Source organism: Chelonoidis abingdonii, chromosome 13 (genome assembly GCF_003597395.2).
Source record: "Chelonoidis abingdonii isolate Lonesome George chromosome 13, CheloAbing_2.0, whole genome shotgun sequence".
Classification (NCBI taxonomy): domain Eukaryota; kingdom Metazoa; phylum Chordata; order Testudines; family Testudinidae; genus Chelonoidis; species Chelonoidis abingdonii.
Window position 1 is genome coordinate 5832663 of NC_133781.1, and position 71154 is coordinate 5903816.

The 71154-nt window shown below is 45.1% G+C and overlaps 1 protein-coding gene across 1 annotated transcript; it reads left to right on the forward strand.

The window, feature by feature from the left end:
- Nucleotides 1–24027: 24027 nt before the first annotated feature.
- On the forward strand, nucleotides 24028–58480 carry DHRS7C (dehydrogenase/reductase 7C). Its single transcript, XM_032776797.2, has 4 exons — nucleotides 24028–24205; nucleotides 38231–38323; nucleotides 45430–45585; nucleotides 58217–58480. The coding sequence occupies exons 1-4, from the start codon at nucleotides 24112–24114 to the stop codon at nucleotides 58420–58422; spliced, it is 549 nt and encodes a 182-aa protein (XP_032632688.2). The 5' UTR covers nucleotides 24028–24111; the 3' UTR covers nucleotides 58423–58480.
- The last annotated feature ends 12674 nt before the right edge of the window (nucleotides 58481–71154 follow it).

Here is a 71154-nt window from a genome sequence, read left to right on the forward strand (position 1 = left end):
TGTGCTCTTACCATGGCCAGGCTGCATTCCCAGGGTCCCCTCCACCACCCCCTGGGCTGGAGCTGGATCAGGGATAGCCATGTGAGCAGGCTGTGGGGAGCCGGTGTGGAGTCACAGACCCTCCACCTCCACCTGCTCTCGTCTGGGAGCCCAGGGGATGGGGGCACGGGTCAGGGGCTGCTCTCAGCCCCAGCACAACGCAGGCAGGTGGAGGGTCCAGGTGGCTCCCACAACTGCCCGGGCTCCCCGACTGAGCTCCACGCTGGCCTGGCCAGGAGGCAGGGCCTCGAGGGGAAAAAGAGGAGAAAGGGGTGGGGCCCACTGTGGCAAAAAGTGGAAGGGATATGGCCCCTCCCAACCCCTCAGTTCCAGCACCTCTGACTAGTACCAGGGGGATCCTTTGTCTTGTGCTCAGCTTGATCTGGTGCTATTCCTCCTGAACAGAACACAGACTCAGCTTACAAGTCTCAGGGAGGAGGAAGATGGGAGAACTCTTTAGGGACATTGTGAATGCATTAGAAACTCCTCAGTAGTTTCAGGCTCCTGGAATTTAAAGTCAATCCAGAAGTTAACTTGTTAGTGAAGTCTTTCAACTTTTATTCTATGCTATAGATTGTCTCATCTGAGTGTACAGTGTTCATCTGTCCTCGAGATTTTAACTCTAATGACTTTATTCAGCAGGCGAATGTCCCCTTTGTACTGTAGCTGGTGAGGTGAGTGTGAAAGTGAAAGAATAAAGAATGTATTCAGTGTTATCATATGATGGTGCTGGTATGAGGGGGAAATATCAGCCTTTATCATAGAAATAGAATGATATTCTATCTGGGGTCTCATTGCCAGGAGGATCAGCCTCACCCCCAGCCTAAGGGGAGCGGACCCAAGAGTTATTTTATTTTGCTATCCCTATCAGAGATAGGGTGACCAAATGTCCTGATTTTTTCGGGACAGTCTCAATTATTGGGTCTTTTTCTTATATAGGCTCCTATTACCCCCCACCCCCCATCCCGATTTTTCACACTTGCTGTCTAGTTACCCTAATCAAAGAAGTTCTGCCTGCTTTTGTGTGGCATCTAGGAGCAGTGAGGAGGAGACTAGAGAGATGAATTCCTCAGTTGGGCCATTTGCAGCTATTGGTGCAAACAAAGTGATTCCCAGAATGCTTTGAACAGCAGCAGCATGGGAGGGGAGAGGGCTCTGAACCCCATGCACAGAAGAAAGGAAAAACAAATTTGGGGCAGTTACTGAGCTGGAAGCTCCACCAAAGAAAATGAAAAGGGGAAAAAAGGAGGAGGAGTGTAGGGAAGAGGGTGAGAATTACCTCTGCTGACTGCAATTGTCCCCTCCGCACCTGGCCTTAGGTTCCCTCTGGTGCTTGTTCTTGGCCTGGTTACTACTTCTGCTGCCCTGCCAGGGTCCCCACTTCTAGAAAAGTCCTGGCATTCTGCAGGGGGCAGCCAGCACTGGGGCTCCTGCACCTATACAAGGGCCTGGATAAACAGAGACCTCCAGTCTTCATGGCTCTCTGGCCATTTGTCTATTCAGTTGCAGGAAGGGAATCTGGGGACTGACTGAGGGAGCCTGGGGAGCAGCCTCCTGGGACCAGGAAAAGGAAGTTAATCCCATGGGAAGGAAGCACTGATTAGAGATGCTCCTGGGGATGCAGGTAGTTACACAGGCTGCTTTGTAACTGGCCACATCTTCAGGAGTTAGCAGTTGGCTAAGATCTATTGAAGTCAATGTATCATCTTTGTATCGTGCGTTATAAATATGTGTGATATAGCTGTATCTCAAACCTGTGCTGTGTTTCTGCTGACAACCCCAAATAGATTGACATCAGCACTATCTTGCCTGCTTGATGGCATTTCAAAGGCAATCAGCTATACAATGATCCCATTGAGAGAAAATGGGGTTACAACTATGAGTCAGCAGAACATATAGGGACATGCCTGTGGACAGCAGACTGCAAGTGCTTTTCCATGTCCATCTGCTGTGAATTTGTGTTTGGGACAAAGGAAGTACAAGGCACATGGCAAAGAATACAAAAAGGCAGCTGCATCTTCTCCATTTTGTCTTCAATCCCACTTCTTATCTCTGGAACAACTACTCTACAAACTGAAGCATTAAAGAAAGGACTGAATGTCCCATCCAAGCTTTGGATGTGTTCCAGAGGGACTTTAAAGCCAGCCAACTCGCCAATGCTGCTAAGAATCTGATATATGGAATCTTAAGACTTACATATGGGGCTCAGTGTCTGTCATGGAGGTCGTGGAAATCACAGATTCCATGACTTTCTTTGACCCCTGTGATTTCTGCAGGGGCCAATGTGGCCGACCCCAGAGCTGCCCAAGCTGTTGGCTTTGGGGCCAGCTGCTCAGGTGGTCCCTGGGACAGCCATACAAGCCACTGCTGGAATGGCCCTGGGTACAGCCACACCACCTACTGCTCTGGCGGCACCCAGCAGCGGTGCTTGGTCGGCCAGCCAGAGCAACTGCAATGCATGGCCCTTGGCCGCGATTCCAGTCAGCCAGCCATAGCAGCCATGATCTGTGACCCCGGGAAGTGGTCCCTGGCCATCTGGAGCAGCCATGGTCTGAGGCCCTGGGCAGCAGTCCCCGGCTGGCCTCCCAGAGCAGCCATGATCCATGGCCCCTGGCAGCTGGTGCCGCTGACCCCAGGTGCCCCCCCATACACAGTGGTCCCCCCACACACCTCCAGCAACACCCTCCTTCCCCCCAAGATTTTTCTCACAGATATTTTTGTTATAAGCCAACCGTTCTCAAATTTTAGCAATCTGAGGACTTCCATTTTGATTTAAAAATTTTTGGGGATCCCCCTGCCCTACCCCTTCACCGAGGTCTCACCTTTGCTCCACCCCACTCACCCAGCCTCCACTCGCTCCATCCCTCCTCCCTCTGTCACTTGCTTTCCCCAACCCTCACTCATTTTCACCATGCTGGGGCTAGAGGCTGTAATATGGGAGGAGGGTGAAGGCTCTGGCTAGGGATATGGGCTCTGGGGGCCGGTCATGGATGAGCGGTTTGGGGTGCAGGAGAGGGGTTTGGGCTGGGGCAGGGTGTTGGGAGGTGGGCTCAAGGAGGGAATTTGGGTGTGGGAGTGGATTCTGGGCTGGGGCAGGGAGTTGGGGTGCTGGAGGGGGTTCGGAGTGTGGGGTCCTGGTGGCTTCCCATGGCTCCCATCACTTGTTTTCCATTGGTTTAGTTCTCTGAGTTTCTCTAACTCTTCTCTAATCCATGTCACAGCTCATTCCAACTTAGGTTCTCAGTTCTCTCTGCTGAATTTATCCCCTCTCCTATCAGTGCCCCCTGAGCTTTTCCCTTCTCAGGATTGTTTTGTGACATCTATAAAAAGTCCACATCTCAGATCCATACAGGAGAGATGTTAGAACCACTGCACTGTAGACAGGGCTAGTGCAAGGATATTTTGTACCCTAGGAGAAACTTACACCTTGCACCCCCCCACCCCCACTTTATAAACTTTCAAAAATGAATACTGCATAATGTGGAATTGTTCATTAGAATTAATATACATTTGGCTTGAAATTTTATTAATTTCATTATTTAGTCTACATATAAAATGAAAATAAATGAATAACCTGGCAGGGTGTGTGGCTGGCTGGCTTTGGGCAAGCGGGTGCGGCAGGAGTTGGCTGGAGACAGGAGGGTGGGGCTAGCTGGCTTCAGGCAGGGAGATGTGGCAGGGGCTTGACTGGAGAATGGGAGTGCACGGCTAGCTGGCTGAGAAAGGGAGTGTGGGACTAGCTGACTCAGGTCAGGGGGTGCGGCAGGGATTGCTGGAGACAAGGGGGATTGGGGGCTGGCTGCAGCAGGAGGAAGGGTGTAGGGGCTGGCTGCCAGGCGGGGGTGTGAGTGGGCTGCTGGCTTCGAGCAGGGGGGTGCAGCAGGGGTTTGGCTTGAGACAAGGGGTGTGGGGCTGTGGCTGGGGCAGGGCAGGAGGTGTGGGGAATCTGTGGGCAGCGTGGGGGCTGTGGGGGCAGATGGTGGCTTCAAGGAGGGGGGTGGGCAGCAGGGGTTGGCTGGAGACAGGGTGTGGGGCTACTTTGGGCAGGGGGGTGTGGAGGCTGGCTGGGGCAGGGCAGGGGGTGCAGCAGGACTGATTTGCGGGAGGGTGGGTGGGTCAGGGCCAGTTCCCTAGAATATTCTGGGGCCTACACAGCCCCATGGGGGGATTTCCCAGGCCTCCTCGGGGGGGGGAGTAGGGGACCCCAGGACTACGTCAGGAGCACCAGGCTTGTGGGTGGGGGGGCTGGCTTGTGGGTCAGGGGAGAACAACCCCCCAGCACTCTCCAGTGGCGCAGCTGGGGCCGGGTCTCTGCACTTCCTCCCGCTGGTGAGTGCAGGCCCGGCCCTGCTGCAGAGCTCAGGGGGGTAGGGGCAGGGCGGGGCTGAGCAGAGGGGGGGCCCTGAGGCACAGCCAGAGCAGGGGCTCTGGGGGCAGGTCATGGATGGGTGGTTTGGGGTGCAGCAGGGAGCAGCACAGCACCCCCGGCAGCTGGAGGAGGAATGACATCACTTCCCGGCCAACTGGAGCTGATCAAAGTCACAGTGCCCCCTCACACAGCGGCGGGAAGAGGGTTACAGGTTTAGCCGGCACTGGGTGAGCATCCAGGACATTTTGGGCACTGCTTTTTGGTGCCTTCCAATCTTGGCGCCTTAGGTGGCCGCCTAGTTTGCCTAGTGTTGCACCGGCCCTGACTGTACATCTTCAGTTGGTGGTGAGACGGATGTTGCGTTGAGAACTTTTGTTTGAAGCCAAGGGCCTGGTTCCGAACAAACTCTCTCCTAACAGCTAGCTGGGTGATTAGATCGTAGATGGAGAAGTGAATATTCAGACTGAAGAAACACAAACTATTTCCACTGCAACTTTTGAAAAAGAAAAAGACACCAGAACCTTTCTAGTGTTATTGGGCTTGTACAAATTGTTTTCATGCATAATATCAGTTGAAGGCCTAAACCAAACAACAAGGTGATCCAAGGAACATATTCTCACTTTATCATAAAGGCAAGTCACAAAAACATTGAAGCTTTTTTGTGCAGTTGGATTAGGACAGTGCAAAGAGCTCTAAAAAGACTTTCGAGCCCTGTGAAACTAAATAGGTCAGGCATGTGGATCGTGCTGTAGATACTATATTTACTTTTTAAAAAATCTCTTATGCAGCTGAGAACTATACATAGCTGTTCTCTTTCAAGACAAGTGGCCTCAGTACATTGCCTGCTTTCCAGAAATGCTGAACAAATTTGATTAAAATCTTAGAATAAATTAGTTACTTATCTGCTCCTTGACTGCTTCATATTCATAGTAAGTTATTCTCTTCTCAGTACTTGTGTAATGTGTGAAATGTGTATGTTCTCTTATTCTTTATCTGGTGATAACAATGATAATCTTTTATCTATGTAGTTCCAATACGAATAAGAAAGTGTATCAGAGATTAATGTAACATAGTTTTGCATCCCTTTGGTTAAACTGAATTCACTCTTGCAACTGTGCAATTCTGTTTCTAGAAGAGAACTGTCATGAATAAAATGACAAAATGCTGTGACTATAATGTGTAATAGTGAGAAGGAAAATGAAGCCTATCTGATAAAAATAGGGCCAATTTATACCATTGATTTTCAAGCTAAGTTTTCTCTTGAAACTGTGAAGAACTGGTGACATGCTGTGGCTGCTGCTGTCTAATATAATCCATGCATTCTGCTTATCTTTTCCATGAATGGAGACAAAGATTCATTTGAAAAGATATCTTGAAAAATATGAAGAATGGCTCATTTCTATTGTGACTCTAACCTGGTCTATTTTCTTTCAGGTAAAAATGGGTGTCCTTGCTGTGCTTATTTTTCCTTTGCTCCTTTTTGGAATCAGTGGAATTATATATATTTACCGAGCAGTTGGTCGGCTAATGTCAAAGTCAGCTGTGCAAAACAAAGTGGTAGTGATTACTGATGCCATCTCTGGACTGGGCAAGGGTAAGCTGTCAGGTTTGGGGTTTTTTTACTGTTTCATAAAGTGAAAGAATCATTGTATCTAGCATGGGCATTGTCAGATAACCTTATATGCCTGTTACCTTATATAGGATATGTTCACCTGCAAAATGGAGAGAAAGCAAATATAAATAGAAACACATACTACAATTTTGGAATGTGCACTCTTTGTTCCCCTTTAGAGGAACTGCTGCCGATTTAAACGGACTACATTTTTAATGTATATATCTATCTCAGTTGAATAAGAAGTTTGAGAGTAAAATTAAGATTGAGTTATTTTTAGCATTCTGTCACTGTCAGATCTAATTACACGTACAGTCACTATCAGGTGGCAGCATATCATTATAAATAGATGATTCATATAACCAATATAACCCATAAGGTCTGTACCAATCCAACTCCATTAGGCCTTGATCATGCAAATATTTATATGCATGCTTAACTTTAAGCATGAGAAGTCCCATGGGCTTCAATACAATAGTAAGATTTGCAGGATCTGGGCCTGAATGGCTTTGCAATGGCACAGGCACACAGGGCCAGCGCTTCCATTTAGGTGACTTAGACAGTTGCCTAGGGCACCAGGATTTGGGAGGGCGCCAGACTGCTCCGGTGGACCTCCCACAGGCGTGCCTGCGGACGGGCCGCTGGTCCCGGGGCTCCGGTGAAGCATCCGCAGGCACGCCTGCAGCAGGTCCACCGGAGCCGCGGGACCAGTGGACCGTCTTCAGGGACGCCTGCGGCAGGTCCACTGGAACCATGGGACCAGCAGACCGTCCGCAGGAACACCTGCGGGAGATCCACCGGAGCCGTGGGACCGGCGAGCCGGCCCTGCACCTAGGGCGCCAAAAACCCTGGCGCCGCTCCTGCAGGCACATGTGTGTGTGCTGCAGCAGACAGTAAGCATCACAGTGACCAAGTGGCACGGCTATCTCAGTTCATGCTATATAGTCACATAAAGCTAGCATAGCGGTTCATTGAGATGCATATCTGTCTTGATTACTTGCTCTAGAAGTATCGTATTCCCTTCCACATTATTTTATTTATATTTTAATCTCTATTAATTGAAAAATCTATAAATATTCATTTATATTCCTTTTTAATGGTTTGTTGGTTATTAGTACTATATTAGATCTGTATTTCATTTCATTTTTAAAAAACAACTTCACCGGTTTGTGTTTTCTGGGGCCTCACCACTCCCTCCAGCGTAGAAGGGCTGAGCCATTTCCATCCTCTCTGGGGACAGGACAGCTGCTGCTCTTTGCACAGACATTCTCATATTACATATAGAACATGCATTCTAAAGGAATGTTTTCATATTTAAAATTCTGCCTTTGTGATTTGGTTTGGTTTGGTTTAAAAGAACCACAGCCTTTACACTTTGTTTTTTCTTTCCAGTTTTTTCCTACACTAAATGAGAGATGTTTGGAATGGATTTTTGTTTTCAGAGAAGTTTTCTTCAGGGAACTATCTGTGTGGTAGAAAAGGAAACCAGGCTATTTTATGTGTAAATAAATGGGGAATACAGTTACCATGAGAAGGGGAATGGAGTTGGGAGCAACATTACCTCCTTCCTGAACTCTCTGATATCTAGCATCTTAGCCAGGTGTCTGCACTACCCTACAGTCCTGCCACACAAACATAAGAACGTGCACTGAAAAGCATTCAGAGAACCCCTTTCAGAGACTTAGGCCACGTCTACACTACGGGATAATATCGAATTTGCTAAAATCGGTTTTATAAAACTGATATTATAATTTCGATTTCATGCGGCCACACTAGGCACAGTAATTCAGCGTTGTGCGTCCATGCTCCGAAGCTAACGTCGATTTCTGAAGTGTTGCATTGTGGGTAGCACTTCTGTAGCTATCCCATAGTTCCCGCAGTCTCCCCTGCCCCTTGGAATTCAGGGTTGAATCTAAATTGTCGCGGGGGGTTCTGGGTAAATGTCGTCAGTCATTCCTTCCTCCGGGAAAACATCAGCTGACAATCCTTGTCGCGTGATTGATCGTTTTCACCCTGGATGCCCGGCAGTACGCATAGACGGCAGACCATGGGAGCCCGTTCAGCTTTTTTTTTTTCTGGCACCGTAAATGTGTACTGGATGCGTCGGAGAGAGAGGCGATACTGCTCCAGCGCTACACAGAGCATTCACTTGCCTTTGCAGTGATAGCAGAGATGGTTACTGGTTGTTCTGTACTGTCTACTTCCAGTAGAAAACTGGCAATGAGATGACGGTTAATCTCTCCCTCTGTACTGTCCCACTGCTATCATGAGTGCCCTGGCGAAAATTTTTTGAGAGATGAATACGCAAAAATTGGATTGATCACTTGGGACTGAGTCAATCCCTCTTTATGGTTTCTAAAAATAGAGTCAGAGTCCTTGCCTAGAATAAGGGGCACGTGTATTACAGACAGTGTATTCAGAGCATGACAGCTGCTCTGTGTCAGTATTGTCACGGGGGTGCCGCCTGCAAACAACCGCACCGTTGCTTCCTACCCCCCAACCTTACCGGGCTACCGGTGGCAGTGTCCCCCCTCCCCTCAATTTGTGTCCTGAAGTTATAGGAATGCAGGAATAAGAAACAGAGACTTGTTAGTGAGATAAAAGTGAGGTGGGGGGGAGGCACTTGGAGGCAGCTCCCGGGGCTATGACAGTCCAGCGGAACGGAATCTTTTCCTTTACAGCAGCAAAGGGGAGGGGGCTGAAGCCCCTAGTTGCGATGATGAGGCTGGTTTATTAGCCCGTTCTGTCCTATCTACTGGGAGTTACCAGGCAATGTTGGTGTCAATGTCACCATGTTAGTATTTGATGAGGACGGTTACTGTGTCCTACTGCAACCAATCTTCCACCAGGGAGAGGGAGAGTGGAGAGGAGCGGATACTGCTCTTCACTGCTGCAGCATCGCGTCTACCAGCAGATCCAGTACATTCAAGGGTGAAATGAAAGTATTCAGGATGATTTCTTTCCCTTTTCTTTCATGTGGTGGGGGGGGGGGGGGGAAGAAACTGAGGAAGGTTTGTTTCCTGAACAACAGACACTGTGTTTGAACCTACAGACATTGGGCGCTAGCAAGAAGCAATACTTTTTCAGAGACTGCTGTGGACTGTGGGATAGTTGAGTCCTCATACTCCAATCCATGAGTGGTCCATTTGAGTCTCTGGCTTCGCCCGTTACGCTTGTCACGCAGCGCTGTGTTATCCTGGAGATTTTTTTCAATACGCTTTGGCATTTCGTGTCTGTACACGAGAGCTCTGATAAACAGATTGTCTCCCCATACAGCGATCAGATCTAGTATCTCCCGTACGGTCCATGCAGCTGGGAGCTTCTTTTGATGGATTGAGAGCAACTGCATCGCCACCATCGTGCTGATCCAGAAGCTCCAGACTGGAAGCAAGAAATTGTAATTCCAATAAGTTCGCAGCGGCTTTTCCTGTTTACCCCCTGCCCCCTGCATCTGAGTTCAGATTGCTGACCAGAGCGGTCAGTGGTGCACTGTGGGATACCGCCCGGAGGCCAATAACGTCGATTTCCGTCCACACTAACCGTACTCCGAGTTGTTAATATCGAATTTAGCGCTACTCCTCTCGTCAGGGTGGAGTACAGAAATCGATATAAAGAGCCCTTTATATCAATATAAAGGGCGTTGTAGTGTGGACGGGTACAGCGTTAAATTGATTTAACGCTCTTTAAATCGATTTAAACGCGTAGTGTAGACTACGCCTTAGGCTAGCATCCCATGCAAAACCAGCCAAGCAAGCACATACTCAGAACAACTGACTCCTTCAGACAAATAGCTGCAAACATCCTTCTTCTGTGTGCCCAGTCTGCTGGAAGATCAACATCTCCACTGTTACCCCTGCTTCCTCAGCAGTTTCCATATCCCAAAGCCACTACTCACACTGCATGGTACATAAACTGGAAGACCCAACATTAATGCTATTTCTACAGTTGGTTTCTTAACACAAGGCAGTAATACAGAGAGCAGGTCTGCATCCTCTGCAAATACACAGCTCTATGAAACAGAATCTAGTAGGCACAACTGTAATTCAATATGGCTTTCCTGCAAAGCCAGAGAGAAAGAATATAATTCTTTATGACTAGATGTGGTGAGCTCTTGCTTAGAGAATCCTGTTTCAAATATTAAATCTGTCTTTCTGCATTACTGATGTGGCTTGCATCTTTACATGGCCAATGACACCAGGTCATTCCAGCAGTGCGCTATCCTATACAGTATTTGAAATTGTCACTGTGCATGAGGTGAGGAACAAGTCCATTTTACAGAGCCAAGTCTGAGGCAGAAAGCTGAATGAGACACTATGCTGAGCTTGCAGTACAGTACACTGGTTCTAACCCTTCACTTGGCATGGGACTACCTTGCAGCACCATCTGCCCTGAAAAACAAAATAGTTTATTAACAGCTGTTCCATGGAATCTCAGTTGAAAAGGAACATGGGACAACCTATGCCATATTTACTGCTATTGCAAGAATCCAGCACCAGGGATGCAGCTCATCATGAATGGATATTGTCCCCAGCCATCATGCTGCCACATGTGTGTAAGTGTACAGGAAGATAGGGCCAGCTCTATAAGGGATTTAGGTGTTCCAGTGCTCAGCATTGCTGCACCTAACTTTCAGCTACTCTGTCATCCAGTTGCAAGAAAAATAGGGCATAAAACAAACTCTAGTTAAGCAACTGCTTAGCTGATTACCCATACTACTTTTCCTGAGGTTCTTTTAATTTTAATACCTAAGGACATGAGAATTTAATTTAGCTTTGTCATAGCTTCCTACTCAGATTTGAACCTTAGCGTTCATAAACTGAGAAGCTAGCATGAACCCTCTAAGCTTAATTACCAGCTTAGATCTGATATCGCTGCCACCAGCCAAGTGATTTCCAGGGCTTGGCTCCCTCTCTTGTCTCCCAAAACCTTCTCTGGGGGACCCCAAGATTCAGAAGCCCTGAGTCTTACCACAAAGGGAAATAAACCATTCCCCCCACCTCTCTCCCACCCAGAATTTCCTCTCTGGGCTAACCTGAGAGTTACTGATGCAACCTCTTTACATCACAATACCAAGAAGCATGTCTCCTCTCTTCCACAAAGAGACAAACCCAAAGACAAGGAAACAGAAAAGATTCTATCTCTCTTCCCCCTTAGCTTCTTCCCGCCCTGGGACACTAGGAGAGTTAAACACAGAGAGCAGTTTTTCCCCTCCCCCCTGTCTTTCCTTTCTCCCACCAATTTCCTGGTGGGTCAACTAGAAAAAAAAAATCAACAGGTCTTAAAAAGCAAAACTTTTAATAAAAAAAGAAAGAAAGAATAGAATAACAGTTCTCTGTAATCTAGATGGTAAGATACAGGGTTTTCAACTTATAGAAAATGAATAAACAATAGAAAAGGGATAAACAGCCTTATCCAAAAACAATACAATTTAAAGTACTTATAGCCAAATACACATAAAGACTCCACCAGCCAGATACACAGATGCAAATACAGCAAAACAATTTAAAAGACTATACTTTTGCTTACTTTGTACTTACAACTGGGAAACAGAAGATTAGAAGGACTGGAAATAGATCCTCTCATAGCTGAGAGAGCACAGAACAGATAAAGACCCAAGACCAAGAAACACCCACAAATTCCCTCCCTTAAGCTTTGAAAAATCCGGTTTCCTGATTGGTCCTCTTGTCAGGTGTTTGGTTCCCTTTGTTAACCCTTTACAGGTAAAAGAAACATTAAACCTTAGCTATCTGTTTATGACAAGCTTTATAGAGTTATATTAAATATCCTTAACAGCAGCTTATAAAGGATGTAAGAAGACAAAAATAGTATTGGACTATGATTTTTCTAACATAAAGTAGAAAATTGGTCACTATATCCATTTAGGTTTTTCAGACTCAAATCACACTAGACAATAACAGGTATGTTCAGTTACTGTGTTGGGAAGGTGACTTTGTTTAGATTCTTGACTAAGAGTCAAACAGGGATTTAGTTGTGTCAGTCGCTTATCAACTCTGGTGTTGCTAACACAACAGAGGCAAAACAATCCAAAGCTGGACCACAAGACAATTTGGCCAATTACTTACTTGTTAATTCACCACCATCTCCTTCCCATAGATTTATAGCAGTGAAACCTTTTAATCTATTTCCCAGTGAACTGGATTAGCCCCAGCATCTGACTCCTAGCTACCTAAAATGAATTCCTGCATTTATGACAGCCTATATAGAGTGAGTGCTGAGACACTTGGTCTCATTTTATATCTGTATACTAGAACTTGGAAGGCAATATGAAACCAGTGACTATGGTAGCCAAGTGTACAATGTTTCACAGTTTTAGTTAACATTAACTTGTTCAATTTCAAAGCTACTTTACAATAAAATTGGAACCTGTTACAAAAGAAGGCCACAGAGTTTAATCTGTGACAATCTTTAAAGCATGTACACTTCCTCACTAATGAGGAACCCAGTTTCAGGAAGTGGCCAGCTGATTGATTTGGATTGTCACCCAAAAGAAAGTTTGTGTGTTATTTATCACCAGATCTCTGCTCAGTCATCAGATTTCATTTTAGTTATAATTCCCAGCAGGTGTTAACACTCCAGATGCAGGTAGAGCAAAGGACAGGCACGACTGTAGTCTTTTTCCAGTGCACTAGCAAGCAACCTGAACTTCTGGAAATGTCAGAAATCATGGTAGGGATGATCAGTCCTAATGGTTGGGCCTAGACTGGTGTCAACGGTGCTGGTGGGCTTGTGTAGCCCAAGCTGAAGCCTGTGGCACTGGAGTCTCACTGCAATTTTTAGTCAGTGTGATGATTTGTCAGGGTTCCCATAACTGTGTTACTCCCCCTGCTTCAGCAAGTGAGACCTTTGCTGCTGCTAAGCTCTGTGTATTGCAGCTTCCTGGCTCTCTAGCCTGTCTGCCTTGCCAGCAAACTCTTCAGGGCTCTGCCAGTCATAACCTTGCCTGGCATGTAATAGTCAGTGAACTTCAACTCCCAGGTTCCTCATTGATGCCTCTCTCTGCAGTGTTCAGCTCTTCTTACTTTAGCATCCACAAACCTTATCAAATTTGTTGTACCTTCAACGAGACAGTTCACAGGAGCTTATTAACTTAGTTTATTCACAAAAGGACATAGGGTTACGTGATACCAAATATAACGTATAACTCAAAATGCTTGGGTTTTGACTCTTTACGTGAATGATAACCTAGGGGTTCTTTCTCCCTCTCTTTAGTAGTTCAATAACTCTTTGAAATCTATTTTTTGAAAAGTAAGCCCCAACAAAGTTTCTCTCTTCTGCTGAAATATAGATGTCATGCTGTGTTCTCCCCTGCATGTTAGCTTGATACCTTTCTTTATCTTGTTTGTAAATGTATTTTCATTGTCTCTGCCTGATGGGCAGGTAGGTCAGACAAGGAAATCCACATTCCTTTGTCTAAAGCAGACTCGCCTTAGACATTGCTTGCCAAACACTTCTTAAGGACATAATTCCAATACATAGCCATAACTCTTTGTACTCACCCTGTGCATGCACCACACAATGAGTTTTGAGACTAGTGTGTTACCAGTTTGCATATGATGCCTTACATGACACCTTTTACATACATATTTGACAACAGTGTGTCAGGTACAGTCTTCAGTCAGGCCTGACAAGAGTTGCTGTCACAAAGTAGAGAACCACCAGTGGGCCTCTGTGTCACAATGAGCTAGCTAGATTAAAGATAGTGCTGGCTCAGCTCCATGAACTGCAAATTATATCCTCATTGCAGTGTAAATGTAGCCTCAGAGCTGTGACCTGCAAGCTCCTTGGCTATTAGAGTTTGGTTAGATCATGGGGCTAGAGTGCACCATTCTGTATGCTTTTAATATTGAAAAAGACGTTAATCTGTTTTGTACTTACTGTTCATGTATACATTTCCTGTACCATGCAGGGGTTTTATGTTTCTTCATTATTTTTTATTGTTTGCTTTTTCCAAAATTAATGAAGTTTGAAAAAAACATTCAATTTCATCAACAGCAGAAAACTGACTTGTTACTGCAGCAAAAAGTCCTGTGCCACCTTACAGACTAACAGACGTATTGGAACATGAGCTTTCGTGGGTGAATACCCACTTCATCGGATGCATCGGATCATATGCATCTGATGAAGTGGGTATTCACCCACGAAAGCTCATGCTCCAATACGTCTGTTAGTCTGTAAGGTGGCACAGGACTTTTTGCTGCAGTAACAAGTCAGTTTTCTGCTGTTGATGAAATTGAATGTTTTTTTCAAACTTCATTAATTTTGGAAAAAGCAAACAATAAAAAATAATGAAGAAACATAAAACCCCTGCATGGTACAGGAAATGTATACATGAACAGTAAGTACAAAACAGATTAACGTCTTTTTCAATATTAAAAGCATACAGAATGGTAAGATAGGCACCTATAAGGGAGTTAGGTGTTCCAGTGCTCAGCATTGCTGCACCTAACTTCAGCTACTCTGTCATCCATGGCAAGAAAAATAGGGATAAACACAAACTCTAGTTAAGCAAACTGCTTAGCTGATTACCATACTACTTTCCTGAGTTCTTTTAATTTTAATACCTAAGGACATGAGAATTTATTTAGCTTTGTCATAGGTCACTATCAGATTGAAACCTTATCATAAACGAGACACTGAACCTCTAGCTATTACAGCTTAGACTGATATCGCTGCACCAGCCAAGTGATTTCCAGGGCTTGGCTCCCTCTTTGTCTCCCAAACCTTCTCTGGGGGACCCCAAGATCAGAAGCCCTGAGTCTTACACAAAGGGAAATAACCATCCCCCACCTCTCTCCACCCAGATTTCCTCTGGCTAACCTGAGAGTTACTATGCAACCTCTTTACCTCACAATACCAAGAAGATGTCTCCTCTCTTCCACAAAGAGACAAACCCAAAGACAAGAAACAGAAAAGATCTATATCTCTTCCCCTTATCTTCTCCGCCCTGGGACACTAGGAGAGTAAACACACAGAACAGTCTTTCCCTCCCCCTGTCTTTCCCTTCTCCACCAATTTCTGTGGGTCAACTAGAAAAAAATCAACAGGTCTTAAAAAGCAAACTTAATAAAAAAGAAAAAAGAAAGAATAACAGTTCTCTGTAACCTAATGGTAAGATACAGGTTTTCACTTATAGAAAATGAATAAACATAGAAAGGGATAAACAGCCTTATCCAAAACACTACAATTAAGTACTTATAGCCAAATACACATAAAGACTCCACCAGCCAGATACACAGATGCAATACAGCAAAAACAATAAGACTATCCTTTGTACCTTGTATTTACAACTGAAACAGAAGATTAGAAGGACTGGAATAATCCTCATAGCTGAGAGAGCACAGAACAGACAAAGACCAAGACAAAACACCCACAAATCCCTCCCTTAACTTAGAAAAATCCGGTTTCCTGATTGGTCCTGTTCAGGTTTGGTTCCCTTGTTAACCCTTTACAGGTAAAAGAAACATTAACTTAGCTATCGTTTATGACAAGCTTTATAGAGTTAATTAAATATCCTTAACAGCAGCTATAAAGGATGTAAGAAGACAAAAATATTATGGACTATTGTTTTCTAACATAAGTAGAAAATGGTCACTAAATATCCATTTAGGTTTTTCAGACTCAATCCACCTAACAATAACAGGATGTTCAGTTTACTGTGTTGGGAAGGTGGACTTTGTTTAGATTCTTGACTAAAGTCAACAGATTTAGTGTGTCAGTCGCTTATCAACTCTGTTGCTACACAACAAGGCAAACAATCCAAAGCTGGACCACAAGACAATTGCCATTACTTACTTGTTAATTCACCACCATCTCCTTCCATAATTGTATAGCAGTGAACCTTTTAATCATTTCCCAGTGAACTGGATTACCCCAGCATCTGATCCTAGCTACCTAAAAGAATTCCTGCATTTATGACAGCCTATAGAGTAGTGCTGAGACACTTGGTCTCATTTATATCTGTACTAGAACTTGGAGAGCAATATGAAACCAGTGACTATGGTAGCCAGTGTACAATGTCACAGTTTTATTAACATTAACCTTGTTCATTTCAAAGTACTACAATAAAATTGGAACCTGTTACAAAAGAACCACAGAGTTTAATCTGTACATCTTTAAGCATGTACACTTCCTCCTAATGAGAACCAGTTTCAGAGTGGCCAGCTGTATGATTTGGATTGTCACCAAAAGAAGTTGTGTGTTATTTTCACAATCTCTGCTCAGTCATCAGATTTCATTTAGTTATAATTCCCAGCAGGTGTTAACACTCCAGATGCAGGTAGAGCAAAGGACAGGCACGACTGTAGTCTTTTTCCATGCACTAGCAAGAACCTGAACTTCTGGAAATGTCAGAAATCATTAGGGATGATCAGTCCTAATGGTTGCCTAGACTGGTGTCAACTGGTGCTGGTGGGCTTGTGTAGCCCAAGCTGAAGCCTGTGGCACTGGATCTCACTGCAATTTTAGTAGTGTGATGATTGTGGGTTCCCATAACTGTTACTCCCCCTGCTTCAGCAAGTGAGACCTTTGCTGCTGCTAAGCTCTGTGATTGCAGCTTCCTGGCTCTCTAGCCTGTCTGCCTTGCCAGCAAACCTTCAGGCTCTGCCAGTCATAACCTTGCCTGGCATGTAATAGTCAGTGAACTTCAACTCCAGGTTCCTCATTGATGCCTCTCTGCAGAGTTGTCAGCTCTCTTACTTTATCATCCACAAACCTATCAAATTGTTGTACCTTCAACGAGACAGTTCACAGAGCTTATTAACTTAGTTTATTCACAAAAGGACATAGGGTTACGTGATACAATATAACGTATAACTCAAAATGCTGGGTTGACTCTTTACGTGAATGATACCTAGGGTTCTTTCTCCCTCTCTTAGTAGTTCAAACTCTTTGAAATCTATTTTTGAAAGAAGCCCAAACAAAGTTTCTCTCTCTGCTGATATAGATTCTGCTGTGTCTCCCCTGCATGTTAGCTTGATACCTTTTTTATTTGTTTGTAAATGTATTTTCATGCTCTGCTGATGGCAGTGTAGGTCAGACAAGGAAATCACATTCCTTTGTCTAAAGCAGACTCGCCTTAGACATTGCTTGCAAAACCTTTTTAGGACATAATTCCAATACATAGCATAACTCTTTGTATCACCCTGTGCAGCACCACACAAGAGTTTTGAGACTAGTGTGTTACCAGTTGCATATGATGCCTTACATGAACCTTTACATACATATTACAACAGTGGCAGTACAGTCTTCAGTCAGCCGACAAAGTTGCTGTCACAAAGTAGAGAACACCAGTCCTCTGTGTCACAATGAGCTAGCTAGATTAAAGATATGCTGGCTCAGCTCATGAACTGCAATATTATATCCTCATTCAGTGAAAGATAGCCTCAGAGCTGTGACCTGCAGCCTTGGTATTAGAGTTGGTTAGATCATGGCAGAGTACCATTCGTATGCTTTTAAATATTGAAAAGACGTTAATCTGTTGTACTTTACTGTTCTGTATAACATTTCCTGTACCATGCAGGGGTTTATTTCTTCATTATTTTTTTATTGTTTGCTTTTCCAAAATTAATGAAGTTTGAAAAAAACATTCATTCATCAACAGCAGAAAACTGACTTGACTGCAGCAAAAAAGTCCTGTGCCACCTTACAGACTAACAGACGTATTGGACATAGCTTTCGTGGTGTGAATACCCATTCATCGGCATCGGATCATATGCATCTGATGAAGTGGGTATTCACCCACGAAAGCTCATGCTTGCCAATACGTGTTAGTCTATAAGGTGCCACAGACTCTTTGCTGCTTTACAGACCAGTCTAACACGGTACCCTCTGATACTTGACTTGTTACGTTCCTTATTAATATATTTATTTTCAGAATGCTCTCGAGTTTCACTCTGAGGAGCGAGTTAGTGTTGTGTAAAAGACATGGGAGAATAGAAGCCTTGTATAATGCTTTAATCAGTGTAGCAACCCCAGTGGTAAGTATGTCTCTCCTTCCTTTGTGCCTTGTCAAATGTTACATGTCTGGAGGAAAATACTAATGATCTGGTGCTTGGCGCAGTTTTTACATACAAATTAATCTAGGATAGTGGTTGTTAGAACGTTTATGGCTTGTATAAAGTCATTTCAATCCTATGCCACAATTAGGCTGCTAAAGTCATATTTAGATACTCAAATAATACAGCTGATTTCCAGAAGTGCAAAATCCACAAGCTCTGGGAGCTGTGGCACTCAGGCTACTTTATTTAGGTCCCTAAAAATAGCGCATGGGCCCTAGTTTAGGCATCTGGTTTGAAATGCTTACCCCAGTGCGTCAACTCCAAGCCCCCAATTTAACAAAATCAACTGCATATCAATTACACCAAACTAACCAGGTTTTCTGCTCATGCTGAGCGTTATGCTAACTCAGAGATTCCTACCCTGCACTGGCCAAAGCATAGCTTAGCGACAGCAGCTCTAACTTCTCCGCTGCTCACAGGGTCATAGAGTTTGGATATGCCAATTGTAGGACAGCCTGGCCACATCCCTTTACTCCCAGGTCACCTGCCCCAGTACCGAGTGGCTGAGGAGGGAAGACGAGTCACACTGGACCCAGGCACACCCTTTGTGCTGTAGGCACCTAAGCACTATACATCAGCTTTGTGCCACCAGGAGACTCATAAATATCAGGTTGAAAGGATCTCAGAGGTCATCTAGTCCAACCCCCTGCTCAAAGCAGACAATTCCCAGCAAATCATCCCCCAGGGCTTGTCAAGCCTGACCTTAAAAACTCTAAGGAAGGAGATTCCACACCTCTAGGTAACCCATTCCATGCTTCACCACCTCAGTGAAAAAGTGTTTCCTAATATCCATACTAACCTTCCCCACTGCAACTTGAGACCATTACTCCTTGTTCTGTCGTGAGGAATGAAACCCAGGGCCGTCCTTAGGATTGATGGGGCCCCATGCAGTATTATTAAACTTGTGCCCCTATGCCCAATGGCAGCCCAGGTTCACATGTGTATGTTAGATAACTTTTGAAGGCTTTTGAAGGATTTGTTTAAAAAACAATATGTCTGAAGAGCCAAGCATTTAAAGCTAAAGATGAATACTCAGATTGTGCATCTAAAAATCTATGCAAGGATTTTTTAGAGAGGTGATTTTATAATCTTCACCAACTCACTAATGAAATATTTTAAAGCAAATTTTAAACTAAGGTCCTGTAGACTGACATGTTCTGAGTAAATATAATGGTCATGCACAACTCTTTTGGTGAGTAAATTCAGAAACTGACAGTATATACCAGGGGGTTGGCAAATGCCTGTTAATGGCTTCATTACCACTTGAATGGCTCTTTAACAGTTTCAGTGTTGTGCTAATAGGGCTGGCAGGCTGGAAGCTTTTTTGCTTTTCAGTACTAGCTCCTCTCCAGAGGAAGACTCACCAGGCTGCAGCAGCCAGCTGTGGCAGGTGCCTGTAGGAAGGGTCAGAACAGAGATAGGAAGAGGCAGAAGGGGTACACTAAGACCCAGGGGTGCCCCAAATTTTTGGGTGCCCTATGCAGCTGCATATGCAGCGTATGTCTAAAGTTGACCCTGATGAAACCTATGGTAGGGACTGTGATTTCAAACCTATAAGATTATGGCCCTCCAGTGGTCAATTCCCGCTTTCATTCCCATCCTGCCTTGTGCTGATGGCTATTTCATATCACAGTTTATCAAATTTAGTGTCAATCCTTCAGCCCTTACTCAACTGAGTTGTCCCACAAGTAATCCCTAGAGTAAGAGGTAGCTACTTGCAGGAGTAAGGGTTGCAGGACAGCACTCCTATACCTTAAGCTCCTCTGGGTACTGGACTGTGTCTTTTGAGGGGAAAATTCTGCATTGATGTGAATAAGGAATTGCTGCATCTACCCTTTTTTTAATTATTGCTTTGTGCACCTTTGGTGCTGTATAGATAACAATAAAACAGCACGGTGATGTTGGTTTATGCTGGTTTCATCAAGGAAAAAACATACTTTTTAGACAATTATCTGTATTGCGGCAGCTCTTCCAAATGTGACTGATGGAGGTGGACAAACAAGTCTCAGGTAACAAGTTGGCCAATGAATTTAGATCTGAATGCACAAAAGGAGTTAAATGCCTAAAGTTCCAGTTTTGAGACCACTGCAATGTGCAGAACTCCTGCTGAACCCTGCAAGTGCCTAAACTTGCTTGGCACCTAAGTTTTGCAATAAAACCTCCCTTGGGGCGTGTGCTGCTGTCTCTGTGCATGCACCCTGCTGCTTCCCTGTGGGCATCCAGATACTTCTCACCCGAAAAGGCCCTGGACTGATTTACAAGACAGCCATTTGGCCACATAAGTCCCTCGGGTGAGTTCACACATAACAGCTGGGCAGGGGAAGAAGGATCTGCCTCATGACTTTTAGTCTAGTGGTCAGGTACTCACCTGGGATGTAGAAGACTCTGAGTTCAATTTCCCCTTCTACCTGAGGGGAGGAATAGATTTGAAAAGGGATCTCCTACCTCTTAAGGAGTGCTCTAGCCATTGGGCTGAGAGATACCCTGATCTGGAGTTACCTAGTCTCTTTGGGAAAGCTGTTGCCCTGTGGATAAATAATTAGGGTCAGTGGGGCAGGGGGCGAGACAATTATTGATTTAATCATAAGTGAAGCACAGGCTCTGCCACGGGTGCTGGAACTAGGGGTGCTGCCACAGCTCCTGGCTTTAAGTAGTTTCCACTATATAAAGAGTTTGCAGTTTGGTTCAATAGCTCTCAGCAACCCCACTACAAAAATTGTCCCAGCACCCCTGGGCTCTGGTCCAAGAGATGAATATAGCTGAACTTTTCACTATTAGCAAGCATAGTGTAATTAAATTTAACATCTTTCATGGGGGAGGAATACCAAAGAAGCCCACCAAAGTAGCATTTAACTTCAGAAAGGGGAACCACACAAAAAGGAGGAAACTAGTGAAATGCAAATTAAAAGGTATAGTCACAAAAGTGAAATACCTGCAATCTGCATGAAAACTTTTTAAAAACACCATAATAGAGGCTCAGATTAAATGTATACCTCCCAAAAGTTCCACTATGCCTAAAGAACAAAGTAAAAGAAGCTGGGAATGGGCAACGGGGGATGGATCACTTGATGATTACCTGTTCTGTTCATTTCCTCTGGGGCATCTGGCATTGCCCACTGTTGAATTGTGGGCGCCAGAACTGGACACAATATTCCAGAAGTGGTTGCACCAGTTCCAAATACAGAGAAATATAAACTTCCTCCACGCACTCAAGATTTCCCTATTTATGCATCCAAGGATCACATTAGGTTTTCGGCCATAGTGTCACCTGGAGCTCATGTTCATTTGATTACCCCCATGACTCCCAAATCTATTTCAGAGTCACTGCTTCCCAGGAGACAGTTCCCCATTGCATAAGTGTGACCTTCATTTTTTGTTCCTAGATATTTAACAGTACAACTGGCAACATTAAAATGCATATTGTTTGCTTGTGCTCAGCTTACCAAATCAATGGCCTGTCCTCTCCATTATTTACTATTCCCCCAGTCTTTGTGTCATCTGAAAACTTTAAAAATGATGATTTTATTTTTTCTTCCAAGTCACTGATAAAATCTCAAATAGTGTGGGGCCAAGAACTGATCCCTGTGGGGCCCTACTAGAAACACTCATTCAGTAAGCGTTCCCCATTTACAGTTACATTTTGAGAACTGCCAGTTGGCCAATTTTTAATCCATTTAATGTGTGCCATTATCAGCACGTAAGTATGCCCAGTGGTCTGTGATGGGATGTTAGATGGGTTGGGATCTGAGTTACTACAGAGAATTCTTTCCTGGGTGCTGGCTGGTGATCTTGCCCACATGCTCAGAGTTTAATCTGTATCGCCATTATTTAGGGTTGGGACAGGAATTTCTCTCCATGCAGGATTGCAGACGGCACTAGAGTTTTTTGCCTTCCTCTGTAGCATGGGGCACGGGTCACTTGCTGAGAGATTCTCTGCAGCTGAGGTTCTTCAAGCCACGATTAAGACTTCAGTAACTAGACATTAGGTTAGGGCCAGGGATAGGCAACCTATGCACGGGTGCCGAAGGCAGCACGCGAGCTGATTTTTCAGTGGCACTCACACTGCCCAGGTCCTGGCCACCAGTCCAGGGGGTTCTGCATTTTAATTTAATTTTAAATGAAGATTCTTAAATATTTTAAAAACCTTATTTGCTTTACATACAACAATAGTTTGGTTATATATTATAGACTTATAGAAAAAGACCTTCTAAAAACGTTAAAATGTATTACAGGCACGCCAAACCTTAAATTAGAGTGAATAAATGAAGATTCAGCACAGCACTTCTGAAAGGTTGCTGATCTCTGGGTTAGGAGTTTGTTCCAGGAGTGGGTCAGTGATATTCTGTGGCCTGCATTGTGCAGGAGGTCAGACTAGATGATCATAATGGTCCCTTCTGACCTTAAAGTCTATGAGTCTATAATTCTAATTTTGTAATCAAGATGTAGTGTGATACCAAGTCAAATGACTCACAGAGGTCAGAGTATATTATATAAAAACTATTACTTCTAGCAACCAAATTTGTAATCTCATTTAAAAAATGATATCAAGTTAGTTTGACAGGGTCTATTTTCCATGAACCCATGTTGATAGGCATCAATTATATTAGCCCCCTTTAATTTTTTATTAATCAAATATGCAGTCCGTTTTCTGGAAGCACATTAAGTACACAAGAAAAAGAACCAATGAGTGGAATTCATTGCTGAACAGGGAACCAGCGCAAAGCCAACACTTTCAGAGGAATTCCATGAAATGCTAATTTTAGGGAGTATGTGAGGTTTAAATACAGCGTCCTTGTGCTGGCCCTCTGGACAGGTGTGAATTTCACTGTTCAATGCCATGTTCCCTTTCCAGCCAGTCTAAAGTTTTGGAAAGGCAAGATAATTGTCAAAAGAATGTGATGATGCACCTCCTCCTTCTCTGTTCCTAACTACTGCTCCCTGGGCCTAGGGAACAGACTATAGAGGTCATACGTTCCAGTAGGTCACACATTTTTCAGACACCCTGTAATTTCCTGTCCCTGTTTTCATTTTGAGAGGGGAGGGTTAGGGGAAGACCCTTTCCAATCACACTTCTCCAACCGCTTCTCACAAAATGTCTCCATGTAACGACCCCTGAAAATATCATCAACTTGCAGGGGATAACAGGAGATGCATGTGTGGGGAAGTGAGGTCAGTATGCTACATGCACCCCAGCATGTATTTTGGGCACAACACTAGCCACTAGTGAAAAGAAGGGAGGTGGGATTTACCCCAGTTGTGGAGCTCCCAAGTTGCCTAACAGAGGGGTTTCTTTCAGCAAAAGCCAAATTTTCAAAGGTCGTGAGTTGGGCCATCAGCTACCATGGGATAATTTAAAAACCATGAGATTTTTAAGAATAATGACTTGGGTTCTTTTTAGAGAGAAGGTGGGTGAGTTAATATCCTTGATTGGACCAGCTTCTATTGGTGAGAGAGAGACGCTTTCAAGCTATACCAAGCTTTTCCTCGGGTCTTGGAAAGGTCCTTAGAGTGTCACAGTGTTCTGGCTTCTGAGCCTTTACAGTGCACTTGGGTCAGTTTCCCAGCTTTTCTTCATAAGCACAAAGGCTAGAAATTGACTAGTTTTAAAAATGTAAGTTGAGATTCTCCCATAATTTCTGGGCTCAAGGAACTGGACTTTTAAGAACTACACCAAATATTGTTAGAGTCATGATAAAATCACGTGAGATGGCAACACGGAGTCAGATTCCTCTGAGTGTGGGTAAAAAGGAAAAACAATATTCTCAAACTGATGGTGAGAGCACTTTCTTTGCATGTGACAGTAAATACACTTTAAAACAGAGAGCAGACACAGTCTCCTTTCATATAACCTTGTATGTCTGAAATAACAAAATGCTATTTCCTTTTTTTAAAAAAAGACCTTTACACCAAAGCTCGTACTTCTGGATCTCTCAGACATAAACTGCATTCAAGATGTAGCTAAAGAAATATTGGATTGCTATGGATGTGTGGATATACTGATCAACAATGCTAGTATGAAGGTGAAAGGACCAGTGCAGAGTATCTCATTGGAACTTGATAAAAAGATTATGGATGCCAACTATTTTGGACCTATAACACTAACAAAAGGTATTCTGATTTTTTCTTTTTTTGAAAGTGCTATTTAAAGATTGGATGCCAAGTCATTGTGTCATGTGGTGGCATGACTTGGGTCAAATTTTGCTTTCAACCCCATCAGTATAAATCAGAAGAATCTCTACTGAAAATCAGTGGTGTGAAATTGGAGCAAGTGAGAACAGAATCAGGCCCCCTGAGTTTGAAGAGAAGAGTGTTTATCAGGAATAGGTGATATCATGGCCCTATTTTCAAAACACCCAGTAGTATGTTTGCAGTGACCCCCTGTAGGCATGTGCTTCTGCTCTGCTGTGAAGACATCGACTGTCACAAGTCAGTAAGGAGTGCATGCAGCCAGGCTAAAACTTAGCCATGACAAGAGCGCATCCAGCACATGATTGTGTACAAATTTGGGGTGCACTTAGGGCTCGATCATGCAAGGTGCTGAGTACTCTGGCCCAGATGCAGCAAAGCACTTATGCACATCCTTAACTTTTAGCATGTGAGTTGTCCCATTGACTTTATTGGGGCTACCCATATGGTTAAAGTTAAGCACATGTTTAAGTGTTTTAGTGGACTGAGGTGAGAGCACCATACAGGATCTAGCCCTTAGAGCAGAGGGATTTTATAACGGTACCTCAAAGTGCCAGATATTTTGCTGCTTTCTGTTTCTTCCACCTTTCTTCCCCTTCCCTCCCTCGTTCTTTGTCTGCTATCCCAAGAGCAACCAAAGTATCATTCAGATGCTCTTGGTTCTACTCTGTTCCTCTTTCTCATCATCCCAGGCAAAGCATCGTGAGACTGCTGTCAGCTCTGTTGCAGGGAGGACACTTCTAGAACTGCTAGTCACTTGCTCGTGTTCATTTGTAACTTTTTAACATTTTTCACTCTTAAGGAAAAAACAGTCTCACCTCCAGCCATCAGACAATGAATACTTGAAAATGTGTTCCCCAAAACACTAAGCTGTTGCATATGCTGCTGGGAAGGCTGAGAGCTGGAGTCAGGCTCTGGCAGAGGCTGCAGAAGGATCTCAACTGCCAGATCTCTTCATAAAAAAGAGATGGGAGGAAAGTACTGGGTCTCAAAATTACACTAAATAGACAGATGGACAAGAAGATTCCAGCTATGCCACAGGAATCAGTGCCAGAAGCAGACCCGCGGGCAATCCAGCCATGGCAGAGAGCCATTGAAGTGGGGACTTGAACATGACCCTCCCAAGGGAGCAATAGAGTCAACCTCTCACTTCCTTGCTCTCTGTCTGACCCAATGAATATTGAATTATTTTATAGAAAGTGGAACAGCTTAAACAGGAGAGATATGGATCTGGGCCCTAAACCCTACTTCTTTCTTCTACATTTCACTCAGGGCTAGCTTAACTAGCACCCTGCTCAGCTTGCTGGGTTCTAAGGATCCCTTTCTTGGGCAACTAACTCTCTCCATACAAGGCATAGGGAGCTTGGGCAACTAACTCAGGGCTGTGAATTCCACTGGGCACTAGAGTGCCTAAGATTTAGACTTTGCAACACCTAAGTCCTCTTTGTGAATCTAGTCCTTAGTTTCTGTGTACTTTGGTTTCCCATTGGTAAAAAAGGGATACTAGCACTTTCCTACACTGCGGGGCATTGTGAGAATAAATATATTAAAAATTGGAAGTGTGACAGGATCCCTAGGTGCACCCTGAGACTGTGGGACCACTGTGCCCCCTTAACTCTCTCCAGTCTGGGCTCTCTTTCACAATGTCTTGCTAGTAACCAGCAGCAAACCCCTTCAGGAGCTGCTATCACTCAGCACAACAGCATGTAGAGCCCCACACCCAGCTACATTGCATGAATGCTCCCAGAGTCACTCATGAATCACACAGAGAAAAGCACCAGCCAAATCCTCCCAGCTCCCAGCACTTTACCCCAGGCATATACCGTCTTGCACTGCTCAAGGTGGGCAGTGCAAATTTATTAATTGGTTCACCACTTCATTGATGGAAAGTGGATCTACCCCAGCCTTTGTAAACCTGAGCAGTTTTGCCACACATTTCATACAAACTCATTGGTAAAGATAAAGATTTAAACAAATTTATTGACTACAAAATATAGATATTAAGTGATAGGCAAAAAGTCAGAATTAGTTACCAAAATAAAATAAAATATAACCACGCACACTTAAATTCTCAACCCTATTAGACTGGGCACCATCTAGATTAAGCAGTTTTTTCTCACCCCATTGGATATTGCAGTCCTTAATATACAGGTTTGTCCCTTAAACCTCTGTTGGAGTCTTGTCTTCTTCTGAGTGTCTCTGTTGCTTGCAGCATAGGTGGGGGCAGGAGAAAAGCGAAGCATGGGCCTATTCTGTTCTGTTTTATACCCTCAGTCCCATGTGCTTACATCGCACTCAGAGAGTGCTGAAAGGAAACCACTGTTGTGTGTTCACACTGTCAATTGCCTGTGCAATAGCATGTTCACACTTGCGGAACTTGCATCCATATTCGGAACAATGCAATCTGGGCAGCTATCCCAGAAAGCATCTCTTCCTATTCTGCCGCTAAGAGTTGTGGGAAAGAGGAGGGGGTTCCGGGGCATCCTGGGTCCTGTCCCAATGCCTCATGATGCATTGTTTCACATCCCAGCAATCCCTGTGCTTCCGTCCGCATTTGGCGCCATCTTTCAGTAGTTTTTGTACTGCACACTCTGCGTCTTCAGGCTGCAGGAATGGATCCCGCACTGTTGACCAATATGCTGCTGAGTCTGACCAACATGTCAAGAGTGGCAGTGGAGTTATTCCTTAAACTATAAAGGCAAGAGGAGTTCGACACTGATCTCGCCACACTATGATATGAGATAGCTTGTGGCATTGACACAACAAGCACTGAGTGGTGGGATCACATTGTAATGCACATCTCCGAGGATGAGCAGTGGCTGCAGAAATTTTGGATGAGGAAAGCCACATTCATGGGACTATGTGACGAGCTCACCCCAGCCCTGAGGACATGAGAATGAGAGGTGCCCTGTCATTGGAGAAGTGTGTAGCAATTGCACAGTGGAAGTTGGCTACTCCAGACAGCTACTGATCAGTCGCTAACCGGTGGTAAAGTTGACTGTTGGACTCGTGTTGATGGAAATGTGCATGGCCATTAATCAGATCCTGCTCCGTAAGACTGACTCTGCACAATGTGCGTGACATTGTGGATGGCTTTGCACAAACGGGCTTCTCTAACTGCCGAGGGGCGATAGATAGTACACATATTCCAACTCTGGCACCAAACCACCTGGCCACCAAGTACATTAATCGGAAGGGGTATTTCTCTATGGTTCTCCAGGCATTCATGGATCAACATCAGTGTTTCACAGATATTAGTGCAGACTGGTCCAGAAAGGTGGACGACACATGCATTTTTTGGAACACTGACCTGTTCAGGAAGCTGCAAGCAGGGACTTTCTTCCTGGACCTGAAGATCACCGTAGGGGAAGTTGAAATGCCCACTGTGATCCTGGGAGACCCTGCTTACCCCTTAATGATGGGGCTTGTGAAATCATACATGGGTAACCTTGACAGCAGCAAGGAGCACTTCAACAACAGGCTGAGCAAGGGCAGAATGACTGTTGACTGTGCTTTTAGCTGTTTAAAGGCCCGCTGGCACTGCCTATATGGGAGGCCGGACCTGGCTGATTACAATATTCCTATGCTTATAGCTGCATGCTGTACACTCTATAATATTTGTGAAGGGAAGGGTGAAAGCTTCACTCAGGGCTGGACCGCTGGGGCTCAGCGCCTGGAGGCTGAATTTGAACAGCCAGAGACAAGGGCTATTAGAAGGGCGCAGCACAGGGCCATAAGGATCAGGGATGCCTTGAGGCAGCAATTTGAAGCTGAAAGCCACTAATATTTCTTGCTATGCTCAGAAGCGCTGTGCTTGTAATGCTAGGGGTGACTGGGACTGAGGTGGATGATGTCCTGTGATGGTTTAATAAAATTGCTTGTTGCTTTTCAGGGCTCTGTTTGCTTTCAGTTAATGGAATAAAGATTGCTTTCAAACCAAAACAATTCTTTTATTAAAAAACAACAACCAGAGGAAAGAGACAAACAAAAAACACATCAGCACTGTGGGGGATGGGGAGAGGGAGGTTCCCAGGAAGGTGGGGGGCCTAGGACAGTTAAAGATTTGTGTATGTCCAGGTATCATATGCAACCTTCCCTTTGGAGTACAGTGCAGTGGGTACTGTTCCCCAGCAGGGCTAAACTGCAGAGGGATGTGTTGAGTGCTGTGGGTACTGGGAGTCTGCAGGGCTGAACTGTGACGGGGCAGGAGTGGAATGCAGTGGTTACAGACTGGAGCCAGGAGGTTGACAAGAGTGTGTTGGTGGTGTCTGGGAGGTGCACGGTAAAGAGTTTTGCGACAGCGGCTGCAGGGGAAGGTGGGCGCTTGGTTTGCAGAGCTAGTAGCACCTGGAGTATGTCTGCTTGGTGCTCCATAACGTTCAAGAGCCACTTTGTCGCTTCATTTAGGCGCACCGTGTTCTCCTTTTGGTCCATCTTCTCGCTGTCCAGCCACTCCTTGGTTTTCGGTGGCAGAGTCCATCATGACATCACTTAGAAAGTCCTCCTTTCTAAGCCGCTTTCTAATTCTGAGCAGCCATTCAGCTGGTGATAACAAAGAGGGAGGCTAGACTTCCAAGGTCATATCTGTGAAGCCAAAATGCAACAGTTTATAGAAGCAGTATTGTTTGCAACACACAGACCACTGATTCAGTGATTTAAAACACAGCCACTATTCACATACCTGTCACTAACTGGCTAACCCCAGGCAAGCACATATGAGCCACACGGCCCCCAAAATGGTGAGTAACCTCAGGGGCAGGGGAAATCACTCTTCGAAGATCCTGCTGTACACTGGGTATGTGGCTCTAGGGGAAAAACAAAAAAAAAAGGGGGCCTTATAATCATTACTGTCCCCACATTTTCCACAGGCTGTGTTCATTATGGAAGATATCTCGCTGCTGAGGGCGAGCAGGGAATCAAGGGAGGGTCTTCTCCAAGAATGCAGCTTCTGCCCTGGCCCTTATGCAGCTCACCTGTGTGCAGCAATGCTCCCTCCCCAGCAACAGCAGAGTGGCATGGAAAAGTTACCCTTAATGCGGCAGCAGATTGCTCAGTATCTCCATGAGAGTTTCCATGAGGTAGATTCCCATGAAGTGAGGGAGTCAGTCAGTACCCTGTTCCACTACTCAGACAAGGCATGTGGAGGTACACACATCATACGACACAAGGCTGCTTTCTGCAACCCTCCTGCCCCCAACAACTCACTTCAGTGATTCCCAAAATCAAAGCCACTTACCAGGGCCTTCCTCTCCTGTTTGTGTTTTGCCAAGCTCTGAGCACTGTGACTGGCTAACCTCCTCTGGGGCAGAGATGAGCTCCTGGCTGCATGCATCTCTGACCTCTGAGTGATCCTCTCCCTCTGGGTCCACCTCCCCCTTTACATCCTCATCCAAGATTTTCTCCTCCTGGCTTGGTCCACTCTCAATTGGCACACAAGCCACTGAGCGTTCACAGTGAAGGTGGGGTCACCACCAACTATTGTGTCCAGTTCTTTGTGGAACCAGCAGCTCATGGGCAAAGCACTGGAGTGGCAGTTTGCCTCCCATGCCTTGTGGTAGGCATTCTGCAGTTCCTTCACTTTGACCCTCCACTGCAGTGTGTCCCGGTAATGGCCTCTTTCTGTCATGCAATGTGAAACCTGTCCATAGGTATCATAATTCCTATGGCTGGAGTGCAGCTGAGACTGGACAGCCTCCTCTCCCCAAATGCTGATGAGATCTATTAGCTCGGCATTGCTCCAAATGGGGGATTGCCTGGTGCATGGAGCAAGCATGTTACCTGGAAAGATGTGCTGAGACCACTTAATGCGTCACCAAGCAAACAGGAAGGGGACTTCCAAAACTCCCAAAGAATTTAAGGTGTGGGGCTCACAGTTGGTCACCTGAGGGGAGGGCAGTAGAGTTAAACCGATGACCAGAGAGGCGAGAACAGGAATTGTGGGAAACCTCCCGGAGGCCAATTGCAGTGCTGTAATCGAGCAGGGTGTCTATACTGGCACTTCAGTGCTGTAGCCCTGGTGCAGAAAGCTGAACCCCTCTTCTTGGGGTGGCTTTTTACAGCACTGCAACTGTGCAGTTTCTGCGCACTAAGTGGCTTGGCAGTGTGTGCACCTTGGGAGTTACAGCACAGAAAGCTGCTTTACTGCACAGAAACTTGCCAGTGTAGACAAGGCCTGCGTCTCCAGGCAAAGTTGATCAATTCCCCTGGTGTGGCCTCATGCAGGTGAGTCATTGAATTGTAGCTCCCTTGCTGGACAATGGCTATTGATATGTTGTTTCACACCCCACCCGGGCGTGGGTTACTTTCCTAGCTGTTCCCTCTGGGGAGCTAATATCTGGCTGATTCCCGAATTTACAGCATGTTTTAGTGACAACCATACAACACAATTCTCATAACTCCATATTCATTAATGATATATGTATATGGATAGAAAAATGACTTTCAGCAGATCATAACCTTTCCCCTGATCTGTTACAAGGCATGCTTTATATATAATATCACAATTATATAAAAATGAGGAATATGGGGGTTCCAGGATGGTCCCCCAAGGTATAGAATGTCACAGTGAGGTGCTCAGTAACTATGATAGTGGAGGCCAGATAAGAACCTAAGACAGATAAAAATCCTACATCTGAAATTCTGTAAATAAACATGTCAGGTGTACAGGAATTCCACCAATGATCGATGCTAATCAACATACAGAAAAGAACATACAAATTCTGGTGCTATCTCATCCTAAGCAGCAAGGGATCCTGTGATATCCTGTCCCTTTAAATGTTCAGGGGCTCTGTGCTCCCCCCTCCACAGGGCAAAGACTCACTTTAGCATTAGTTTCAATTTTGCAGCCAGAACCATAATGCCCACAGCTGTGTGTCCATCAGCTCCCCCTGCATCTGACTGTCTATTTCCTTCTCTGCTGGATCTAGAAATATAACATTGGCAAGTAGTAGGGTTGCCAACTTTCTACTTGCACAAAACAGAACACCCTTGCCCCACCCCTACACTGCCCCTCCTCTGAGGCCCTGCCCATTCTCTGAGGCCCTGGCCTGCTCTCCCCATCCCCCCTCCCTATATCGCTTACTCTCACGCACTCGCTCATTTTCAGTGCGCGGGCTCAGGGGGTTGGGGTGTGGTTTCCGGAGTGGGGCCAGAAATGAGGACTTCATAGTGCAGGAGGGGGCTCTGGTCTGGGGTAGGAGGTTGGGGTGTGGGGTGGTGAGGGCTCCAGCTGGGAGTGTGGGCCCTGGTGTGAGGCCAGGGTTGAGGGATTTGGGATGCAGGAAGGGGCTGTGGGCTGGGGCAGGGGGTTGGGGCTGGGGTGTGTGTGAGGGCTCTGGCTGGAGGTGCAGACTCTGGGGTGGGGGTGGGGATGAGGGGTTTGGGGTGCAGGAAGTTGATCCAGGTTGAGACCAAGGAGTTTGGTGGGTGGGAGGGGAATCAGGCCTGGGGCAGGGGAAGTTGGGCACGGGGGCCGGGTGAGGACTCCAGCTGGGTGGTTGGGCTGGTGATATGAGGTTTGGGGTGAAGGAGGGTGCTCCGGGCTAGGATCGAGGGGTTCGGAGGATGGAAGGGGGCTCCTGGCTGGGTCAGGGTGTTGGGGCAAAGCTGCCAACTTTCATGCAGCAAATAAACACCCAGACTTTCATAATAAGCCAAAAATCAAGCTAATCCCATTTCAAAACAAGGCCAAACCAAGCCAATCTCTAAGAACCCCAAGATTCTATGTGACTAGATCCCCCTGGTGCGCAGTCTGGGACTGTGGTGGGCCCGCTGTGCTCCCTTGACTCTCTCCTCGAGCCCCTGCTTTTCCCTTGCCCCTACTTGCTGGGAGCCAATCAAAAAAAATAGAAGCAACGAGCTACAAGCCAAACAAGCAACAAGTTACAAGCCAAAAACTAGCCAACAGGCAACTCACAAGCCAATTAAGCCAAAAACAAGCCCAATTTCTGCATTTTTTCCACTGGTTTGGCATGTCTGGCTTGGGGCACAGGAGTGGGTAAGAGGTGCAGGCTCTGGGCAGCACTTACCTCCGGGCTCCTATGCAGAGGCGTGGCTAGACAGCTACACATCCTGCCCCATCAGCAGGTGCTGCTCTGCAGCTCCCATTGGCCATGGTTCTCAGCCAATGGGAGCTGCAGAGCCGGTGCTTGGGGTAGGGGCAGTGTGCGGAGCCCCCGGCTTCCAGTACACATAGGAGCCAGATGGGGGACATGCCGCTGCTTCCGGGAGTTGTGCAGACCCATGGCAGTCAGGGAGCCTGTCTTAGCCCTGCTGCACCACCCACTTGACTTTTAATGGCCCGCTCAGCAGTGCTAACCGGAGCCACCGGGATCCCTGTTCGACTGGGAGTTCTGATTGAAAACTGGACACCTGATAACCATAGCAACAAGGAATTTATATCCCAATTGTGTTCAGTGCTGCCTCTGCCTGACCTGATGCTATGAAAAACGGGGTTAAGTTCACCTAGAGGCATAGGGTGACAGACTGCTGTTTTTTGCTCCTGGACAGCATGAACCAGCAAGTCAGAGGGAAGAAGTAGGAAAATCAAGATCGAACATAACATAAAAGTACTGCAGTTAGTGCTGGGGTTGTTCAAACAAGATAGCCAAGTGGAAGCAAGCAGCCATCTTGACTGACCTTATGCAAGCTGGCAAACAGCTTAGCTTGCACTGAGGGTCTGTAGCCAGCAGAGGGAGCCCAAGTATAGCCAAAGGCGCATGCAAGCACACAGCCAACAGAGGGAGATCCAGCTCACACAGTCCAGGAAAAAAAAATCCCTATGGAAAAGGGGTGACATCCAACAAGAGACCAGAGAACTGGCACCTTTTGTGAGCAATGTTAGTGAGTTTGATGAAAACCTCAAATCATGGGTGGTATAACTTGAGCAATCTGTAACCTGCAACTCCATTCCGGAAGGACAGAGTTTCAGCCTTGCTGACAGTGACAAGTCCAAAGGCAAACGAACTGCTGCATCACCTATTATCTCCAGCTGTACCTGGAACTGCCACAGGCACTGCAATTACTCCAGCAAGGCCAGAACATTTTTGTCCTACCCCATTGATGCTAGCAGGATGATATCAGTTCCATCAGCAACATGAGGGAAGTGGAGAATGAGTAGCACAGTTTATTGCTGCTTCAAGGAAGTTATCACAGCATTGTCAGTTTGGACTAACATTAAGCGATGCCCCATGTGACTAGTTAGTCTCTGGATTATGCAATGACTAGGTCTGGAGAAAGGTACTGATTGTATCAATGTTTATGTTCAAGAAGGCTGTTGAAGTAGAAGTTGCAGTGAAGACCTCAGAGAAGGTGTGTGAACCAAGTTTTCCTCCTGCATCGGTGCGACAGAAGACCAAAGGAACACAAAGAATTTCTGTGAGGCCATTATGCACAAACTACACACTCTGAGAAGGTTTGCTGGTGACCTCAGGTTATTGGCAGAAAGTGCTAGAAGAAAGGACACCTCACTGCGACCTGTCACACAATTCAGCAACCAGCAACACAGAGTACATCCAAGAAGTAAATCCAAGAAGACACCCATGAAGACTGAACTTAAGAAAGGATTGAAATCAAGAATTTATAATGTGGAAAAAGACAAGAGCTGTAGTGACATTGACCAAGACCTAGCACTGCATGTGTTATCAGAAACTGGATTCTGAGATGGTATATAGGTTATACCCTTGATTGAAGGAGTTCCTACAAGAATGGAGCCTGATACTGGAGCTGCTGTTTCACTGATTTCCACATCTACCTATCACCAGACTTTTTCACAAGTTCCCCTGGAAGAAACCTCCTCAGTTTTGAGGATTTATACTGGAGAAAAATTAGTCCTAGAAGGAACACTCGAGGCAAAAATTCAGCTAGATGGACAATCAGTCATTTACCCTTGTATATGATCGAAGGGAAGTGTCCACCATAATCTGGCAGACCTTGGCTTGTGATGCTCAAGGTGAATTGGACCGAGATGAAGGTGATCACAAAAGCACCTCATAATCTTCAAGCAACACTGGACAGACATTCCAAAAATTGTAAAAAAGAACCTGGGCAGATGAGCAGAAGGTCACGGAATCTCACTGTTAAGTCTGACACTCAGATGAAATATTGCAAGCCCAGAGTTGTGCCTTATGCTCTGAAGCCTCTGGAGGAAGCTGATTTGGACCGTTCAGTGAACACTGGAATCTTGTCACTGGTTTCACAAAATGAGTGGGCTATACCCATCATGCCAATGATCAAGAAGGATGGCTCAATCCAGATTTGTGGAGATTTTGAAGTGGCAACAAATCCAATTTTATGAGCAGACCAGTATCCACTATCTCATACTGAAGATTAGTTTGCTACTCTTAGGCTAAGTCTACACCACACAGATAAGTCAACCTATGTTAGGTTGACATACAGCCACTGCATTAATTACTGTTGTGGCTGATGTCCACACTACCCTATTTCTGTTGGTGATACCTGTCCTCACCAGGAGCACTTCCACTGACTGAAGAGGGGCAATGTAGGGGATTGAGAGCCAGAGCTCTCACCTCTATACAGCTCCCCCACAGGAAACCCAGCTAGCCCTGCAGCTTCTTGCCTCCAAGCTCTCAGTCAGGAGTGAGGAGAATCTGCCTGGGGCTTCTTGCTTCCGGTGAGGAGATCAGCACCCAAAGTCTAGTCAGGTATCATGCTTTTGGCAGGGAGCGGAGAGCTGAGACTGACCCAGCTGGAGATCCAGGGTCAGAGGACCAAAGGGCAGGTGAAGAAAACTGCGGGAGGAAACCATGGGTGGGTGGGGAGGGGTGCTGCTCCATCCCAGAGCAGGAACCTTTGCATGTAAGCTGACCAACTATGGTACTGAGACAGGTGCTGTTGTCAGACTGAGGACTGGCACCTGTGGATGGCAACAAAGGGGTACCATGATGGACCCTGTTAGACTGTGAAGGGACTGGGCCCAGGGAAGGCTACAGTACATCACTGAGGGCTTTGATATAGGCCCAGTTGGACAGTGTTCTCCAGAAGAGGAGTTATTTTGTTTAGTTTTCACACATGGACAGAGTGTGGCTCGACCAGAGGGCTGAGTCACTGAAGACCCACCTGACATGTGGAGTGGCTGACAGGGGGCACTGGGAGTCGATAAATTGAGAAACTACAGATGGACACATGTGACCAGAGGGCACTCATGAGAGGTGAGTGCCACTCCATTTCAAGGACACTGTCTCACCATCATCACCATGTTATCCCAACAGAATGTGAAAACCTGAATGTATAATTTAGTTAGTGAGTTGCTATTATTCCAGGGCAGAATAAACCATTGCAATTTACTAGTCAGTGGTAGTCCACCTGTAACTCTTAGGTTATGTAATGTTGTTTATTAGCCTTATAAACGATAATGTATGTGTGTTTGGAAAGTTTTTTAAAGTAGGGTGGAGGAATGTGATGTCCTGTCCCTTTAAATGTTCAGGGAAACCTGTGCTTTCCACCTTTCCCCAATGCAAAGCCTCACTTTTGTATTAGTTCCAGTTTTGCAGCCAGAATAATAAAGTCACCATATCCCATAGCTGTGTGTCCATCATCTCCCTCTGCATCTGTCTTTCTTCTCCTCTGCTGACTCCAGAAATACCACAGATCCTTCCAGAAACTGAATCCAAATAGATGAACACAGTGTACCTCTGCATATTATCACTCCCTGGACTCAACAATTCTAACTCCCAGACTTAGGGCAGAAATCATCCCAACACAAAATGCTCCAGATTAGCACCTAACACACCCATAGTCAGGTCACAGGAAAGAGCAAAGCAAGCCAGACAGCTCCAGATCCCAGCCAAACACTATCACACTAGCAGACGTCACAATCTGTTATCTATAGCCAGGCACTCAGCTACCACAAAATATGCACTGAGGAGAAAGTCACCTTTACACATTCAAAATCACCTTCACCAAAAAGGACACCTCACCAGAGAAGTAGATTTCATCATGGAATGGGTCATCCAAATACCCCACAGGAACCTATTCCAATACAGAAATAAACCCCCTTCAATCACACAGCCCTATTAGTCACCTGCCACCCCACACTGGAACCCATACAGAGTATCATTAAACAGTTACAACTAGGGCTGTCAAATGTTTAAAAAGTATTCACAATTAATTGTGAGATTAAAAAAATTAATCAAAATGAATTGCAGTTTTAATGCACTATTAAACAATAATAGAATACCAGTTATTTTAATATTTTGGCTGTTTTCTATATTTTCAAATATATTGTTTCAATTACAACATAGAATATAAAGTGTACAGATCTCACTTTATATTATTATTTTTATCACAAATATTTGCATTGTAAAAAGATAAACAAAAGAAATAGTGTTTCAATTCACGTCATACAAGTACTGTAGTGCAATCTCTTTATCATTAAAGTTGAACTTAGAAATGTAGAATTATTATGATTATTATTTATTTATTACATAACTCTCTTCAGCTGAGTGAGCCCTTGTTTGCAAAGGAGGGTGGATTTTACCTCAGGCGGTTGACATGAGGCGAGGCACAGAGGCTGGTGCAGGGAGGCTGAGCTTGCCAGGTCCCTGCTCCCTATGGCAGTGTTTCTCAATTTTTTTGTGCTCGTGACCCCGTTTGGACTGAAAAAAAAATTGTGATTACCCATCCCCTCCGAAAAAATAGTGATCCCCCCATTTTCAGCCAATGTGGGTTAGCGGGCTCAGGGTGAGGGCTTCAACCCTGCTGCTGCATGCAGAGCTCGGGGCTTCAGCTCCCCTCTCCCCCCTCCCCGCCACCATCTCGGACTGCTGAGCTGGGGCTTCTATCACCCCGCTACCCACAGAGCTCAAGACTGGGGCTTCAGCCTCCCTCACTGCCTGAGGAGCTGTGGGTTGCAGCTTCAATCCTCTCCCCCTGCCTCCAACACCTCCCTCCCTGCCCAGAGGTATGTGATTAACACATTAAAATTTAACATGTTAATTTTGTTTTCAGTTAATTGCAGGCATTAACTGTGATTAATTGACAGCCCTATTACAACCCATACTTGATGGGGACCACATCCTGAATTAATCCTTCCTTAACCCGCTTTTCTGGCCTTCAAAAAACTGCCCAGCCTCTCCAAGCTCATCATCAGAAGCCAGTCCCCACAGACCAGGAAATACCAACTCAAAGTAGCACCTGACCTTGCCAGAACAACAGATGCAAAATGTGTAGACATATCTCCATTGCTACAATGACCAACACCCTCCACAACACACCTTTCGAGATCTTTGGGTCTTACGCATGTCTATCACAACATGTGGTGTACCTCATGCAGTGCACTAGATGCCCCAATAACAACTATGTGTGTGAAAACAGATAATCACTATGTTCTCAAATGAACTATCACAGAAAAAAATAATAGAAGATTAAAACACCCTACCACCCATGGGCAAATGCTTTTCACAAAACGATAACTCCATATCTGACCTCTCCGTCCTCCTCCTCAAAAAAACCCTTCACAACACCTTCAAAAGATGAGCCTGGGAGATTAAACTCATAACTTTGATAGACACTAAAAATCATGGACTGAATAGAGATACTACATGTATGGCTTATTTTTATTACAACAATCTATAACCAACTAACCCCCTCCCCCAGCCTTTTTAATCTCTCCCCCCCTTGACTGGAGGGATGTTAACTTGCCACTTTCCCTTGAATGGTACTTTGAAATATGTGTTAACTATTTGTGCTAAACAATCTGTTCCAGGTTGAATTTAGCTGTGACATTCTGAGTACATTTCCCAGGCCTGAAGAGCTCTGTGTAAAGCTTGAAAGCTTGTCTCCTTCAGCAGCTGAAGTTGGTCAAATAAGATATATTACCTGTCTCTCTAATATCCTGAGACCAACATGGCTACAACAGACTTTCTGTATCTCTGCTTAGTTCACATTCATTTTTTTTTCACTTTTTCCTTGTTGTTTTTGTTTTTTCAGCCCTTCTTCCCAACATGATCTCAAGAAGAACTGGACAAGTTGTCCTAGTAAATAATATCCAAGGAAAATTAGGAGTCCCATTTCGTGCTGCTTGTAAGTCATTGCAAGACAATATTTGCATTGTAAAGTGTGAACTATACCTATGACATGAAAATTAATTATGATATTAGCTCATTAAATATGCTAATTTGGAGTAGGGTTCATCAAATCATTGACTTCTGGGATGAATAGATTGCAAAGAAGTGGCTTGTGTGGTATTGGGCTTTATTTTATTTTTTTTAATTTGTCATTATGGTCTATGCAGTTGTTAATATAGTTTTTTAATTCACAACAACCATGGCCTTGGCCAACCGGGAAATATCAAATCAGGCCCAGATCCTGCAGTGGGTGGATCCGGGAATGAATGAGGCTTCCCATGGGTGCACATGCCTGCATCAAATTGCAGGACAGGGGCTGATGGCCCCACTAGTGTTATTTATAGGTTACATAAAAGTACCCTAGAATCTATATGCTTCTGGAAAGAACAGCAATGTATAGATCTGAGATAATAATACAACATTTACCAGAACCACATTTTAGTTACATACTTATTCTATACATTTCAGGATTCATTCTTACGAGGGAGTGAGGGGACAGAGGTAATGGGCCAGATCCCCAGCTGGTATAAATTGGCATAGTTCCACAGAAAGCAATAGAGCTACACTGATTTACACCTACTGAAAATCTGGCCCACTGTTGGGGAGGCGGGGGCTGCTGCCAAAAATTAATTATATTTCTTCTAAATCAGCTTTTCATAATTCTCTTCTTTCCTTCCAATACATAATTATACTCCACATTTGCTACTCAAATAGATTTTACAAAAATCACTTGCATTATATTAGCCATATGTTTCTTCAGAATCTAGTGGATCCAAGCGTATCCTGCAGGGTGCAATGTTTATAGCTCAGGTATGACTGGCAGATTAAGATACTCAAACTTTTGATGACTGCTTTTTTGTCTGCCCTAGCGTGGTGTGGCAGGTAGGAAGCCTGGACAAGTATCAGGTTAAAATAATGTTAACTCTTTAGTAATCTGAATACACAGGGTTGGGCCCTAAGTACTTGTGCCTGGGAAAGAGAAGGACAGGAACCAGAAGAGGAAAGGGTCACAAAAGCCAAGAGCAAACAAGGTGTGAAGAAGGAGAGTGCAATCAGCAGTGTGGAATACAGCTGAGAGGTCAGGAAAGATGAGGAATGAAGAGATGCCCTGAAAGTTCCCCAGGAAGCTGTTCTCAGAAACTTTGCAAAGAGCAGTTTCAGGGGAGAGGAGAGGGCTGAAGTCAGACTGGTGTTATCCTGGCTGGAGTTAGAGGAGAGAGACTCCAAGAGACGTATTCAAAGAGTCTGGAAGTGAAGGCTAAACTGGTGAGGGGGTAGCAGATAGAGAGGTGGGTGTTGGTGGTATTGAAGGGATGTCTTAGATGTGGGAAGACCAGATCATGGTGATATTGTGTAGGAGAGGAGCCGAGAAGTTACTACATAGTAACTGAGTAGTTAAGGAGGAGTATCAGGTGCTATACTGTTTGAGGAGTCTGATCTCTATGACCTTTATCTGAGCCTGTCTCCTCACTCTATAAACACTTCCTTTCAGCTGCCAAGAAATAGACACAGTCATCGCCACTCTGAGGCCTGGTCTACACCTAAAAGGTAGATTGCTTTAGCAGCAGCACTCAGAGCTCTGAATTTCTTACACCTCTGAGAGACATAGTTAAGCTTATCTAACCCCAGTGTGGACACTGGTTGGTCGACAGAAGAATTCCTTCATTGATCCAGTTACCACCTCTAGAGGGGTGGATTTACTACAGCAATGGAAAAAAACCCTTCCTTCACTGTAGCAAGTGTTCACTCTACAGTGCAACAGTAGAGTAGTTGCAGCTGTGCTTGTAGCATAGACATGCCTTGAGTATTAGAACCAAAAGTGAGAAGGTATTTTTAGTGCTTATGAATTTCCAGGTGTCCCATGTAGTGCATTACCCCCACCCCCAAATCTCAGAAATATGTCTGGCAGGGGGGTTTAATGCACTACATGGGATAAATTTATGAGTGCAACTGTGTGTTGGAGGGAGAGGGGACACTTTTTCAGCAGCCCTGGGGTTCCCTTTTGGTTCACGTCTTATGCCCTAAAATCTCATGCTTCAGGGCTTCAGCTGGTCACTTGCAGGGGCCAGAAAGGGATTTTTTCCCCTCAGTGTATTCTGGTTTTGAAGGGCTTTTTTGTTTGTTTATTTTTCTCCTTGCTCTGAAGCTTCAGGATGGCCATGTCTGGAGATGGGACATTGGATGGGGAAGGCCAGAGTCCTGAACCGGCACTGAGAATTTTCTCTCTCAGATGCTTGGCTGGCTGATTCTCGCTCACATTCTCGGGGTTTAACTGGATCATGAAGGATTTTTCCTCCAAGTCAGGATGACAGTGATCTTGTGTGGGGCACTGGTCTCTTGCCATGACCATATGGATATCTCTCACTAAATCATTTCCCTATCATTGCAGGGGGGTCGGCACTGGTGTACCTTGGTTCCTCCAGTTCTCTCCCCGTGGCTCACAATAGTTTAGTTTCCTGTTGGCTATAATATTTTGGTTTAATTTCAGTTGTTGGGTTGAGTGTGCAAAGGGTTGGTGGACTGTTATATACGGGAGGCCATACTAGATTACCTGGAGGTCCTTTCTGGCCTTAAAGTCTATGTTTCTTTAATCTACCCAGCAAAGCCAGAACCAGAGCCAACAGCTGGGAGTTAAAGCTAGACAAATTCACACTGGAAATAAGGTACAAGTAGTTAACAGTGAGAGTAACTGGAACATTGAAACAACTTCCCAAGAGATGTGGCAGATTCCCATTCACTTACAGTCTTTACATCAAGCCTGGATTTGTTTCTAAAAGATACGCTATAGTCCAACCAGAAGTTATTGGGCTCAGTGTAGGAGTCACAGGATTCCATGGCCTGTGCTATGCAGGAGATCAGACTAACTTATCACAACGGACGCATTTGGCCTTAAATTTCATTAATCTATGATGATGAGCATCCCAACAAGCATCCTCATAAGACACAGGCGTCATGGTCTTTTGTATTCACCCAGGACCGGGGACAGGAAGGAGCTTAGGCACTGTAAAGAGAGTAGTGATGCCTAAAGGAATGACATCATTTTGGGAACCACAACATGAGGGCATTTGCTGCTGGAGTAACAAACCACTGGAATCAGATCCTTGTCATTTGGAGGAAGCTGTGTAATGGGCCTTTAGAAAATGGAGGCATCATACCCCAATATGCTTCACCAAGGGACATCCTCCACAAGCAGGGATCCGTGCAATGGCAAAGGAAGAAGCCACCATTTGTCACCACATACCTCATAGGAAGGAGATCCTGTGGACCAGAGGGACAGAAAGCCCTCACTGGCTTCTTCACTCTGAACTCAGTAAATTCCTACATGCCGGTTGGGATTACTTTACAAGTGGATGGGGTTCTAGTACAGGCAAGGTTGGATACAGGAGCAGTGTTCTTCCTGGAACCTTGCTCTCTTCAACAAAGAGTTATGGTCTCTTTCCAGGCTTGGAAGAGACAATCTCCGTTCCTTGGTACCAGCTGAACCAATACATTCATTTATAGCAATATACAAAGAAGCAGGATGTGCAATCAGTTGGTCAGACTGGAGAGGTACCTATTTTCAAATTAACATATTAACACATTAAGTTTATGCAGAGTTAATTTATTTGAATGCTTCCTCCATTCACACACAAACACTCTCTCATGAGTATGGTAGTGTTTTCAGCCTGGGCCAGCCTGGTTCAGAGCAGGCTATAGGCTAGAGCCTGGGTGATGCTTTCCCTTTGCAGTGAGGATGCAGGCGAATACGCCAGTGTTGATAGTCTTCCAATGTCTTCTCACAAGTCCCTGTGTGCCCCGAACAACACACAAGTTTCCTCAGATTCACTTAAAGTGATCGCGCTGACTGAAGCATTAAAGACCATTCTCTCTCCAGAAACACACAGAGAAGTGCAGCATCAGTGAGGACACAGTAATTTGGGTAAGGTTTGCAGTGTGGCTGCTCCCACCCTGACAAGGCTAATTGGGGTGCTCAGGCCCAAGTGCTGATCAATTAACTCTGCAGTGAAGACACTCCCTTTCTGGACAGCTCTGTTTGGCTCCGTTTCTGTCTTTCTTCGACTGTCCTACTAATACACATTGCAGAAGTATCATGAGATCCAAAGGTTAAAAAATTATAGGTCAGATCCCAAAAAATCATGAAACTTTAAAAAAAATGATGATATCAGATTTTGGGATCTGCCTTTTCCTTGTTGATTCCTCCCTCCATCCCACCCCCAGTATGTGTGTGTGATAATTAGAGTTGCCAGCTGTGACATACCAGGGTACAATCCAGATCAATGAGTAGCTGTATCATCCCACCCTGTAATCTGAGGTGCACTTTACTCTGCTTTGCAGCTATAGCCTCCAACCTGGACTGCTCACAAACAGCCTCCAGCATGTAAGCCACTCCCAGCTACATCTGTGTGTGCTGCAGCCAGCCAGTCACACCTTGGCTCTTCCTAGCCTACGTTATGCTGCAGGGTGACCTCAACACGCTCCTAGTCTTAGGTTTTCCTCCAGAAATGTATGTTCTATACTGCCCAACCCTCTACTGGACAGTACAAATATGTTAAGTCCCTTATTCATTTAACAGAATAATATGCACACAATTTGTTACCCCAAATGAAGGTACCCAGATGCTTCAACTTCAACACACTGGGTTAGATAAAATAGTAAAACAAGTTCATTAACTACAAAGAGCTCGATTTTAAGTAAGTATAAGTAATGAGGCATTAAAGTCAGAAGTGACTACAAGGAAAATAAAGATAAAACATGTACCAGGTACCCAACTTAATAAACTATGTTAGATTCAAAACAAAGTTTTCTCACTACATGCTTTCAGCAGTCTTACTGACCAAAATCATTAGGTCAGAACTCCTTCTCACCCCCAGAGTCCAACCGCCTCTTCCTTTGTCTATTCAAGTGCAGTGAGTGTGACGGGCAGTGTGGGAGAGACAGGAGTGCCTTGGGGTGTTTGCATTTCCTTTTTATAGTTTCAGTCCCCCTCTTCAGAAACATTTCCAACTGAGAACCAGGAGCCAAAGAGTCTATGTGGAAGGACAGTCTCTACTGTTTTTTTTTTCACCTGTTTGAACTTCCTTTGTTTTCCTTTCTGCTTGATGACTCTGTTTCCTGCTTAAATGCAAATTGAGGCAAGCACAAATTCCTTCCTTTTTTTAGGACAGACCTGACTTCTGCCTGGGCAGGGTTGTGGGGTTTGGAAGGTGTGTTACTAACACCAGACAGGGGAATCTTATAATTTCACATACAATGTTGCCATACATATTTTACCAGGACAATACTGACCAGCAAATTATGATTTTTCCAATGATACCATACAAGTTGTAGGCCTGGCTTAACATAAGTGACTTGCCTAAATTCTTAATGGACATGACTGGGAAGGTGAATGGAAGGTTAAGTTATAAATGGGGGCTTGACAAACTGTATGCTAGAGTCAGGCTAGTGCTAACTAAGATAAGCAGTAACACCCTGGTGCTAGAGACAATGGAATGTAAAGATCAGGTGCCCTGTGAACAGCACATGGACAGAGCATGCTGTACAGGGATTGCTTCCTGCAAAGTAGCCAATCCAATAAAAAATGTGTGATTTAATATAAAGCAAATACAATGTGTTAATATATATAAAGGAAGAGGTTTTCTGTGTAACTTTGGTTGTGTGGTATGCCCTGTACCCACCCCTACCTTCAAGTCTGATAAACACAGAGTAGCTTTGCTCTATGTCAAATAAAGGAACCTGAATGATGAAATCCAGAACAGAACTGAGTGTTTTGGATCCCAGAGAACTGGATGAAATGTTCTCCCAGAACTGGAAAAGGGGTTCCTGTTAAGCCAAGTGGAAAAGGTCTCAGTGGGAATCTCAACAAAAGGCATGCTTTGTATAAATATTATTAGAATAGTGTGTGGGATGTAAATTCAGGGGTGTATTCAGTCACACCAACTCTCCCAGATTTATTGAGGGAGGTGATTCTGTTCCCAGCAGCAGGCGCTCTCGCTGCTGTCTGATGGTGCAGAATATTCATCTTTTCTTCAGACCCCCAAATCCCATGAATTAATTCTGTCTCTCCCACCCTGACACCTACCTAATCTCCAGTCCTGCCACTAATTATATTGCCCCACTGCATGTCAATGCTTATCCAATATCTGCACCCTCGGCCCCACCCCAATTAGCAATTAATTCTGCTCCTCAGACTTCAAATCAATTCTTCTCCCATATCTGACAGTCAACCAGGCCCAGCATCAGCCCTGTGCCCCTTCTAGCCTTCACCTCTGCTTCTGCTGCAGCTCCTGGGGGATCTCCACAGCCTGCTTGCAGGCCTTGGAGGATCAGCTGCAATTGGCCCTTCTTCACTCCCCTTCCTCCTTTTCCCAGGCCTGGTATTGCAGGATACGGGGACAGTAGAGCAGGGAGCAGAGTGACCCATTACATGAGGAGCTTCCCTGAACTGCTGGGATCTTTCTGCTCCTTCTCCTTACTCTCCTACCCAAAAGTATTCTCTGGCTTCTATGGCAGGGGGGAGAGTTCTGCCTGCCCCCTGCCCCTACTTCCTGAGCAGAGAAGCCAATCGGAGGTACAGGCTGGCCTGGAAATGTGTGGTGGCTGGTGTTTCTCAATAATGCTAGCCTGGCTCCAGCAGGGCTCAAAATTGGGTAATTCGATGATATGGCCAGAGCTGGCAATTATTTTTAACTCAGACACCAATTAACAGATTTCCTTGTAAATTCTCATTAAAATTATTCTGCATGCAAAGAATAAGTGTTGTTAGTTTGGGGAGATACAATCTGTTTAACCAAAGTGGTTAAATCCCTGGTTTAAACCTTACATTCAACTCAACTATGCTCAACTTAGCTATGGAGTGATGATCAGTGCTTTCATAACTGTGTCTGTATGATGTACTACTGGGTGTCCATTTCACCTGCCCTCAGTTGCGGAGTGAATCTATTCAATTGTTGATTTTGGTTTCATCTCCTCTCTCTGGAAAACTGTTACCATGTGCAGGCACAGTTACGAAAGTCAGTGTTTCTGCATGTTATAAGGCTGTTTCTCCTGTTGCTTTTCTCTTAGATGCTGCTTCTAAGCACGCTGCACAAGGATTTTTTGATTGTCTTAGAGCTGAAGTGGCAGAATTTGATGTTTGTATCAGCACCGTGAGTCCAACATTCATCCGTTCATACCATGTTCAACCAGAGCCTGGCAACTGGGAGGCCTCCATTTGGAAATGTAAGGTTCAAAGAACAAATGAGAGCCAAAGGAGCAGTAGAAGTGGATAGTGAGATAGGGGGTGAGTGGATAGAAGGGAGACAAGAGAACCATGTTTCAAAGTGGATCAGAGCTGATCAAAATGCTCTAGAGAAATGTTAGTGCATGGCAGCAGAGTCCACACCTTAGTGCAGGCAGATTTGCATCCCAGCTTGCTGTGAACTAAGGGTATGTCTACCCGGCCTGTGGAAGAAAGTTTCTCAGCTTAGGTGGACAGCTCTAAAAACAGATGTATTGACAGCTCTTTGAAGTTGCAGTTTGGGCTGGAGCCTGGGCTCTGAAGCTCACTCTCATCCTTAGACAAACCATAAGTGTTCATTGAGACAAGCCCACAGAGAGAACAGATGATGGCGGGCAGAAGAAAAGAGAGATTGCGTAAGTCATGTGAGCAGTGTAGGGAGAGGAGGAAAACAGGGGAGAGTGTAATGGAGTGTGTGAAAAGAAAGGCGCTAGGCAGGGGAGGGGCCTGTGATGAGGAAAGGAAGTGGAGGTGGGGAAAGGTGTGCTGGGAGTATGGAAGAGAGGCCAGCAAAAGGGCAGGTGAGGAAGGGAAGGACAGTGGAGAAGGAGTATCACTGGGGTATTGAGAAGAAACAGTGAATGAGTTCAGCTTGGGTGAGAGAAAAAACCATGCAACTTTACTCACCATTCTGCCAGAGGAGTATTCGACTGGGAAAGCTTTTGCAGCCAGTTGATTTGATCCTGTATTGTCAACTCAAAGCACTGCGTCAGGCCTCTAGGGATCATGAGAATGACTTAAAAATCATAAGATTTTTTTTAAAAGTACTAAATATTGTGTCTGTTTCTTTACTAACTGGTCTCAGTCTTTAGTTTTCACTCAGTTCACCTTTTCAGGCTTCTTCTCATGCCAGGTGGGCTAAAAACTGGGTGTTTGGTGGTCCGTGTGTGAGATGAATTTGGTGGGTCTGAACTCTGATGGCACAAGCTCCCCATTGTGGTTTGCATTAATGCAGGGGCTCCCAAACTTTTTGCCAGTATGACCGCATTTTAGTGATTTATCCTCCTGAGACCACAGACAGCAAGGAAGATGCCATTTTGAAGTGCAAAATGGCATTCTCCACACAGTATGTCTTCACATGCACTGTCTTGTGTAGTCTGTTGGTTTGATAATGATGTTTTCATGCTATTTCTTTTTGTGGATTCTGAAGTCCAAAGTGTGACGCGCATGCTCGTGAGCAGATCGGGCAGACAAAGTCATTGGTAAGTGTCTTGGTAGCTATAGACAGAGCTGCAGCGCAGGGGGCAAGAGGGGCAATTTGCCCCAGGCCCCACAGGGGCCCCCATGAGAGTTTTTCAGGGCTCTTGAAGTGGGGTCCTTCACTCGCTCCGGGGGCCCCGGAAAACTCTTGCAGGGCCTGGGCCCCTGGAGCTTCTTCTGCTCCCGGTCTTCGCCGGCAGGGGGTCCTTCCACTCTGGGGCGGAAGAACCCCCCGCCACTGAATTACTGCCGAAGCGGGACCCACTGCTGAAGTGCAGCCGGGTCTTCGGTGGTAATTCGGTGACGGGGGGCCCTTCCGTTTCAGACCTCACCACCGAAAGTGCCCCAAAGACCCGCAGCGGGAGCCTCCCGCTGGGAGCCCCCTGCTGCCGAATTACCACTGAAGACCCGGCTGCACTTCGGTGGCGGATCCCGCTTCGGCGGTAATTTGGAGGCGAGAGGCCCCCACCGCGGGTCTTTGGGGCACTTCGGTGGCGGGTCCCAGAACAGAAGGGCCACCCGCTGCCGAAAACCCAAGGCCCCCAGAATCATCTGGGTGGCCCTGGCTATAGAAGTGGAATGAAGCTTTCCCTTGCAGCTGACAGGCAATTATTTCTGTCCTCTTCAAAAGCTTGGAAAGCTCTGACTGTTGTGTTGCCAGGCTGATCTATTTGATCAACCTTGTCAAGATCATCTGGTTTTATTGGACCAAAGTGTGTGCTATTCTTGATGCTATCCTTGTAGCACTTTCTGGGGTAGTCTTGATTCCGAAGTCTTTTTGCCAATTATCCATAGACATTTTTTCTGGGGATTCGATGTTCAGGCATCCTAATGATGTGGCCAACCCAGTGTAGTTGGGCTTTTATCAGCATGGCCTCAATGCTTGTGGCATTTGGTTTTTGGAGAACTTCTGGGTTGATAATTTTGTCTTGCCAGCAGATCCGCATAATGGTGAGCAGAGACTGCATATGGAAGGCCTCTAGCTGTTGGATATGACATTTGTATGGTGTCCAGGTCTCAGAGCCGTAGAGGAGAGATGTGAGCACAGAGGTGTTGTAAAGTTTTATTTTTGTTGAGAGGGTTCTGTTGTGGGATTTCAGGACTTTGTTGCATAGTTTTCCTAATGACTGAGAAACTTTATGTATCCCGTTCATGATCTGTTTATCAAGAGATCCATCACTGGAGATGTTGCTGCTGATATAGATAAGATTGTCAACTTGCTTTAGTTGGGTTCCACTAACGGAGATGCTAGGGGATATGGCATGGAGTGATGAAGATGACTGATGCAACACCACAGTTTTCCCCAGGCTGATTGTGAGGCCAAACAATTTTGATGCTTCAGTGAAGCGATCTACAATGAACTAGAGAGCTCCCTTTGTGTGTGCTGGGAGGGCACAATCATCCCCAAAGAGTGCTTCTCTTATTAGAAGATTGAACCGTCATGTCTGTATCTGATGTATGTGTGTCTGTTGAGCCTGTTTGTAGCATGGTTGAGAACTTGGGTGAAGAAGGGATTGAACAATACAAGGGCAAGGACACAGCCTTGTTTGACTCATTTAAAATGGGAAAGGAGACAGTCAGATCTCCATTAAAAAGTACCTGACTTTGCATCCCCTCATGGAATAAATGAATGATCTTTACCAGTTTTGGTGGGCAACCAAATTTGCCAAGGATCATCCATAATCCTTCTCTGTTGACTGTATCAAATGCTTTTGTCAGATCAATGAAGATACTGAACAGATCCATGTTTTGTTCGATGCATTTTTCTTATATTTGCCTGATACTAAAAATCACGTCTATGGTGCTACAACCAGGTCTGAATCTGCACTAAGCCTCAGATAGATTGGCTTCTGAGACAGATGAGTTCTGTCTGTTCAGAAGGACACAAGCAAAAATTTTTTTCAGTGACAGACAGGAGAGATATGCTGAGGTAGTTATCACAGATCATTTTGCTACCTTTATTTTTAAATAAAGGAATAATTATGGCATCTTTGAAATCTTGTGGCATTTCTTCATTCTCCCAGATGTCAGTAAGGACCTTCTGGAGTGTTGTTGCCATCTTTGGACTAGCAGATTTATATATTTTTGCTAGTATTCCATCTCTGCCTGTGGACTTTCCTGAGCTCAATATACTGATTGCCTTTTCTGTTCCTTCAAGCGAGAGTGGTGAGTCACGGTGGTGCTGAATAGGCTTTTGAGGTATCTGGTTGGTAGCACTTGTTTCAATTGAGGATGTATGGGGTGTATGGGAGAAGTAATACCTTTGAGTAATTTGAACTGCTGCACTCTGAGTGGTTCTTTTCCTCTCTGGTCTTCACTGAACACCCAGTCTAACCTGTGGTTGCCATACCCCAGTAAACTGCCTCAGTGGATGGGCTAAACTGGGTAAGGGTAACTGGAAGTGTGGAAACTGATGGTGATTTAGGGATTGCCCTTCCAAGCATATGAAGACTGTTCTGGTAGCCAAGGCGAAAGAGACCATGTGCTGTTCCAACGGCTTGAAAAGCAGCGCAGTGACGCATTGTGGAAGGTGAAAGGCATGATGGGGCACTATAGAAGTCCTGGCTATCCACTTCAGCTAAAGAAGCTTCCAGTTGTAACAGTGTTTGTGCCACTGGACCAAGCATCAGCTGTTGAGAGAATGGGATTGTTCCAGTGCAATGACTCCCATTTTAATCCACCTCACACACATGTCATTCATGCACATCTCTCTTCAAAAGTCCTGTGGCGATGGGGGAGTTGCAAAGCAATAGGTGAAGTTGATTACTGGCAGTCATAGCCACAAGCCTGTACGTAGGCAGCCTGGGACATTGATCACCCATCCCTGACCCAAGGGCAGCAGAGAAGCTCAGCAACTCCCCAGGCAATTGAGCAGTCCTTTTTAGGATTGCACTGCTCTCCCTTTGTAAGGGAAGGGGCTAGAAAAGATGCCTCAAAATTTGCCTGTCCAAACCATATCTGGCCACCTTACTGCGGGTGGTGGATCAGCCTCTGTGCTGTCGAAAATCAAAGATAACTAAAAAGGCACTAAGGATTGTGGATAGGAACATCAAGACTATGGTAGACAAAGACAACACCTCTCAATTTGAAAGAAGAACAGCTCTCCGTTCAAAAGATGTCATTGAGATTGTAGCACTCAGTGAAACTAGATTGGCAGACACGGGCATTATTAGAGAACCAGCTGGGGGTTGCACCTTCTTTTGGAAAGGAAAAATCCCTGGAATGGGAATTACCATCAAGATCAAACTCTTGCAATGTCTTTAAGACTTCCCAATAGGCATCAACATAAGACTCATGAACTCTAGTTACCACTAAATAAGTCATGATTTGCTACCATTCCCCACTGCACCAATGGGACAACTCAGCAGAGATGCCAAGAACTGCCAGGCCGTGGAGACTGAGCTATCCCTGGGGCCCTGTGATGGGTGCATACCCTGCACTAGGCAAGAAAGGGTTAATCCTACAGTGTGGGTGAGGAAGTCCCCCCTCCCCAGATCCTGCTGGGCATTCTCCAACTACTGTGCTGCTATAAAGGAGAGCAGCCCAACTCAGTCTGGGCTGACAGTCAAGGAGGAAGGATGCTTGGGTAGGCTCCAGCCCAGGAACTGTTATAGCCCTTGCCTGCAGGAGCCAGAAATCCTGATACTCAGATTAAAGACCTGTTGCTTATAGCTAACTGGCAGGAGTCGGAGTCCCAGGGAGTTACCTGTGCCAAGGAGGCCAGAGACCCCAACACCATATGGACTACAGCTTCAGGAAACATGGTAGGAAGTAGCCCATGGAGGTGGAGTGAGTGGTATCTCTCACCCATGTAAGGTCAGTGTGTTGTGACTGGATCCCCTGCTGACCTAGCTGCGGATAACTCTGCCACCGTTAGGGCCCTGGGCTGGGACCTGGTGGAGTTGGGTGGGCCCAGGTCCCCCTACTCTAGCTGCCACTGCCCTTTGGTGGTGGCCTCCCAGATCTGGCCACTAGACCACACTGTCCTGCACGCGAGGGCCGAAGTATTGACTCTGGCCACTAGGCCATGCTACCCTGCACTTGAGGGCCACTGTATTGAGTCTGGCCATTAGGCTACTTTGCCCTGTACTTTAGGGCCATTGTACTGACTCTGGCCAGTAGGCCATGCTATCCTGCACTCGAGGGCTGCTGTATTGACTTTGCCCACTAGGCCATACTGCCCTGTACTTGGAAGCCGCTGTGTAGTCTCTGGTCATTAGGCCATGCAGCCCAGAACCCAAGGGCAGCCACTGTATTGACTCTTGCCATTGGGCCGCACTATCGTGAGGCCCAGGAAGGTCTGGTAGGCTGTAACCATGGTGTCACCGCACCCATGATCCACTCCAAAGGGGGACAAAGTGTACATACACTGCCACAGGCCCCTAGAACAGTTGTTCTCAACTGGGATATGTGCACCCCTGGGGGCACACAGAGCTCTTCCAGGGATTATGTAAACTAATTGCCTAGTTTGACTAGACCAATGGTTTTCAAACTAGGGCTGCCGCTTGTTCAGGGAAAGCCCCTGGCAGGCCAGACCAGTTTGTTTACCTGTTGTGTCCACAGGTTCAGCTGATCGTGGCTCCCACTGGCCGCGGTTCGCCGCTCCAGGCCAATGGGGGCTGCAGGAAAGGCAGCCAGCACATCCCTCGGCCTGTGCCGCTTCCTGAAGCCCCCATTGGCCTGGAGTGGCGAACCATGGCCAGTGGGAGCCGCGATCGGCCGATCCTGCAAACATGACAGGTAAACAAACTGACCCGGCCTGCGTGGGGCTTTCCCTGAACAAGCAGCGACCCCATTTTGAGAACCACTGCAATAGACTACATGAAAAGCACTAGTGAAGTCAGTACAAATGAAAATGTCATACAGACAATGACGTCTTTATACTGATCTATATTTTATACTAGTGTTTCTCAAGCAGAGGAGTTGCCATTTATCTTATAATTACATGGTAAATGAAAAAGTAATTTTTTCACACTTTTGTATTTTTATGTCTGATTTTGTAAGCAAGCAGTTTTTAAGTGAAGTGAAACTTGGGGTACTCAAGACAAATCAGACTCCTGAAAGGAGTACAGTAGTCTGCAAAGGTCGAGAACCACTGCCCTAGAGGAAGTTCTCCCCTAACTCAGGGCTGAGCCATGCTGCCAGGCAGGGCCGGCTCCAGGCCCCAGCGTGCCAAGCGCGTGCTTGGGGCGGCATGCCGCGGGGGGCGCTCTGCCGGTTGCCAGGCAGGCGGCAGGCGGCTCCGGTGGACCTCCTGCAGGCGTCCCTGCGGAGGGTCCGCTGGTCCCGCCGTTCCGGTGGACCTCCCACAGGTGTGCCTGAGGATGCTCCACTGGAGCCGCGGGACCACCGGACCCTCCGCAGGAATGCCTGCGGGAGGTCCACCTGAGCCGCGGGACCAGCGAATGGCAGAGCGCCCCCCCGCGGCGTGCCGCCATGCTAGGGGCGGCGAAATGGCTAGAGCCGGCCCTGCTGCCAGGGCAGTGTGTGGGGAAGCTTTCCCTAACGCTGCCCTATAGCTAAACAAAGGGCAGGACTATAGGAACAGAAACTCTCTCAGCAGGCGCCACAGCATCTCCATGTGGCAGAAAGCAGCATTTAGAGGCAAATGCCTGCTTCGTCCCCATGGACCCGCTGGCTGCATGGACTCTGCAGTGTGCTGGAGAATGACGGGGCAGCGAGATATGCAAGTATCAGGTGTGATGCACTGCATTTGACTGCCCTGATCTGGGCATGGCTGATGCATGGGGCCCTTCCCCAAAGGGTTATGATTCTGTGAATGCACAAAATCCAACAGTAGTTTTCCTCTGTCCGAACCCACCCCTTGTGTCAATGTTTTGTCTGTGTCCCAGAAAGCAGGGCTGGTGCTCTAGCAAGATCTTCCCTGCTGGAAACTGTTGTGGCTGCTGGCAAGCATCAAAGCCATAGGGAGTTGCATTGGTGCAACGGTTCCCAGGCATGGGGAAGATACTCTTCAAGAGCAGCTCCCACTCCCTGGCTTCCACTGTAGGGGAGATGGAGGGGCAGGATTGAAACCATGATGGTGGTGTGGCTTTGGGCTGGGTTGTAAATGGTATTTAGATGTCTAAAAATGCAAGTAGGTGCCTAGAGGGATTTTCAAAAGCACCTAAACACCTGTCAGCAATCCCAGGAGGTTCACAGTGGCAGCTGTGCACCCCTGCAAGCTTGCAGCGGTGTGACCCACCCCATCAACTCTATGGGGTGTTCTCCTTCACCAGTGGTGTCAGCGCTGAGTGCCTATGGTGTGCAACAACTCTGACTCCTCGAATGTACCCATAACAGCACCGTGTGCCTGTGCCATGCACTGAGCCTGCCCATTCTCAGCTTGCCAGCCTGGTCTCTGTGTGTTAGTAGCATATACTCAGCCAATATTTAAAAAACAGGGTGGGGCTATATTTCCATATCCCTGATTCTGTATCCCTGTATTTGTAAATAATTCTACACCAGGCTTTCAACCAGGCTAAACCCCAAAAATTCTACACCAGGCTTTCAACTGACAGCAGTCTTCAGGCCAATCAGACTATTCATGTGGATTGTAGAGCACTTTGAAAAATCAGCTCTGAACAGATGGCTCTGCTCAACCTAAGCTATCATGCTGCAAGGGCTGCCTCAGAATTAACTGTCCTAAGCCTGCTTCTCTCCTCCTGTTTGTCCCTATAGTGCTCCACCATTCGCTCCTGAGAGTTGAAGTTCCAACAATGTGCTCAGTCTCAGCTCCTGTTAATAAAACATGAGTCATCCAGGCAGGGAACAAGAAAAAAGCCTTATGACAGGTCTCTCTAGGTGGGTAGATGGTTTCCACCACTGCGGTGTCTGGGGGCCTCAAGCGGCCAGTCACAGCTCAGATGGTGAACAAGTATAGGGTGGAGTTCATGTGCAATGAATTTGAATTTGGACATGCAGAAAATGCATTGAACAGTTTACTAATAGCAAAGAAATTCATAAAAGGTGATCTCGGACTGTAGATAATTCATGATCTAAAATTCACAAAATCCATTTGTTGCTGCTTGAGACAGGCACCTCCCCAATAGCTTTGTTTCAAATGGTCATTCAAAAGATAGGACAGAGCAGAGCTTGGGCTCTGTTGCTTGATCCAAATTAAACATGATATTTCTTGTATTAGGCCCGCCTCTGTGGTGCTGTATCTTTTGCCCTTTACACAATAACAGTAGAAGAAATCACACGGGGACAGTGGGACCCAGATGTCCTAAATATACACATCATGTAAAGTCTAGTTACAGACACACTGCTTCTGTGGCTGGCTTCTAAACCACCCTAGATCAAAGCCAGAAGGAACCATTCTGATAATCTAGTCAGACCTCCTGCCTAGCACAGGCCAGGGAATTCCACCAAGTGGTTCTTGCATCCAGCCCATAATTTCTGGTTGAATGTTTGAGCAAAAATGGTTCAACCACTTTTGAGAGAGAATAGAAAGAAAAAAGACACCTTTCCCCCAGCAATTTTTGTGTTTGTGTTTTCCCTTTGACCAGGTTTTGCAGGGAAATGGTTTAGGGGCACTTGCCATTGTCTAGTTAGAAATATGTTGATAACACACATATGCGCATACACATTGATACAGGCAAACGTAAGGAACTAGGAACCAAGAATGCAGGTCACACTTACGGAATGCGGTACTGCATCCTGGAAAGCAATTACACTGAGAAGGACTTAAGAGTTGTAGAAACTAACTGAAACTGAGCTCCCCAGGCAATGTGATCCTTGGATGTATAAGCAGTGAGATATCAAGTAGGAGTAGGGAGGTGGCATTACCTCTGTATATGACATTGGTGAGATCACTACTGGATACTCGGTTCAGTTCTGTGGGCAACACTGAAAAAAATGTTTAAAAATGAGAAAGAGTTCAGAAAGGAGCTACAAGAGTGAGTCGAGGTTTGGAAAAGCTGACTTACAGTGAGAGACTTAGGAAGCATGGTCTATTTAGTTTATCCAAGAGAAGGTTACAGTCTGTAAGTACCTACATAGGTAGAAATTTCTGATAGTACAGGACTCCCTAATTTAACAATCAAAGGCTGAACAAGAAGCAAGGGTGTAAGCTGAAGCCAGACAAATTCAGACTGGAAATGTGTGTCAAATTATGTAACAATGAGAATAAGTAACCACTGGAATAACTTGCCTGGGAATGTGGCATGTTCTCCATCACCTGGGGGTCTTTAAACTGAGAATGGATATCTTGTTGTAAGAGATCCACTCTAGCTCAACTAGACGTTATAAGTTTGATGCAAGAATCTCTGGGTGAGGTTCTCTGCTCTGTGTTCTGTAGGATGATCAGAATGCCCCTTTCTGGCCTTAAATCTATTAATCTAAAACAGAAAAATAAAAGAATTGGATTGTGGTTTTGCCACAAGCCCTGTGCGTGGGGTGGCTGGTACCTGTGCTGCAGCAGGAGCAGTGCAGGAAAGGAGTTCTGCCTCCAAAGAGAACAATTCCTTTCCTGCTTCCCCATTCTTCCCAGGGGTGTAATAATTTCTGTTGCCCTACACCTATTGAATCAGGAACCCCTCCGCCCACACACACCCCTTTAGCTAAGCTGGACAGTGCAAGGCTCTCCCCACTCTTCACCTACCCTCTCCAGAGTAGAGATGTAAGCATGAACACACTGCACCTGCTTGCACACCTCAGATCAATATCAGGGTGCCTGCAAGGCGGTTGGGATATATGTAGGGTGAGGTGATTGTACTCCACCTTATGTTCCTGCATGTCTGGTCATCCCCTGTGAGAATCTAGCCCATAGGAGTCATTCTATTTCAATGTATACTAGAGCTGTCAATTAATCCCCGTTAACTCAAGCAAATAATGAAAACAAATTAACTTGATTTTAAAAGGTAATCACTGTTTTAATTCCACTGTTACACAATAATAGAGTACCAAATGAAATTTATTATAAATATTTTGGATGTTTTTCTACATGTTCAAATATATTGATTTCCATTACAACACCATACAAAGTATACAGTGCTCACTTTATATTATTTTATTACAAATATTTGCACTGTAATAAAAGAACTATAAAATTAAATAGTATATTTTGCAATTCACCTCATAAAGTACTGTTAGTGTAATCTTTTGTCATGAAATGCCACTTATAAATGTTGAATTATTGTTTTTTTTACATAACCACCCACAACACAAACAATGTAACTTTAGCACCCTACCAGTCCACTCAGTCCGACTTCTTGTTCACCCAATCGCTAAGAACAACCGTGTGTTACATTACAGAGATAAAGGTTTGTAGCCAGCATTGCAAGGTATTTATGTGCCAGATATGCTAAACATTCAAATGCCCCTTCAAGACAAAACATTCATATCTTAAAATCATATGCCTCCCATTCGAGAGGACATGTTCCATGCTGATGAGCCATTAAAAAAAAAAATGTGTTCATTACATTGTACTTGAAGTTCTTGGGAGAGAATTGTATGCCTCCTGCTGTGTTTTACCCTCATTCTGCCATATATTTCATGTTACAGCAGTCTCAGATAACAACACAGCACATGTGGTTCAATATAAGAACACTTCCACTGCAGATTTTACAAAATACAGAGAAGGTACCAATGTGAGATTTCTAAAGACAGCTACAGCACTCAACCCAAGGTTTTTGAATCTGAAGTGCCTTCAAAAAATCTGAGAGAGATGAGGTATGGAACATGCTGTCAAAAGTCTTAAAAGAGCAACATTTTGATGCAGAAACTACAGAACCCAAACCACCAAAAAGGAAAATCAGCCTTCTGTTGGTGGCATCTGACTCAGATGATGAAAATGAATGCGTATTGGTCTGCACTGCTTTGGATCATTTTTTAGCAGAACACTCCCCTCAGCATGGAAGCATGTCCTCTGGAATGGTGGTCAAAGCATGAAGGAGCATACAAATGTTTATTATATCTGACACATAAATGCCTTGCAATGCTAGCTACAACAGTGCCATGCAAACACTTGTTCTCACTTTCCAGTGACATTGTAAATAAGAAGCCAGCAGCATTATCTCCCATAAATGTAAATAAATGTTTTTGTCTGAGTAACTGGGTGAACAAGAAGTAGGACTGAGTGAACTTGTAGGCTCTAAAATTTTACATTGTTTTATTTTTGAGTGCAATTATGTCAAAAAATAATTCAACATTTGTAAGTGCACTTTTATGATAAAGAGATTGCACTACAGTGCTTGGATAAGGTGAATTGTAAAATACTATTTCTTTTGTTTTATCTTTTTTACAGTGCAAATTTTTGTAATAAAATAATACAAAGTAAGCACTGTATATTTTGTATTCTGTGTTATAATTGAAATCAATATATCTGAACATGTAGAAAACATCCAAAATATTTAAATAAATGATATTCTATTATTAACAGTGTGATAAAAACTGCAATTAATTGTGATTTTTTTTTAATCTCTCAATTAACTATGATTTTTTTTAAAATCACTTAACATCCCTAATTCATAAACGTATTCTCCTCCCACAAGTATCCCTCCACAATAATATCCCCCAATTGCCGGCTTCTTTTGATATTGACAATATATCACATAAAATGTATATTCAGAACTATGCATAAAACACCAAAGGCCTGATTCTGATCACTCTCTCTTGGAATCAGAAGTAATTCCAATGACATCACAAAGCTCTCTACAACAGGTGCAAGGACATTCAGAACCAGGCTTTTATTCCTAACAAAGAAATGAAAACAAACGTGTAGGGGTTGTGTAGAGTGTGCATGTCTCCTGAGATGACAGTGAATGCTCAGTGATTATTATGTGGCAGTGAGGAGTTACCTGGATACCTTAATTGCATTTTCAGACTTTCTAACAGTTTCTAAGGAGTTTTTCCTTAATTTACAGAAATTCTATAGCTGTAAGTGTAATATTTTTAGGTGGTGGTGCTGGTCGTGGCAAGTGGTAATGCTACCTGATCTCCATTGAAATATGCTTTTAACCTTCTTCTTAAACAAAGCTTCTTGTCTGGAAATTTCTTCAGGGTTTTAAAAACATTAAAGATGGGCTCACTGTCGGAAAGGCCTGTAGACTTTCCAACTCACGCAAGGATTGTGTGTATGGGAAAAAGGAAGCCAGGAGAAAGAGGGAACAGAAGGAGATTTTTAGAGGAAAGCTGTAAAACGATTAAATGAGCTGGGGATGGAGGGAGAGAGGAGGGGATGGGGCAGATGGAGGGTAGGAGTGGGAGGAACTAGGGGTTCAGGAAGCAGGTTGGGGTCCTCTTAGCACTAATTCACAGCTGGTCTGTCTGTTGCTCCATCGCTCCTCACGTCTGCTTCAGTGTGGCTACACTTCTGTTCTACTCCACACCATCTGGCTGCTGCTCACTCCTCTCTGGTCTGCTTTACAGTCTTTTTCAGAAAGCTGGCATACGGCGTGCATCCAGTGGAGGTTGCTGAAGAAGTTCTGCGCACAGTGAGCAGAAAGAAACAGGAGGTGTTTATGGCCAATGCCATCCCCAAGGCAGCTCTTTACATTCGTACTTTCTTTCCGGAATTGTTTTTTGCCATCATTGCCTCTGGTGTTAAGGAAAAGCAGAAGGTAGAAGAGAAATGATTTTGTTCACCTCTTTTTTCTGTTTGTGGCCTGAATAAAGTCCATGTTTCAAGAGTGAGCATTTCAACTTCCCTTTCAGTGAACAGTAAAGCTGCCAGTAAAGCCAGGTTGCTGCCAGACTACAGCAGGGAATAGCACAAATGCCTTTAAAGATTGCACCTCTCTCAGAGCCTATGGCTAAGATAAAGTGTTCTCTTATTTATATTAAAGTAGCACCTAAGGCCCCACTATGCTGGGATATTCATGGACCCAAAGTGAGAGACAGGCCCTGCTCCAGAGAGTGGACAGTCTATATCTGGACAAGACAGACAGGGTGGAGGGAAGAGTGCTAACCCCTGCTGAGGCTCCCCAGAAACCTCTTCTACTCATTTCCCCAAGTACTCAGTTCAACTCCAGGCATTGTCACTCAGGTATTTTTATTTGGCATCCAGCAATGCTAGGCTGAATTGATCAGACTCAGACCCAGAGGGATGGATGCAGGGTATATCACAGTTCCAAAATTACACAGAAACCCTTTCACTTTATATTCATTATACATCTCATTGCATTTACTATACATTGCATGACATGTTTTTGGATTGGCTTGGTTACTTTGCAGGAACCAATCCCTGTGCAGCATGTTCTGTTCCCAGCCACGGTGAGTACAGCCTGAGGGCCAAGGGATGAGTTAGGGGATAGCTCATGGGCATGACTATATGTGTATAGGGCAATTGAACTGAACACTGGCACCATTTTCCAGAGGCGGTGGTGATTTTAGTTAATATCACACTCCTGAGCATAACAGAGACTGAAACAGAACAGCTCCTGCAGGTATCCGGCTGCAGACCAGGGCTGTATGCTGCTAGCCGGTGTGCTGCAATGCTGAAGTAATCACTGAGTGATAGGGGAAAGTGTCCTACCATGGTGGAAGAAATAAAGCATCCCTCCCCAGAAACATTTGGCAAAGGATTTCAGACCTCCTCCAGGAAGGTTTCATTGAGATCATAATGGACAAATCCTGAAGCACATAAACAAACTGTTCCGCATGGCCCACTCTTTCTAACTCAATAGGGGAATGAGAAGCAAATAGAAACTCTACCTCTATTAACAGAGGGGAGGGATAGCTCAGTGGTTTGAGCATTGGCCTACTAAACCCAGGGTTGTGAGTTCAGCCCTTGAGGGGACCATTTAGGGAACTGGAGTGAAAATCTGTCTGGGGATTGGCCCTGCTTTGAGCAGGGGGTTGGACTAGATGACCTTCTCAGGTCCTTTCCAACCCTGATCTTCTATGGTTGTTTTACTATCTCTTCTAGCTTCAGAGTAATCAAGATATGTGTCCTGCTACTTTGGGAGTTCCATCCCTGCAGTTTCAAAGCAAACTGCATACTTATCAGAGGTTCCTTCCCCTGCATCTAGCTCACCCATGGGACAGTCTGGACTACCCAGGAGTCAAAAACAGGTTCTGGCTCACGGCAGCAGTTTGAAGGGCGAGTGTGGTACTCCACCTCCCCATGGGGATTAGCTTGTAGTGCTGGGGGCCACACTCCCAGCGCTGGGGCACTGTTTACACTGGCGCTTTGCAGCACTGTAACTTGCTGTGCTCAGGGGTGTCTTTTTTCACACCCCTGAGCGAGAAAGTTGCAGCATTGTAAAGCACCAGTGTAGCCAAGGCCTTAGGTTTGATGTGCCATGTATCAGTGGTAATTCTTCATTCCAATTGCTGCCTGTTGCATTCACCCCTTTTTCGTAGTTTGGATTTGATGGTTCTATTCATTTGCTTAACCTGTCCTGCTGCTGCTGGATCATAAGGGATGTGAAACTTCTGACCAGCAGGTTGAACACTTCTTTGACAACTGACTCCACAAATACACTCCCATTGTTGGAGTCAATAACCTTAAGCACCCCCTATCTGCAGAGCAGATAGTACAGTACATCAATTGCTTTGCTGTAGTTATGACAATCATTTCTAACAATGCCTCCACTACCTGAACTGGATGTATGGATTCTTTATGTTCCAGTGACTGCCTCTGGGGCAGTGAGTCCTCTCCTACAAGTAAAATGTAGGTGTGCACTAGACAGTATCCCAGTTTCGACTTGGAAACCTCCAAAAAGGTCTCCACTAATTGGGGTACCCAGGCAGACATATCCTGCCCATTTTGTACAGGTATTTTCTGTGCATTTTTAATTGTTTCCATAACTGCAGCCATGGGCATGATGCATCCTACTTCATTCCCCCAAAGCATTTTGTTAGCCAAATCTACCACTAATTTCATTTCCATGATAAGCTACTTACAACCTCCAAGTAGACAGATCAGAAAGACAGACTCCTAGGAGCATGTTACTGCCACAGGGGGTGGCTTTTAATGGTTTTGTTTGAGGGGGTGGTGTTTGGAGCCAAACAACCAATCGATACAGGGCACAGACTGGCCCAAGGGAACACTGCAGAAAGCAGACTGATTATATCATCAGTGTCTGTCTGTCCCTGCTACAGCTGCCTGTGTCTGTACTCCACTTCCTCCCTACTTCTTACCGCGCCCCACCCAATGTAGCTGTACCTGCTGCAGCTGCCTTGTGGCTCAATCTTTGCACTTCTCTCAGGTTAAGATATTTGCTTTCTAAACTGGTAGGAGGGAGAGAAACTTGTGTGATAATCAGATGAACATGTATTCAACTTTCCTGTTTTCCTGGAAAGGCAAGGTGGGTGAGGTCATCTCTTTTAATGGACCAACTTCTGTTGGTGAAGAAGAAAAGCTTTGAAGTTACACTGAGCTTGCCTCTGGGTTTGGGAAATGTACTCAGAGTGTCACAGCTAAATACAAGGTGGAACAAATTGTTTAGCATAAGTAGTTAACATATATTTGAAGGGACCATTCAAGGTGAAATGGCCTGTTTATACCCCAGCAGTCACAGGACAACCCTAGTTCTCACCTGCTACCCTACACTCAAACCCACACAGAGTATCATTACATTTACAACCCATCCTTGATAGGGACCACATTCTGAAATTAACCTTTCCTGAACCCCTTCTTCTGGCCTTCAAACACCCCTTCCCCCATCTTTTGACTCTCATCATCAGAAACAAGCTTCTTACAGACTGGGACCCACAAACTCAAAGCAGCACCAGATCCCACCAAAACAACAGATGCAAAACCTACAAATATATCTCCACTGCTATGATGATCAACACACCTTTCAAGATCCATGTATGGTTTACCTCATTTAGTGCACTAAACGCCCCAATAATAACTATGTACATGTGACATTCCAGACCAGTAAGGGGCTATGTCACCCTGGCCCTGCAACCTTGGGTGCTTTGCAATGCCTTGCTGAAGTAGACTCTACCTGGGCTGCTCACAAGCAGCCTTCCAGAATTGCAAGTCACACCTGAGTGTTTGTGTGCAAATGGAGCCTGCCAGCCACATTTGGGTTACACTCTGAGGGTATGTCTACACTATGAAATTAGGTCGAATTAATAGAAGTCATTTTTTTATAAATCGTTTTTATACAGTTGATTGTGTGTGTCCCCACAAAAAGTCGGTGGACTGCGTCCACAGTACCGAGGCTAGCGTCAACTTCCAGAGCATTGCACTGTGCATAGCTGTGAGTAGCTATCCCACAGTTACTGCAGTCTCTGCTGCCCATTGGGATTCTGGGTTGAGATCCCAATGCCTGATGGGGCAAAAACAGTGTCGCGGGTGGTTCTGGGTACATGTCATCAGGCCCCCCTCTCCCTCCCTCCCTCCGTGAAAGCAATGGCAGACAATCGTTTTGCTCCTTTTTTCCTGGGTTACCTGAGCAGATGCCATACCATGGCAAGCATGGAGCCCACTCAGCTCACCGTCACCGTACGTCTCCTGGGTGCTAGCAGACATGGGACTGCATTGCTACACAGCAGCAGCTCATTGCCTTTTGGCAGCAGATGGTGCATTACGATTGGTAGCCATCGTTGTCACACTCCTGGGTGCTCTTTTAACCGACCTTCATGAGAATGGTTGGGGCGCCTGGGCAGACATGGGAGTGACTCAGCCAGGTCATTCCCATCTTCTGCCAAGCACCCAGGAGATGACGATGGCTAGTACTCATATTGCACCGTCTTCTGGTGAGCAGCCAGGAGATGATGATGGCTAGCAATCATAATGCAGCATCTTCTGCTAAGCACCCAGGAGCTGACGATGGTGATAGATAGATAGATCAAAACAAGAAATTGACCCGATTTGTTTTGTGAAATCAACGGTCTGCTAAACCCAGGGTTTTGAGTTCAATCCTTGAGGGGGCCATTCTGTGTGCCAGTTGTTTGTGTTTCTCCTTGATGCAAAGCCACCCCTTTTGTTGATTTTAATTCCCTGTAAGCCATGTCATCAGCCACCCCGCCCTCCGTCAGAGCAACGGCAGACAATTGTTTTGCACAAAACCAGGCGAGGAGGTGACAGCAGCTCGGTGATGAGAGGGACATGGTCATAGACTTCTCCCAAAGTACAGGCCGAGCAATGTGCCCCAGCAATGTGCACATCATGCTGATGAGCTCTGCACGAGCTCTGCAAACACGCTGGCCAAACAATAAATGAAATTCAAAAGTTCGCGGACCTTTTGCTGTCTACCTCGACAGTGCATCTGAGTTGAGAGCACTCTGGGATAGCTCCTGGGGGCCAATACCATTGAATTGCATCTACACTATCCCAAATTTGACCCGGCAAGGCCAATTTCAGCGCTAATCCCCTCGTCGGAGGTGGCATAAAGAAATCGATTTAAAGAGCCCTTTAAGTCAAAAAAAAAGGGCTTCGTCATGTGGATATCGGGTCCAGGCTTAAATCGAGGTAACGCTGCTAAATTCGACCAAAAGTCGTGGTGTAGACCAGGCCTGACTCTCACCAGCTTTGGTTATACTGCAGGGTGACCCCAACATACCCCCAGTCCCAGAAATGTATGTTCTGTGCTGCCCAGCCCTCTTCTAGACAGTACAAATATTTTAAGTTTGCTATTCCTTTAAAGGACACTTCAAATTAAACACATTTGATTAGATAAAACAGTAAAACAAATGTATTAATTACAAAGAGAGAGATTTTTAAGTGAGTCCAGTACAAGTAATGAGGCATAAAGTCAGGAATGGTTACAAGAAAAATAAAGGTAAAACATTTACTAATGTCTAATATAACAAATTATATTAGATTCAATCAAAGTTTCTAAGAACATGATTTAAAAGATTACTGACCAAACTCTGAAGTCAGGACCCCTCTCCCCAGTGTCCAATGTCTGCTTCCATTTTCTCTTCAGGTGCAGTGAATGTGATGGGGGCAGGGGTCCTTGGTGTGTTTGTCTCTCCTTGCTTTAGTTTCAGGTCCCCCACACCCGAAAACCATTTCTTACTGGGCACTAGGACCCAAAGAATGTTCCCTGCTGGCTTTTTCTCACCTGTTGGAGCTTTCTTTGTTTCACTCCCTGATTGGTGACTCCATTGTAAATGCAAACTAAGCAGAGCACACATTCCTTTGTTTAGGACAGACCTGTTGGCCAGCTTCTGTTAGGGCAAGGCAGTGGGGTTTGGAACATGTGTTAATAGCACCATACAGGGTTATAACTTCACATACAGTGTTGCCACACATATTTTACCAGGACAATACTGAACAGCAAATTATGAGTTTTCAAATATGACTTTGGTCACAATGTCTAGGGTAATGCACAACTAAGACTACAAATCTCAGGTCAGACCATCAGAAAACAGGGAAGACACCCCAAACTGATCAAACTACTTGATCTTAGCCAAAAGGCCGTTTCTATAACCAAATTCTGCCAAACCAGTAGTAAGCGTGCACAGCTGGATTACTATATTAATTGTACCACGGAGTCACAGGCAATCCTCTTAGGCTCTCCAATGCATCTTGCCACTCAGACACACTGGACTTTGTGATGAAATATTATTAAAACCAAAAATCATCACACATTAGGTCATTCTTGAGCCCAAAGGGCCAGTCACTTACTTCAGGTCAATGGATACTCGTGATCTCACACCAAAGACAATGTTGTAGTAATTTTCACTAGAAAACTAACTAAAGATTTATTATCTAACAAAAAGAAATGAGAGTTACTGAGAGGTTATAGCAGGTAAACACATTAATAGGTGATTTAGAGTTTGTAAGTCAAAATGATAGCAGAGGTGTAGTAATCTGCTAGTTTTCCCTAAGTCTCTGAGAGTTACTCAAAATGACTTTGAGGATCTCAGTCCAATGGCTCAGAATTCCACCTTATCAGAATCTATCAGTTAGAGATACAGGATTAGTCTCAGGGTTCATTTGTATAGCTGTCTTCCCAGAAAGCAATCTGGCAAGTGTTTCCATCACAGGATGGGCATATAGATTTCGCACTGTTGAACACAATGACCCACGCTTTGAAGATAGCATGCTTCTTTATTACAGCCCTAAGGCGTCAATCCCATTTGATGGGCAATTAAGTTACAGATATATGCATCATACATATAGTTACAGCAATCACAGCAATTTTTCACTAGTTTTCATGAATATTGTGATAACAAGAAACAATCCTTCATTAGTTTTCATGCAGTTTTACACATTAAGTAGATTCTCAGCCTAATACTAATAAACATTTTTGATCTGAGGTTATCTAATTACAAGGTATACATATATAATGTAAATTATAGTTGTGACAGTGAAATGATTGTGAAGCTAGATCTGTTCAGACTGCAGGCAGCAGAAAAAGAGAAAGAATATAGGCATATCTTGGAGCTAAAAGAACTGGAAATAGGGGGACCAGAAGCAAGCGATGGAATTAGCATACCAGAGGGCCGTGGAACTGAAACAACAAGAAATTGAGGAGAGAGAGAGAGATCAGAAACATCAACTGGACTCACTGGAAAAGCAGAACCAGAACTCCCCCACAGCACTGATTCCCACCTGTCCAAAAATCCACAAATGGAAACAATTGTGTCCTGCATACAGCACAGTGAGGAAGCCATTAGAGTCATCCAGAGAGTGCTCCAGGTACTTCAGTGACATGGTTTTGCCATCAACCTGGAAGAACTCATCAACAGCTTCTTAGGTCTTAGAATCATAGAATCATAGAAGATTAGGGTTGGAAGAGACCTAAGGAGCTCATCTTGTCCAACCCCCACAGACCATGGAACTAGGTCTTCACACAGTGAAACAAAATTCTCCTTCCTATCTTGGAATGGGCAAGGACCTCATGAACTCCTTCCTACAGATCCCAGAGGCTACCATTTGGCAGCATCTGCTCATTCTGAGACTTATGGTGTCCTGCTTGGAGGTGGTATGGAGAGCAGTCTCCCATGTGAAGTCTCTACAGACTCTCTTGTTGGTTTGGGACCATGCCAGGAGTAGCTGAAAAACTATCTCATAATCATTCACTCTGTCCTGTGGTCACTGAGTTGATGGTATGGACTGAGAAACCAAACACAAAAGAAACTTTGACAGTCTCAAGTGAGAAGGATACCAGGGATACCTGCCTTATCGTCTCGGAGCTCTCATGGCATCCCATCCCTGCCAACAAAAGCAATGTCCTTCCTTCAGAACTCAAGATTGCTATGTAATGCTTCTCTCCTCCTCCTTGCTGCTCCAGCCCAACAACAAGACAGTAGTAGGGAACCCTAGTTCATTGCTCAGTACTCTCAGCTGGGCAGAGAAGAAGATTGGTATTAGTTTTCAATGAGCAGGGCTGACTCACTGCACATGGTTCCCAGGAAAGGTGGGAACTGAACAGCAGGAGGCATCAGTCAGTGCTTGAACATAAGACTATAAGAACGGCCATACTACATCAGACCAAAGGTCCATCTAGCCCAGTATCCTGTCCTGTTTGCTTGTGGCCAATGCCAGGTGCCCCAGATGGAATGAACAGAACAGGTGATCATCAAATTATCCATCCCGTGATCAAGTGAGCCATTCCCAGCTTCTGGCAAACAGAGGCTGGGGACATCATCCCTGCCCATCCTGTCTAATAGCCATTGATGGACCTATCCTCCATGAATTTATCTAGTTCTTTTTCAAACCCTGTTATAGTCTTGGCCTTCACAACATTCTCTGGCAAGGAATTCCACAGGTTGACTGTGCATTATGTGAAAAAATGCTTCCTTTTATTTGTTTTAAACCTGCTGCCTGTTAATTTCATCTGGTGATCCCCAGTTCTTATGTTATGAGAAGGAGTAAATAACACTTCCTTATTTACTTTCTACACACCAGTCATGATTTTATAGACCTCTATCGTATCCCCCCTTAGTTGTCTTTTTTTCCAAGCTGAAAAGTCCCAGTCTTATTAATCTCTCATCATATGGAAGCCCTTCCATACCCCTAATCATTTTGTTGCCCTTTTCTGAACCTTTTACAATTCCAATATATCTTTTTTGAGATTGGGCGACTCCTTTTCCCAGCTCATTTAGGAATATGTTGAATACGACTGGGCCCAGTACAGACACCTGGGGGACATCACTATTTACCTCTCTCCATTCTGAAAACTGACCTTTTATTCCTACTCTCTGTTTCCGATCTTTTAACCAGTTAACAATCCATGAGAGGACCTTCCCTCTTATCCCATGACTGCTTACTTTGCTTAATAGCCTTTGGTGAGGGAACTTTTCAAAGGCTTTCTGAAAATCTAAATACATTATATCCACTGGATCTCCTTTGTCCACATACTTGTTGACTCCCCTTATCAAAGAATTCTAATAGATTGGTAAGGCATGATTTCCCTTTACAAAAAACATGTTGACTATTCCCCAACAAGTTATGTTCATCTATGTGCCTGACAATTTTGATCTTTACTATGGTTTTAACTGGTTTGCCCAGTACTGAAGTCAGGCTGGAGTAAACTCTGGAGCCCTTTTTAAAAATTGGCATCACATTACTTATCCTCCAGTCATTTGGTACAGACGCTGATTTAAATGATAGGTTACAGACTACAGTTAGTAATCCTGCAATTTCACATCTGAGTTCCTTCAGAACTCTTGGGTGAATACCATCTGGTCCTGGTGACTTATTACTGTTTAGTTTATCAATTTGTTCCAAAACGTTATCTAATGACACCTCAATCTAGGACAGTTCCTGAGATTTGTCACCTAAAAGAATGGCTCAGGTTTGGGAATCTCCCTCACATCCTCAACCGTGAAGACCAATGCAAAGAATTAATTTGGTTTCTCTGCAATGGCCTTATCATCCTCGAGTGCTCCTTTAGCATATTGATCGTCTAGTGGCCCCACTGGTTATTTAGCAGGCTTCCTGCTTCTGATGTATTTAAAAAAAAATTTGCTATTACTTTTTGAGTCTTTGGCTAGCTGTGCTTCAAATTATTTTTTGGCCTTCCTTATTAAATTTTTACACTTCACTTGCCAGAGTTTATGCTCCTTCTATTTTCCTCACTAGAATTTAACTTCCACTTTTTAAACGATGCCTTTTTGCCTATCACTGCTTCATTTATTGTGGTGTTTAGCCACAGTGGCTCTTTTTAGGTTCTCTTACTATGTTTTTTTAATTTGGGGTATACATTTAAGTCGAGCCTCTAGTGTGGTGTCTTTAAAAAGTTTCCATGCAGCTTGCAGGGATTTTACTTTTGGTGCTGTACCTTTTAATTTCTGTTTAACTAACCTTCTCATTTTTGTGTAATTCCCCTTTCTGGAGTTAAATGCTATAGTGTTGGACCAGCCATAGGGATATTTTCCCAGCCATAAGGATGTTAAATTTAATCATATTGTGGTCACTATTACCAAGTGGTCAAGCTATATTCACCTCTTGGACCTCATCCTGTGCTCCACTTAGGACTAAATCAAGAATTGCCTCTTCTCCTGTGGGTTCAAGAACTAGCTGCTCCATTAAGCAGTCATTTAAGGTGTCAAGAATCTTTATCTCTGCATCCCATCCTGCAGTGACATGTACCCAGTCAATATGCGTATAGTTAATATCCCCCATTATTATTGAGTTTTTAATGTTTATAGTCTCTCTAATATCCCTGAGCATTTTACAGTCACTATCACTGTCCTGGTCAGGTGGTCGATAGTATATCTCTACTGCTATATTCTTATTCAAGCATGGAATTACTATCCATAGAGATTCTGTGGTACAGTTTGGTTTCTTTAAGATTTTTACTTCATTTGATTCTACAGTTTCTTTCACATATGGTGTCATTCCCTCACCAGCACGACCTATTCTGTCCTTCCAATATATTTTGTACCCTGGTATTATTGTGTCCTATTGATTATCTTCATTCCATCTAGTTTCTGTGATGCCTATTATATCAATATCTTCATTTAATACAAGACATTCTAGTTCACCTATCTTAATATTTAGACTTCTAACATTGGTATATAAGCACTTTAAAAACGTGTCACTTTTAGCTGTCTCCCATCATACGATGTAATTGGATGGGACTTTTTTCATTTGACTGTTTCTCATCAGATCCTCCCTGTATATCATCTTCCATCCTCTCCTCCTTCCTAGGACATACACAATCTCCATTAGTAGATTCTCCCCTAAGGGATCTCTCTGTCCAAATCATGTGCTTCTCCACACTTTGGCTTCCCCCAGCCCTTAGTTTACAAACTGCTCAATGACTTTTTTCATTTTAAATGCCTCCTTTTTGGTTTAGGTGGAGCCCATCCTATATAAGCTTCCCCTTTCTCAAAAGGATCTCCAGTTCCTAATAAATCTAAACCCCTCCTCCCTACACCATCATCTCATCCACACATTGAGACCTGCAGTTCTGCCTGTCTGACCCTGCGCATGGAACTGGAAGCATTTCAGAGAATGCTACCATGGAGGTCCTGGACTTCAATCTCTTACCTAGCAGCCTAAATTTGGCCTCCAGGACTTCTCTTCTAACCTCCTCTATGTCATTGGTACCTACATGTACCATGACCACCGGCTCCTCCCCAGCACTGCACATAAATCTATCTAGATGTCTCAAGAGATCCACAACCTTTGCACCAGGCAGACAACTCACCATGCAGTTCTCCTGATCATCTCAAACCCAGCTATCTATGTTTCTAATGATTGAATCTCCTATTACTAATCCCTGTCTCTTCCTAATAACTGGAATTCCCTCCCTCGGGGAGGTATCCTTAATGTGAGAGGATACCGCAACATCATCTGGAAGGGGAGGTCCCAACTATTGGATCATTCCCTCTGCTGCAGTAGGATGTTCTCTTTCCCTGTGACTTTCATCCTCAACAGCATAGAGGCTGTCAGACCAGAGGTGGGACTGTTCTACTCACCGTTTGCCATGCTCCCCGCTCCTCACCTCCTTCTACCCCCACCTGAGCATGCCATGTCCCCACTTCTCCCCCTCTTTCTCAGCGCTTACCACACCCCTCCCCCCTGCTGCCTAACAGCTGTTTGGTGGTGCTTGGGCCTTTCTGGGAGGGATGGGGAGGACCAGGGATATGATGCACTCAGGGGAGGAGGTGGAGAAGAGGTTGGGCAGGGGTGGCAACTGAGGGGAAGGGGAGGAATGGGGGTGGGGTGAGGTCAGTGCAGGGGTGGGAAGTCGGTGCCCCTGCCTGCTCTAATATGGAGCAGGGACTTGAAGTGAGTGTCCCACATCCCAGCTAAGTGTCCTAACCACTGGGATCTTGGGTATTCTGGAACACACCACACCTTCCCTGTGTTTTGTGTCAGGCCTGATCTAGCAGATGACACTAAACTGGGAGGAGTGGTAGATACGCTGGAGGGTAGGGATAGGATACAGAGGGACCTATACAAATTAGAGGATTGAGCCAAAAGAAACCTGATGTGGTTCAACAAGGACAAGTGCAGAGTCCTGCACTTAGGATGGAAGAATCCCATTCACTGTTACAGACTGGGGACCGAATGGCTAGGAAGCAGTTCTGCAGAAAAGGACCTAGGGGTTACAGTGGACCAGAAGCTGGATATGAGTCAACAATGTGCCCTTGTTGCCAAGAAGACTAATGGCATTTTGGGCTGTATAAGTAGGGGCACTGCCAGCAGATTGAGGGCTGTGATCATTCCCCTCTATTCGACATTGGTGAGGCCTCATCTGGAGTACTGTGTCCAGTTTCGGGAACCCACACTACAAGAAGGATGTGAAAAAATTGGAAAGAGTCAAGCAGAGTCACCGGAGGGCAACAAAATGATTAGGGGCTGGGCACGTGACCTATGAGAGAGGCTGAGGGAACTGGGATTATTTATCTGCCAGAAGACAAGAACATGTTGGGGTTGATAGCTCTCACTACCTGAAAAGGGGGTTCCAACAGAGGATGAATTAACTGTTCTCAGTGTATAATAACAAAACCCGAGTAATGGTCTCAAGTTGCAGTGGGGAGGCTTCGGCTGGATATTAGAACTGTTGTTCACTAGCGAGGGTGGTGAAAGCAGGCTGGGAGGGAGCAAAGGACGTCTGTGGCCATTTGAGTAGAGACGTAACAGACATTATTGGCGAGGCAATGAAGCTTTCGGGTGAGTGATACCGATCGTCAGATGATCTCCGAAAACGGGTTGTTGGTACGAGTAAGGTGCCGACAGGAGGACTGCATTGTGCTGCTGTATTAAACACAGGGATGACGGCAGGGGCACGAGGGAGGAGGGGACAGGGAGGAGGAGGGCTAGCCCGCTCTGACACTGGGACTGGGGAGGGTGGAGTTCCTAATGGGAGGTGTGGTGGAATTTCATGTCGAGGGGCGAGGAGCCAGAGGGCGAGGAGGTTTTTTGTAAGGTGCATTGGAACACGAAGCCTGACTGGGATGTTTTGATTGGGAAGGATTGAGTTTGGTAGAGTAGGGTGAGT

Excerpts from the sequence above, each read along its gene's own strand:
- DHRS7C (XM_032776797.2), top strand. The coding sequence starts at position 24,112 with ATGAAGGTGAAAGGACCAGTGCAGAGTATCTCATTGGAACTTGATAAA. Across the intron at positions 38,324-45,429 it reads AGTCCCATTTCGTGCTGCTT|ATGCTGCTTCTAAGCACGCT; the intron begins GTAAGTCATTGC and ends CTTTTCTCTTAG. Across the intron at positions 45,586-58,216 it reads GGAGGCCTCCATTTGGAAAT|TCTTTTTCAGAAAGCTGGCA; the intron begins GTAAGGTTCAAA and ends TCTGCTTTACAG.